Source organism: Alnus glutinosa, chromosome 14 (assembly GCF_958979055.1).
Source record: "Alnus glutinosa chromosome 14, dhAlnGlut1.1, whole genome shotgun sequence".
Classification (NCBI taxonomy): Eukaryota; Viridiplantae; Streptophyta; class Magnoliopsida; order Fagales; family Betulaceae; genus Alnus; species Alnus glutinosa.
The window spans coordinates 15,796,289-15,857,236 of NC_084899.1; the positions used below are offsets into that span (position 1 = coordinate 15,796,289).

At 37.0% G+C, this 60,948-nt stretch overlaps 4 protein-coding genes and 1 long non-coding RNA gene across 5 annotated transcripts; 3 read left to right on the forward strand and 2 right to left on the reverse strand.

Annotated features, from left to right (window-relative positions):
* Window positions 1–8,114: 8,114 nt before the first annotated feature.
* Window positions 8,115–10,808, forward strand: LOC133856873 (probable indole-3-pyruvate monooxygenase YUCCA10). Its single transcript, XM_062291914.1, has 4 exons — window positions 8,115–8,723; window positions 9,587–9,820; window positions 10,424–10,546; window positions 10,632–10,808. Exons 1-4 carry the CDS (start codon window positions 8,115–8,117, stop codon window positions 10,806–10,808), a joined length of 1,143 nt encoding a protein of 380 aa, XP_062147898.1.
* A 1,235-nt stretch (window positions 10,809–12,043) lies between these two features.
* LOC133856739 (chitinase 2-like) lies at window positions 12,044–14,216 on the reverse strand. Its single transcript, XM_062291787.1, has 3 exons — window positions 14,087–14,216; window positions 13,459–13,729; window positions 12,044–12,602 (listed from the first exon to the last, which is right to left on the reverse strand). The coding sequence occupies exons 1-3, from the start codon at window positions 14,169–14,171 to the stop codon at window positions 12,044–12,046; spliced, it is 915 nt and encodes a 304-aa protein (XP_062147771.1). The 5' UTR covers window positions 14,172–14,216.
* A 2,081-nt stretch (window positions 14,217–16,297) lies between these two features.
* On the forward strand, window positions 16,298–21,893 carry LOC133856916 (uncharacterized). The gene is made up of 5 exons (XR_009898255.1): window positions 16,298–16,568; window positions 17,412–17,527; window positions 20,142–20,204; window positions 20,292–20,334; window positions 21,546–21,893. It is a non-coding gene; the product is annotated as an uncharacterized LOC133856916 (long non-coding RNA).
* A 10,397-nt stretch (window positions 21,894–32,290) lies between these two features.
* Window positions 32,291–46,343, forward strand: LOC133856472 (O-fucosyltransferase 38). The gene is made up of 11 exons (XM_062291507.1): window positions 32,291–32,604; window positions 38,121–38,199; window positions 39,134–39,201; window positions 42,256–42,344; window positions 42,454–42,631; window positions 43,272–43,400; window positions 43,729–43,865; window positions 44,563–44,776; window positions 44,856–45,040; window positions 45,784–45,879; window positions 46,103–46,343. The coding sequence occupies exons 1-11, from the start codon at window positions 32,404–32,406 to the stop codon at window positions 46,239–46,241; spliced, it is 1,515 nt and encodes a 504-aa protein (XP_062147491.1). The 5' UTR covers window positions 32,291–32,403; the 3' UTR covers window positions 46,242–46,343.
* A 13,744-nt stretch (window positions 46,344–60,087) lies between these two features.
* Window positions 60,088–60,681, reverse strand: LOC133856740 (uncharacterized). The gene has a single exon (XM_062291788.1). It carries the CDS (start codon window positions 60,679–60,681, stop codon window positions 60,088–60,090), a length of 594 nt encoding a protein of 197 aa, XP_062147772.1.
* Between the last annotated feature and the right edge of the window lie 267 nt (window positions 60,682–60,948).

Sequence of the window (60,948 nt, forward strand, 5' to 3'; positions counted from 1 at the left end):
CGTTAAATTTCATTCACCTTCCGCAGCTTTTAGTAATAAATGGGAGCATTGAAAGTGACAAACACCTATGATTGGTAATAAATAACAAGCCACGTATATTACAAAAGTTACAATGTCATTTAGTTGTCAACAATGTAACCGTTACACACCTGATTTTCTAATTGTATTTATCAATGTTGATTGAATGATGAGTTGTATGAAAGACACATATGATTGCTAATAAATAACAAGCCGTGTATATTACAAAAATTACAATGTCGTTTTGTTGTCAACAATGTAACTGTTACACACCTAATTTCTAATTGTATTTCTCAATGTTGATTGAATGATGAGTTGTACGAAAGACAAACACCTATGATTACTAATAAATAGCAAGCGGCGTATATTAAAAAAATTACAATGTCATTTAGTTGTCGACAATGTAACCGTTACAAATCTAATTTTCTCATTCTATTTCTTTGTAAACAGTTGCTAAGGGTTGAGACCTTTGAATCATATTATAACCAAAATTTGGATTCCTCCATTATTCAAGATAAGACTCTAAACCCTAGATTTTATTGAAGTGTTGTAAATTGAGATCTTAAGTGTCTAACCCTATAGTTTCTCTATGTGTTTATATTATTAGATGATTGGGTGCTAAATGAAACCCTATAATCTATATGGGTTATCATGAGTAGATGATACTTGTGATATTCAAGGGTCAATGGATTGTATAAGGTAAAGTAGATTTGTTATTAGTATTTAATAGTGTGTTTGCAATGTACTAATGTAGTTGGACATTACGAGCTTTGGAGTTAAGGTTGTCCATCGACATCAAGCAAAAGTTGTAAGTAGTTATACTTAGTAAGGATGATACTGCTCTTTAAATGTTTTCAAAGTGAGTTTTCCCCTTGCTTAGTAAAAGAAATGAATTTCTCAAGCATGCTATGAATGTTTAAATTCGAGCCAATGATATATTGGGATATTACATTATTCATGTGTTAAAAGATATGATGAATTATTTGAGTTAAAATATAATGTTAATGTTTCATGGGCATGAAAGAAATGGAAAGTATGTTATAGCACGCATCATGAGCATGTACATGGGGAAGTGAATGTATAATGAAATGAGATATGTAAGAAAAGGTTAAAGCATAAAGGACTGATAAAAGAGGAAAAAGTCCTTGTTGGGGGTGAGCTCATCTCAACAAAAAGGGTTGAGTAACAAAGGAGAAAGTCCTCGATGGGGTGAGCCCCATCCGTCAGAAAGGTAATGACAAGATGAATGATAAGATGCAATGTTTAATGACTAATGAAAGAGGATAAAGTTCTTGTTGGGAGTGAGCCCCATCTTCTCAACAAAAGAGTTGGGTGACAAAGAAGAAAGCCCTCGGTGTGGGTGAGCCTCACCCATCATTGCATTAAACGGTAATGAAAAGAAATAGAAAGATGGCATGCATGATATATGTTTTACGTTTGGTGTATGGTTTGGTTTATGAGGGTTTTCATGCTAGATGTGCCAGTATGCATATGTGTTTGAATAGAACAAAGCATATCTGTACGGTCATAACTAGAATGTGTATGATGATTTATGGTTTTATGCATAGATGTGCACAGATGCTTATTCTCTGCCATAAGTCGTGGTGGCATGTATAGTTGCATAGCTGAGAGGTATGATATATATATATATATATATATAGAGAGAGAGAGAGAGAGAGAGAGTTGCATTGCGGTTTAGATGCGTTAGTATGCATATGCTTCAATTGGAAAATTGAATGCACTTATACTCTCCCAGCTAAATGGTAAGTTCTGTGGATTTTCATTACTACGTCGTTTACTTCATCAGCTACAAAATGTCTTAAAAGATATGTCAAATCAGTAGTAAATGATGTTGTAAAAACACATGGTAGACAGTGAAGTCATCTCCTTACAAAAAATCGGTGGGTTTTACTTACTAAGAACTGTTGAATCACTTATTTCCACCTATGTTATCATGGGTATCCGTGATTGCATAGATTTTGTTGATGTAGGTACTGACAATGTCGATGAGGGTACCGTGATCTATTACTTAGGTTACTACAATTGAAGTCGTGGGGTATCACATCCTTTTGTTTAGACTAGAATGTGATAGTCTATCTTTTGTACATCATTTAGTATGTGTATAAACACTCATGATGTATATTAGCTTGTGACACTTTTGTATAACCATTATTTTGTATGTAGTAAATGATACAATGTTGAAGCTTTATAACATAGATGTTTATGTCAGCTCTGTGTGTCGTATATGTATCCCATCCTTATATGTTTAGAAATTTATGTTGTTATGTATGATCTCTAATGTAATATGCTCATGTTATTAGATACTAGTAGGTGTGCACTGGTTGTTGTGATGATTGGGTTCATGGTGTGCAATCATGTCACTACGATGGTCTGTTTAAAAATAAAATATGTATTGAACGGGTTGTCACACTCAAGATTGCCGCTAGAGCGAGCCGGGACATTGAGTTTGGCATCGATTATATCCTAGGTATAGTGCCAATATCTAAAGCACCTTATAGAATGGCACCCACAGAGTTGAGGGGACTGAAGGTCCAGCTACAGGAACTACTAGACAAAGGCTTCATTCGTCCTAATGCATTGCCACAGGGAGACTTATAATGGGTGTAGGTCAAGCGTTTTTTTTTCTTTGTTGTGCAGTCGCCGAAGGATGGGAAGGAGCCGCATGAGATTCCCATAATGTGGGAGTTTCTCGACGTGTTTTCAGCAATGTTCTCAGGATTGCCTCAAGAGATTCCCATGCCAATATCTAAAGCACCTTAAAGAATGACACCTATTGACTTGAGGGAACTGAAGGTACAGCTACAAGAACTACTGGACAAAGGCTTCATTCGTCATAGCGCACTACCACGGGGAGCCCCAGTCTTGTTCATTAAGAAGAAGGATGAATCGATGAGGATGTGCGTTGACTATAGAGAGTTGAACAAGGTTAGAATGAAAACTTGGTATTCGTTACCAAGGATTCGCGATCTACTCGACTAGCTGTAGGGTGCACGAGTCTTCTAAAAGATAGACTTGCAATCAAGATATCACCAAGTAAGAATCAAGTGTGAGGACATCCCGAAGACAACATTCAGGACTCAGCATGAACAATACAAATTCTTGGTGTTATCTTTTGGCTTGACCAATCCCCCGGACATGTTGTGGCCGTGTGTCTTGGACTGAGGGGGAGTTGGAATGCTGCCTTACGAGGTGCTCTATGGATGTAAGTGTTAGACGCGATTGTATTGGAACAATGTTTAAGAGAGACAATTGTTGGCAACCGCGATGATCCAAGATACCCAAGACAAGGTAGCTCTTATTAAACAAAGGATGTTAGCTCCCAGAGTTAGCAAAAGAGCTACGCCAACAACCGCAAGCGGAAGCTAGACTTCAAGGTAGGGGACAAAGTATTTCCGAGGATATTCCCTATGAAGGTGTGATAAAGTTTGGGTAGAAAGGGAAGCTTAGCAGTTGTTATGTAGGACCTTTCGAGATAACCCAGAGGGTAAGCAAGTTGGCTTACTGGGTTGCTTTTCCGCCAACCTAGTAGGCATGCACGATGTCTTCCACGTATCAATGTTGAGAAAGTATATTGCCTATCCAGACCATTTCATCGAGTACGAACCGCTGGAAATTCATGAAGGATTGACCTATGAGGAGGTACCCATACGAATCTTAGATCGTAAGGAGAAAGTGTTGCGCATAAAAAGGATCCCCATAGTCAAGGTGCTATGGTGCAACCATGGAGTGGAAGAGGCATCGTGGGAAGTGAAGTAGGATATGCGGACCTGCTACCCGCACTTGTTCGAGGAAGCTTGAGACCTTGTGCTAGAATGGATGATGAGGTATCATTAATATCCCTTCTATGTAGTTTTTGTAATTTGAAATATTGAGGATGAAAGTTTTATAAAGAGGGAGAGGAATGTAACACCCTACTCTAAGGTTAGGATTATGAGTGCTATAAGTTGGCCTAACTATGTTTGGAGTTAGTCCTAAGTCCCAAAAGGGGAGAAAATGGTATTTTGGACACTTGAAAAGATTTTCTATGCTTAACAATCAATTGGAGTCATGTAACGACTGAATTGTGCCACTAAAACCCTAGCGATCAATCAATGCTCTTTAACAATCGATCGGTATGAAACTGAGCAGAACGATTGATTATTTCTTTTAACAATCGATATGTGGCGGTCTGCATGCAAATAAGAATTAGCCATATCAGCATGGGCTTGTGGGAGAGAGTCTATATAATGGTCTTCGATGACCCTTAAGCCCAATTTGTGTTCCCCATTCAGCTACCAAACCCTAGATTAGATAGATAGAGAGAGAGAGAGAGAGAGAGAGAGAGGAGAAGGAAGGATTTCTTGGAGGGTTGGGGTATCTAACTTCAAGAGAGGTGAATCATACACCCAAAGCTTCTTTATTTTCATGCATAATGCTTATTTAATCCTTGTTTAGCTCTTTTTAGTCTCTATGTGTGTGTGCGGGAGGGGGGGGGGGGGGGTTATGGTTCTATGATGGTTCTAGGGTTAGAAATTTGGATTCTTTGGAAGACGTGGCTTATTTTGTTTACCTTGTTGTGTGTTTCTTGTTGTTTAAGTTGTTAACTTGTAGATCCTTGTTTTGGAGTTTGTTTTTAAAGAACCCTTGTGTTTTGGAAGAAATGTTGCATTTTGTGAGAAATGTTTGAACGTTGGTATTTGGTTCTTGTGTTGAGGTCTGGTTTGTGCTTAGAATGATGTTGAGGAGTGTATTTGGGCCTTGTAATGAGCTAGGTAGGTTAAAGGTGTGACATTTTTGGAGTTTTAGAGTTTCTCTACAATAGACGATCAATTGTCCCGAGGACCAATTGAACGATCAGAACGATCGATCGTTGCCAGCAACTATTGAACAGTGAGAACAATCGAACAATGACAACAACGATCAAATGGTTAACTTGTAGAATGTCTAAAAGTTCCATTTTAGGCTTTTAGGGTGTTTAAGCCTAGACGTGTGACTAATAGTAGAGCCTTTCGCAGGAGATGGTGTTGGAGGATTTGAATACGGTTACCTAGAGGAATTTTTCGACCAATGTGAGTGAAGCTTAAGTAGAAAATTTTACCAAAGCTTTATAGCATGTTTATTTTTATTATCAAATTTGCATGCTATATACTCACATGAGATATTTTGTATAACAACGTGAACTCTATTTTTGTGTAAATGGGTGATTGCAAAAGGAATTAATGTTGCGTCATGTGAGTTCTATAAGTACATGCATGGAAAATGAAATGATTAATTGCATTGTATGACATAGTTTCCATGTATTAATGACAGTCATGGGCTTACCATTATATGAGCTTGTCCTAAAGGTCTAGAGATATTAAATTTAGTTTGCCTTGGATTTCATTGACCAAAGATGTGCGGATGGCAGTCACAAACTCTTGCATTGCTTGTAGTGTGGATCACCTGGGTCGGAAGTGATCGAACCACTAGTGGTGGTTGGTTATATACCTCATCAGGGCATCAGTGTTATACTAGAAATCCCACGAGATGTACAAACCCCACCAAAAGAGGGTTAAGGGTACGAATAGACCATATGGAGTTATAGCTATCACTTGCTCACTTGTGATATAATTTATTATATCTATAATGCAACCGCATATTTTCTGCCTTATTACTCTGACGAAGAATCTATTGCAAAATGTGGCATATTATTTATAAATCTTTTATAAACTACTGAGTTCACTACCTGATGACTTTTTCCTTGTTTTCTTTACTCGCTAAGTCATGGACTTACACTTTGATTTATTTTCACTTGTAAAACATTCTTGTTTTACATTGGATTACCCTTTAGAGGATGGAACTTGGGGCATTAGGCCCGAAGTTGATGACTCCGAGGACCTTGCCAGGCTAGTATTTGAGGACTTGGACTTTGGCTTATAAGATTACTTGTGGTTTGAGTATAACAAAAATCTTGGTGATAAGTTCATAGGTCATTTGTGGGTGTTATACAATTTGTTTTTTTCGCACCGATTAGAGGGATTGGATATGTGCTGCCATTGATGACCCTGATTGACTATTGGACTCGGTTGGAAGTATTTTAATATTTGAGTTAGTGGCCAGTCTTCGACCAAGATACTTGATGTTCAATATGTTAAGTTATGTTATGATGTTTTATTTATTGTTCTGGTTATTATTGTGATGTGGTGTAGTGATGGTTATCTTATAGTACAAGTGACTTAGTCTTTTGTTGTTTGCCCTCTGGTGACAGTCCTAGCTATCCTTTCATCTTATTTACTTGGTAAACAAGGTCGAGGAGGCGCATCGAGCTAATTACCAACTAATTATTTTATGGGGCATTACAGTTTTACCGTCAATGAAGTTATAAATTGATATGGGTGAATATAAATTCGTGATGGAAAACATAGACCCATTGCAAGACAGTAGAAATATGTGACCAAACGGACCCGCCATGGATGAGCACCAATCTATGGCTAAAAAAAGAAAGAAAAAAACCCAAATTTGCTGTAAGAGAGAACCCATCTGTCCAACCCAACCGTTTCAAAACATCGGTTCCACAAACGGTGCCACCACCAGTCAATGAGGAGGAGGAGATCCCATCCACCTATCCTTGTTTCATGGAGAGATGAGGAACAATGTCGATTCCCACAGACCAAGCTAGTTGTTGAAGTAGATTTTTGGACGACCGGACCGGCAACGGACTCCTACAAAACAAAGAAAATAGTCACCGGAAGTTCTCTTGTCCCTGAGAGGATCGAGGACACTCCGATTCTTAAGTCAGTTAAAGTTCTCTGGGAAAACTGAATAGAAAACATGGGAGAGGATAGAATCTACATAATCCATATACTTAGGGGGCGTACCCCTTTTTATGGGATAGGCTCTTTGTCCAATATGGTAGCTTGGAACCAATAAAGTATGGTTTTCCTTGTAAAGTGTGATTTACCATGTATATCACATTAATGGTCATAAGGGTACGTGTATAATTTCTATGTGGAGAAGATTTTGAAATTGTTTTTCTTGAATGACCTGTTTATCTTTTATGTAGAGGTTGATTGTATGGTGTCCACATGTAATTTATATCCCCAACAAAAGAAATTGCTTGGTAGAATTCTTAAATTATAACTATTATTTTTATATGGATAAAAATTTCTTGCAAACTGATTTATAAGAAATTTTATACAACTCACATATAAGATTGACATATGTCATTTCGCATGTGAGAATCACATATTTTTTTAATAACATGTGCTTCTCACATACTTTTTTAATAGTATTAATAAAAAAACATGTGATTTTCACATGTTTAAAAAACATATGTCACTCTTATATATGGGTTGTATGAAATTTTTTACAAATCAGTTTGTAAGAAGGTTCTGTCATTTTTATATTATATGATTGAAATTTTTTCGCATTAACATCTAGTGAGGGATAGTTGACTTCTGTTCTTTTGGTTCTTTATTTAATTCATTACCATTCATAGATAAAAAATAAAAATGTTATACATATCCCTTATTCAAGATAATTAAGGGATATATACATATTGTTTTTCATAATGAGCATAATAACAATTATTTTCATAATAAATGCTATCCTTATTTCACTTTTTATTTATTTTTAAAGGTCAATAAATGAGTACAGGGGTAATTCTAAATGTCATTTTTGTATACGTACCTCTGTGGCTTTTAATGCACCATTAGATTGAAATTTAATTATAATTTATCAAAAATTTAATAGTAATTTTAAAAGTCACAACATATTTAAAAGGACATAAGAGTGACACAAAAATGGCATGAAGCGTTACTCATGATCAGTTCAGTCCACGACCTTTCAAGCGTAGACAGTTCACCACTACATTGGTTACGTGGAAGATTGGCGTAGTGCATGCATTTGATGCACAGGATGGAAGATAACCATTCTCAGGGTTAACGCCAAAGTTTTCCATTATGCATAAACCTCACGACATTTGTCCCAGATTTTGTAATTAATATGTCATCCTTCAATCTTCATCCGTTATAAATAGCAAACAGCAATTGAAGAAGCTCCATCCCAGGCACTAAGGAGTAAGCTTGTATATACTAGAGCTCCGAGCAGTCCTTGCCATGGAGACAACAGTAGTGATAGTAGGAGCCGGGCCTTCTGGCCTTGCAACCTCGGCTTGCCTGTCCCGCCATTCCATCCCCTATGTTGTCCTTGAAAGAGAAGATTGTTACGCTTCTCTTTGGAAGAAAAGAACCTATGACCGATGTGGTCTCCATTTGGCTAAAGAATTTTGTTCCTTACCGTTTATGCCACACCCACCCGAAACATCGACTTTTCTCTCCAAAGATGATTTTCTTCAATACATAGATAATTATGTCTCCCGTTTTGATATCAATCCTCGATATTTCCGCTCTGTTCGTTCCGCTTTCTACGACAAAGATGAAAAGAAATGGCGGGTTGAAGCCAAAAACTCCATAGAAGGAAAGGTGGAAGTTTATGTTGCGGATTTCTTAGTTGTCGCGTCTGGGGAGAATAGTGAGGGTTATATTCCTGATCTGCCAGGGTTGGATAGCTTTGGGGGAAAGAGTCTGCATTCTAACCATTACAGATCGGGTTTAAAATATCAAAACAAGGATGTTTTGGTTGTTGGATGTGGAAATTCTGGAATGGAGATTGCTTATGATCTCTCAATCTTTTACGCTAAACCCTGCATTGTTGTTAGAAATCCGGTAACATCTCTCTCTCATCTCTCATGCAGTGACAGTTCTATTATTATCAATTTCTTAGCAACTTTGCCCTACAAATTTCTCACACAACTTATACTTTGCAGTGTCTTGGATCTAGTCAGAAAGAAGCGTCGGATACCCTGATTATAAATTAAAAAAAAAAAAATCATTTGTTTTTCTCTCTTATTTAGGGTTGCATGCATGGGAGATTTTGAGCTTAAGACATAGCCATTGCTGCTTTCATCAGTGAAAAGAAATTGCTTCTTCTCTAGCTTGTTCGATGTTTTCCAGGGCTATAAGAGATCATGTTTGAGCTTAGAAAAGCGTTACTCTTGCAGAGCAAATGCTATAGGACTTCACTCTCCTCATTTGCATGCAGCTTGAGCTTGACAACTGTGAAATTTTTTACTTTTAGGCAAATGTTGGTTTCACTCAAAGAAAGAACCCCCTCCAAGCAGCAAGGCAGCAAGGACTCCAGCCAAAATAGTCAAACTACCTCCTCTTGTCAAAATAGCTAATTTCATCTCTTTTGTCGTTAAGCCAGACAAATAAGGACGACTATTTGTCTTTCATGCATGCTATCAGAGAATGCCTCTCTTTTCTCCCTCTCTCTCTCTTATATTAATTACTTCTTTTTTTTATCTTTAATTTCTTACTTGATTGATTGTTCTTTCTCTTCCATTTTTTCACTTACCAACAAAATAGAGTAAAGGTCTGGTTATAGCGTAGGCTTCTCCTTAATAACTACGGTTGACTGATGTTGTTTTTGTGTTTAATTTTGCAAACAATTTCTGGTTATATTTGATGTTTTTCTACTAATTAATATTTGTTTATGGTTATATGATTAATAATTAAATTGGTTGCAGTTTCATGTGCTCACCAAAGAGTCTGTTGCTCGAGGAATGTATTTACTGAAATATCTCCCAGTTCATCTGGTGGATGCTCTGGTCTTAATGCATGCTAAATTCATATATGGAGATCTATCGAAATATGGGATTCATCGACCAAAAATAGGCCCATTCACTCAAAAAGCTTTAACAGGAAGATCTCCTGTCATCGACGTTGGCACTGTCAAAAAGATCCAAGAAGGAGAAATAAAGGTAGATTTACTTTGTTTTTTTTTTTTTTTTTAATTTCCTGGGAGGTCGTAGATATATAGTTAATAAATAGTTATATGATACCCTTATAATTATAATTAATTAATAACGAATTAACCATTCAACCAAATCTCTCAATATTGTCAAAACATGTTAGGGAATTGATAGTAGTATTTTGATTGGACTTCTTGTTGATAAAGATAAAGATAAAAACAATTAGTGTGAACTAATTACCAATTGATGAAGAAAACATGTTGCATGCATGTATCAAATGTAGTATTAATTATTGGTCCAGAATATCCACACACATAATTCTCCTATATATATGTATGTGCAATTTATTTATATTCATTTTAGCATTAATTTTTCCAAGTCTATAATTATGTAGGAAGGTATATGTATAAATGCATGTAGAAGCTAGTATTAAATATTGATGATTAATTGCATTGGGGAAGTAATTTCAGATTGTCATGATATTTAAGAAATAATATTCACTTATGGGAACTAGACCTCATTGAGCCCGGGCCTAATTAATGATGCATCTTTATACTTTGCTGTATATATATATATATTCATATTAAATGCATTCTGTTGCTATTTTGACAGGTTGTCCCAGAGATATCGAGTATTAAGAAAGACAAAGTGGTTTTCAAGGATGGCACTGAGAGAAAGTTTGATGCGATTGTGTTCGCCACTGGTTATCGAAGCTCAGCTAATCACTGGCTTAAGGCATGCATGCACTTAGTTCTTTCTTTGAAGAAGTTTGTAATCATAGAGTGAAGATTAATTTGTTTTAATTAATGTCTTTGTGTAGGATTATGTATACGCTCTTAATGATGAAGGAATGCCAAAAAACAATTTCCCTGCTCATTGGAAGGGAGAGAATGGCCTATATTGTGCTGGATTGTCAAGGAGAGGACTCTTTGGGATTGCGATGGATGCACAGGCCATAGCCAACGATGTTCAAAAGGTTTTAAGCGGCAGAAATTAAGTACAAGTTGTCTAGTAAACCTTGGTATATTTTATATAAATAAGTTGTCTAATACATAGTTATTGTTTGTTGTCAAAGCTAGTTATGTTAGCTAGCTAGCTAGCTTGTGCTGTCTGTATTAATTATGGGAGGTCTGTTTAAGTGGGTATATATATGTATTAAGCCAAACTTAATTATGGTGTGTGTAGAAGTTTAATATATAGTTCAAATTAATAAACTGGTGGTGGCTCCTACCGCCTTCGCGCATGAATTATTCAATGACCTCAAGATTTATTTGATGACCTGCGAATCTTTTACGTACAATTTGTTGACACGCACGTATCCGTGTACGTACGTGTAATTGAATGGTTGATGCAGCTCCAATTGAATCATGTGCCGATAAGTGTCAACAATTTATAAAATAGTTAGATGTGTAGCATTAGTACTATTCGTATTTGATGTTATGGGTATTATAAGTTTGTGTGGAATGTTTTGGATTTCTAAAAGCATGCATGGTCGTAGTGCAAAATTAATGGACTAGTTAAGACACGGATTCTGGTTTCTGAATAAATAAAAGGTTGGTCAGCTAGTGTGATTATGAATGAATGACAACTTGTTTCAATAGCACTCACATACGAAAAGAAATGTATATAATGAATCGGATAGTTGTTATATATTGGCAATATTATGTTAGATTCAAGCAATATTCGTAATCAATCCTTTTATTGTTACATATATATATCAATATTGTCAAGAGAAAAAACTTCACTTAACATTTTTGAACTTTCATCTCTTTGACAATCATTCTCATAAAGGTTCAAAACTCTTAATTTAGTGTATCAAACTTTAAAAAGTTTGTAATGATTCTCCTTCCATTAGGGTTTGAGGTTAAATCAGACGGAATATAGGTGAAATGTCATTTATTCTCCTGTATTTAAAAATTATTTAATTTTTAAATAATTCAAAAAAAAAAAAAAAAACAACAAAAACATGGAGCTAGCCCATAGCTTGGTCGTGGGTTAGCCCGGCAGCAATTTTTTTTACTTAATTTTAAAACAAGGGTATCTTGGATATTTTTACCATCTTCTATTTAGGATTCAATAGAAAATCCTAATGGATGAGCGACATTAAAAAAAATTTAAAGTTGAATATACTAAATTAAAAGTCTTTTAACTTTAAGAGAGTGATTGCAAATGGCGGTGAAAATTCAAGAATCATGTACAGTTTCACTTACCTTAAAACTTGCATAAAAGCATTCATCGGACACTAGTAGAGTTGAGCAAGAAAGCTTGTGATTTCCTCTCATAGTAAAAGTTATTGGAAGAGGAAGCATCAGCTGAGAAGATCATCACCCCATTAACTTCAAATCCGTTTTCCTTCAAAAGATCCAAGGCTTCAAAGAATGGATCCCCTTGAATTCCTTTTCCATTGACTTCGTAGCTAGGCAGCAATTTATCCCTATCAAATTGCCTAGCACGAACCCTAAAGGTTTCCAAGTATCCCTTTGGAGTGGAAACCTTGTCGGTGTAGAATTGGTAGTTAACATGGTCAATGGCATTTCCATAGCCATTGAAGAGCTGGATATAGGGTATTGTAGTGGCATAAAAGGGTGCAATGGTAGCTATGGAAATTACGCTTTGGTTCTTCAACGTGGCAATCAGCTCGCCCATGCAGTAAGCAAAAGTGCTACTTGAGTTGTGTTTTGGGAAATTTTCATAGTCAATGTCGATGCCATCAAGATGGTATTTGGTCACTATGGATCGGAGGGATGAGAATGCATTAGATATCCAAAGCTGAGGGTCTACCGGATCGTACCTGTTAGAATATAAATAAAATAATTAAATAAATTTTAAATTTTTTAGATAATTAAGTTGGGATTTAACATGGTATTAATAGAGAAAATATCATGAATTCGAATCTTATTTCCGTCAATTCATCTAATTTTAATTAAATATTCTATATGTTGGGCCTCAATATAAATTATACGTTTAAATTAATTATTGAGAAAACTTCACTTAACTCCCTTGAATTGTCGTCGCTTTTGCAATTGAGATATTATGCGTCTACAACTTCTGTAAAACTTTTTACAACTCCAATATTATTTTTTAAAAAAAAAATCAATCATTGAATATGTATGACCCACATGTAGGAAAACAGATCCAATAGTTAGTTTGAAAAAAAATAATTGTTAGAATTGTACAGGAGTACAAATGTTGTAAATGTATCATATCTCTTTGCAATTACCCGTAAACTTCAAAAACTTTCAATTTAGTATACCCATCTTTCAAAAAATTTCAATTTCACCCTTCCGTTAGGGTTTTCCTTTAAATCCTATATATATAATTTAATGATTGAGGCATGGATATATACTTTTACAAATTCCGTTAAATCCTGACAAACGCCTAAAACCTCAATTTTGTTCCTTTTTTTTTCTTTAAAAAATGGAGGGTATTTTGTGAATTTTGACACCCAGCCCTCCGTTAGGATTTAACAGAAAATCCGTTAAAAATAAAAAATAAAAATTGAAAGATGGATACACTAAATCAAAAAAATTTTAAGTTTATGAGGGTAATGGCAAATGCAATGAAAGTTCAGGGAGATTAAGCAAAGTTTTCCTTTTATTATTTCCTATAAACAAAAACTTTTAAAATAAGTGATAATTTAACGGTACCAACGAAGAACTTTTTGGCCGAGGCTCCAGCCGGAGAGGCTAGCTAAGGCTTTTACATTGGGGTGGCGTGCCTTGATGGCTGCAACGGAGGCTGGGGTTAATGTATCAGCCCAATATGGTGAGAATGTGCCATTCTGGGGCTTCCCCGATGGGTCTGCATCGATTGCAAAGCTAAGTATGAAATGGAAGTCGATGCCATCTTCAACCGGAACACGATCAAATGTGATGGGAACGCCAGTGGCTCCGATGTACTCCATCATCACCTTCCCATCTATAAATTAACCCACAGAAAATATATAGCCTAGATCAGGAAAAACTGAAATGTTATGAATTTGATAATATATATAATATATATTACGTAATATAATTACTTTTAATGTATTAAAAGTATTTTTTTAAACTTCTTAATGCAATCTCAAACATGCCCTAATCATAGTTTGTTTGTTTTTAAAAGCTGAAACTATAATATTTATCACAGTCTGCAATAGAAAAAGTCTTCCTTTTCAACCTTCAAATTCTCTATATGGAAAACAAGATTGAGCGTATTTGTTATTTTCGAAAGCCTTTTGTGCTATGAACAGAGAGTTGATCTAATTAAATTTTATGTAAAAAAGCCTTTACTGCTTACCACAAATTCGTAGTAAGATGAAGGTGATTAGAGCAATAGGGAGGAGACAGAGATGAAGGTTGATCATCCTTGTTGGCATATGCATGTTTGTGTGATCGATCGAATGTGTGGACCAAGAAATCAATTCTACTTAATTTATATGGTTGCTCTACTTGATACGTAAGCCGGCCAAAACATTGTGGTATTTCTGGTTTGACAAATGGATCAAACAAAAACGGTTCATTCATTTTTAGACAACTGGGTGAAGGCCGGCTACAAGAAGTCGTATGTTTTTGTATGTTGTTTGTAAGGAATAAGTCATGCAGCACAGACTTTTTCTTGTTTTGTGAGAACATAAAGGTTTATGCTAATTAACGATCCAATCCAATATTTGCTAGCATATATATAGCATCTTGTTTTTTCTAGCCGTCCACAATTTTATGACCAAAAATTGAACAGCAGCGATTTTACTAGGAAGAATGCCGTATTCTTCAAGGAATTAGATGCTTTTGAGTGGTGTCGGCTAGTAGAATCATCGAAACATTATTCGATATATTATGATGTACCCAATATCAACCAGGCCAGGCCCAAAAACAGCCTGTTAGCCCCAATACGCAAGGGCTCGATCTACCTCGCAAAAATCAATAATCAAACGCCACGTGTAGTTGGATGACACCCCGTGCAACCCATGCAGGGAAGAGATCGAGAACTCATATACGTAAAGGGAAACCAACCATTACAAGGTATGCATATACTGATTCGACCCTAGATAGAATATTTCATTGTTTTTATTACCCACCTCTCAAAGAAACCCTACTAATTTAAGCATCGGAGATATCTTCTACTAGCACACCCAGCAAGTCTCCAAGCTTACCCAACCCCTTCTTTTGCAGGCATTCACAATTTGGGGCTTGGGTGCAATCAACTACATTAGTAGTTGTCGCCGTTTATGGGAATTGAGGTTAATGAGTTCCTAGACAAAGTTCGTATGCCAAACACCAGATCAATGAGTGCCCAGAAGAATGATGATATGGCCCCTCAGGACCAATGAATCTCCATGCACCATCAAACTCAATATATGACTATAAAACAAATTAAACCAGGCAATGATGTTTCAATTCAATCAATGAACCCGGAAAGTCTCTAAGCTTACACAATCCCTTTTTTTACTAGCATTCGCAATTTGAACGATGAATTGCATAAAAATAACCTTTTCTTACTTGTCCTTGTTGAAAAATCATTGAATGAAGCAAATTGAGGAGATTAAAAAAAAAAAAAAAACATTATTGAGGAAGCTGTTAAAATTTGGATCAGCTATTCAATGGTGACTATGAATTATACAAATTTAGGTTGGACAAAAATTTCCTACAAATTAAGTTGTAGGAGTTTTTACAAACCATCCTTTAAAAAGTGACGTGTGTCCTTTAAACATGTGAGAAGAGCATATTTTCTTGTTAATAATATTAAAAAAGCATGTGAGAAGTACATATTATTTTAAAAAAACATGTATTTTTCACATACTAAGAGATACATGTTACTTTTTTAAAGGTTGGAGTCCTACAATCGAACTTGAAGGATATTTTTGTCCATTTGGGTTCAAGCATCTTTGTGGGCTTTAAAACCGTGGTTAACTATTATCGTTCTTGACCTGTAGCTATGTCAACTGTTTAAAATTTTAATAAACTCAAGCTGAGTACAATTCAAATTATACAGTCTATACTTGTGAGGTATTCTTCTGGGAGTTTGGCTAATCCAAAAGCTGCACCAAGAATCAAAGTGTAACGCCCAAGAAAATAAATAAGAGTTTAGTATTAATAAGTTATATTTATTAAATAAGATAGAACTAATATTATATTTTAAATATTATATTTATATATTTAAATATTAGGGGTTAAATTACAATTAAAAATGAGAAAGGAATAAAATAAAAAGGGGCAAAGTTGTAATGTAGAAAGGATAGAGGCTAGTATTAAAATAGAGATATGATAGGCAGGGGCAAACCAACCCGCCCTGCCCGACCCTTTCCTACGTGGAAAGGGCCATTTCAGTTTTAATGCATTTTTTTCTTTTTTAAAAAAAATTAAAAATTAAAAATTTCAAAATTTGAAACCAAAACCACTGCAGTGCCCCCATTTTCTCATTTCTGTTCCCACCTTCCCACCGAGCTTCCCCCCAAATTTTCCCTCCCTCTCTCCATCTACCCATTTTCTTCCCACCGTCGACCACCACGCACGACCCGCCACCGTCGTGCTCCATCTTCAACCAACCACCGGCCGTTCTCCGTCGTTCATCCAGTTCCTGCCGTTCTCCGTCGTTCTTCCAGTTCCAGCCGTCTTCCAGTTCCGGCGACCATTTTCACACGAGCCCGCCACCGTCGTTCTCCATCTCCAGCCAAAACCCAACCACCATGTGATCTCCATCTCCCGCCGTCTTTCATCTCCAACAAAGAGACCGCCGACGAGGTCCCCACTTCCGGCCCAGATTTCCCCCATTTCTAGCTCTGGTACCGATTTCCTCTATCTATGACTTTCCTTTTATAAATTCCAAACCCCCCTCCCCCCGTCGATTTGCAATTCTTTGAGCATTTACATGCTAATTAATTATTGCAAAACTACCATATGTTATTCTTTTCTTTTACACTATTTATCTGCAGAATTTTGCTTCTAAACAAGTCTGGAAATGTCAGTACTATTTGAGTTAAGTAGTTGATAAGCGTTGTAAGTTATGTGATAAAATTAATGATTGAGAAAAGGTTAGGTTAATAGAAATGAAATTATCAATTTTCTCTCATGTCATTGCCAAGTAGCAACATTTATTTGCATGGGCTGAGATTCAACTTCTAATAGAGGCTCTTGCCTCTTGGAAATATAATGTAGCATGTCTAATTCGATAAAAAGCTTAGATTCATAGTTTCTGACTGATTCATGAAAAGGATATTCGAGCATATGCTGTTTCGATGTTTTGGATTGTTCCCCTTCCACAAAATGAATTGCATGATGCTGTTGTAGGAAAAGGAACGAATACTCATTCATTTTCTTTGACAAAGATTGTTTTGGGGCAATCCGCAATAAAAAAAAAAATATGGGTTTTGTTGATTGGTTGAGTTTTTTTTCTTGCCTTGACAATACTGTTTTTTCTTGGTGCATTCTAGGCCTATTCCCTTGATAGAAAAATAAATTATAATATTCTAGGTATTTGTTTATACGGTTCTTATTTTTTTGGGTTTGTGAAGTTTTGATTTTGTTCTTATGCTTAGGCCTTTATTGAGTGCTATGTTTCTTGAGTACTTTTCTTGTAATTATGAACTAAATGATAATGCATTGATATGAATCTTTATTTGTTACAGAAACTTTTAGATGGACTTATCACAACTGGACTTGATTTCACAATGCGAAGATAATTGTTCATTGACACATATTGAACTTGATGATGTTGTGCCCATCGAAATGGACCCTCAAAATGGTATGTTGGGCACTTCATGCTTACTTTTAATTTTTGTAACATAACTTTACACCATGTTTATTTATTTATATTCATTTTGTGATAGATGGAAATGGAAATGAAATTGTAGCTGATGAACAATTGAATGATAGTGTGGTTAATTGTCGGTCCAAGGCCAAGCTCATAGATGGAGATAAAGTTGTTGAGGAACCTAAGAACAGTATGCTATTTGGCTCCATAGAGGAAGTCATTGACTATTATAGGAATTATGCAAAGCAAGTGGGATTTGGTGTGATACAAAAGAAGAAAAAAAAGTATGAAAATGGAGATGTACATTACATCACCCTGACATGTGCTCGTGGAGGCAAAGCATCAGTCAATTCAAGTAATAACATTTGCAAGCCTAACAAAACAAGCAAAACGGGGTGTAAGGCTACTTTGAATGCAACGTTAGTGGGTACATCGTGGTATGTGACAAATGTAAATCTAGGGCATAATCACGATTTAAGCTCAGGTAAAGCAAGATACTTTCGGTGCAACAAGATGTTGGATCCTGCTACGAAGAGAAAGCTTGATATAGATGATAGAGCTGAAATCCGTACGAATAAAATTTATAACTCACTAGCCGTTGAAGCGGGGGGATATGAGAATCTTACATTTGGAGAGAGAGAGAATGTCGCAATTATATTGCGAGCTCAAGATGCCTTCGCCTTGGCACAGGAGGTGCCGCAGTACTTCGTGACTATTTCAATAGAATGCAGAAATTGAATGATGATTTCTATTTTAATATAGACGTGGATGATGAGTGTAGGCTGAGAAATGTGTTTTGGGCTGATGCACGAAGTAGGGCATCATATGAAGATTTTGGTGATGTGGTTACATTTGACACAACATACTTAACCAACAAATACCAAATGCCATTTGCCCCTTTTGTGGGAGTAAACCATCATGGTCAATCAATTCTTTTAGGAGCGGCATTAAAGGATTCAGCGTCATTTGTTTGGTTGTTCGAGGCATGGTTGAAACGCATGAAGGGCCGTGCGCCAGGGGCAATTATTACAGATCAAGATAGGGCCATGAAAAATGCTATTAATAAGGTGTTTCTGAATCCCCATCATAGATTTTGTTTATGGCATATATTGAAAAAAATTCCAGAAAAGTTTGGATCACATTCACAATACATTGACATTAAGAGTGCCATTCGAAATTGTGTATATAATTCTCATACATGTGACGAGTTTGATGCATGTTGGCAGAGTATGCTCAAGTGTTATAATATGGAGGAGAATGCATGGCTGCGTAATTTATACAGTGAATGGACTTTCTGGGTACCGGCATATTTGAATGGTGTGTTTTGGGCCGGCATGACTACCACACAATGTAGTGAGAGTACGAATGCATTTTTTGATGGTTATGTGCACTCATCCACTTCATTGAAGGAATTTGTAGATCAATACGATAACGCTTTGCGTAGGAAGGTTGAGGTTGAGAATGTTGCTGATTTTGATTCCTTCAATACCACAATTTCATGTGTAAGCTATTGGCCCCTTGAGAAGCAATTTCAAAAAATGTACACCCATGCAAAGTTTAAAGAAGTTCAGAAGGAGATTTCAGAGGTTATGTATTGTTCTTCCTCTCTTCTAAAAAGTGAATGTGGAATTAGTACCTATCAGGTGATCGAACGGGTAGAAATTAATGAATCCTACAGGAAAAAAAATCATTTTTAATATTTGCTACAATGGTCCTGTATGTGAAGTGAATTGCAGTTGTTGTTTGTTCAAATCAAGAGGAATTTTGTGCAAACATGCCATATCTGTGTTGACTACATTTGAAGATGTGGATTTGTTGCCCAAAAAGTATTTTCTAAACCGATGGAGGAAGGATTTGAAGCGGCCATATAAGCTAATCAAGAGTAGCTATGATCCCTTGAATGGCAACCCTATTGCAGATCAATATGCTGAACTGAGCAAAAATGTGCTGAAGTTAGCCGCAACTGTAGCACCAAACGTGGACCATTGCATGGAAGTGCAAAAGTATGTTGATATGCTAATTAAGAAATTTAGCAGTCCAAGCTGTGAACAAAGTCAACCTTCCCAATCGCTCTCAAGTGCAAAAGATCTCCCAAGTGCACCTATGATCGATAATGAAGCCATGGATTGTATGGAGGTGGAGGTGTGTAGTCCTCTCATGGCTCGGACTAAAGGGAAGCGGCCATCAACCAGAAAAGTGTCTGTGGTTGAAAAAGCAGTGAGGAAAAAGTCAAAAGGAGGAAATAAGAAACAGAGTAACACAAATCCCGAGCAGCAAAGGAATAAAAAGGAGAAGGTATCCATAGATTCGAAAGTCGTTGTATGTGCACATATTGATGTGTAATTTTAATATTAAATTTAACATTTTTTTTTTAAAGACATGCCAATTGCCAAAGATCGCTAGTAGATGAACTGGACACAAGTGAAGATCCGTTGCTTTTTTCAACTGATGTGCAGCATGACCAAGTGATTGAAACACAAAATAGTGTACTTACACAAGTACTGAAAGGGGGGGAAAAAGTTCATATACGTGCATTTGATTCATACATGTTGACTAATAATTTAATTTCATATCTCATATTAATCATTCGAGGTATTTGTTTCAGACGTTCGGGAATTCACAGTCATCATGTATTTTAGAAGGAGATTTTATATACTTGTCGTAAGTGGTAAGGTCTCTTTGATTAAAGTAATTTTTTTTTTTCTTTGGGAGGTCAATTGTTCTTACTAAAGTTTGCTTGTGTGCTAATTTTTAGGAGGAAAAGAGGTGGGTGATGAGTGTAATGGAATTTGAATCAGGTGAAAATGTTCTTTCCTTATATGAGTTTGAGTACCATAAACCATAAACCATAAGCGCTATTCTTGTTCTAAATTCTGATATATTTGCTTTGTACATTCTAGAGTGGATGCAGTAAAATAGTAAATGATATGTTTTTGAGTTCAATGCTGGTGTATCTGAGAGTTTGTGCTGAGTCAAGTTATTCATGGTCATGTATACTATGTTTGGCTGGATGCGTTCTGATTGGAATTTTTACTTGTCTTTTTCGGCTTGCTTTGATTTATTTTCCTTTGCTTCGTATTGTCGGGATTACAACATGCATTTGTGAGTGTTTATCTTACTCAAAACTCTCTCTGCCCTCGGCATCTGTGCATCTGTGCATTTGTTTATCAATCGCATCAGTGCATCTGATATCTTATACTCATTGGCTCAGCTTCTTTGCGCTTATATTGAAAAATGCAGTTGTTGTTCCCTTGCTTTTTCTCTTTTTGAGAATCTCTTTTTCTCCCTAATGAATGGTTGAACAATCATTTGGGTGGTTTTCACAAGATTTCTAGTCCACTAGCATATAGATGCACTTGGTGCAATTTTATTTTTTTAATGAGAAACAGGACAGATGGATGTTGGATGCTCATATTCAAATCTTAGTTGTGCTGGTTCAGTAGGTTAATAAGGCATGAAAGAGTACTGGTAGTCATGTTTGGCATTTATTTCTCTTGTGTTGTCACTTTCAACTCAATGAATCTTAGCTTAATGGATCCCAAAAGCCATAGGCTCGGCACATGGCACTATTTCAGCTTTTGAGTCTATTGCTTTTGAGAGCAACTGGCCGGCATGGCCTGCAGCCTGCAGGATATCGAACAAAAAAATATATTTTCCAGGGCATGCACTTTGCTACATTCATGTAAATCAGATTGGGGGCAGCTATGGTTGTTGCTAATTACTTCTAATCATGAATTATGGACTTGCCCGTTATAGGTAAGTGAGCAATTAATTAATGTGAATATCCATCTATAGGAGGATGTTCAAATACCCCTCATTGCATGAGGACAGCTTTTATATTGGAAATATCAATCATTTGAATTTTGATGGCTCTCTATATTTGCAATTTAATTATGAGACAGTAGAAGAAGATAAAGCCAAAAGGAAAAGAAAAGAACATCCACTTTGGCATTTGATTAAAACTGCTGTGATATTCATGTGGCTAACTGCACCCTAATTCTTTATGCAGATTTGTTTCTTGCCCTGGATAAAGATATGAATGGAACATTGAGCAAGCAGGAGCTTCAACACCAGTTTCTACATTATTTTCCTACTTTTTCTATGTAAATTTGGATTCAACTTTTTCAGTCTTTTTGTAGTAAATTATCTTATGGATAGCTCAGTTTTTCACGGACACTTGAGTTACTCTATGTTCCATGCACATAGAGATATTCCATGCACAAAAACCATGTCTTCATCTTGCAATTGACATGACTTTGCTTAAGAATGGCGTGCCCCAGGGTGTAGAAAATAGCCATGATGGAGATTTTTTTTATCTTCATCTAACAATAGACATGATTATGCTTAAGAATGCCGTGCACCAGAGTGTATAAATAGACATGATGCAGATATTCCAATGCAATGGAATTTTCCAATAAAGATATGGGACTTTTAAAGCACAACAATTTTTTAGGCTCAAATTCAATGAAAGATGCAGGAATAGGTCTAATTAATCCACTCAATTCTTAACAGTAATTTCCTAGTTTTATGTCTCTAAAACTTACAAAACTCAGCCAAATAGACAAGCCAAAATCACCCAACAACTAAAGAAAAGAGCAAAGAAACTGCAGGAACATCGCTACCAAACACCAACCCAACTCATAAATTAAACACCTTAAGATAACTTCAATTAATTTGAAGTCCAAAAGATTCACAAATCATTTCTCCATTAATATTTTAAGACCAAAAGACAACAATTCAGTTTAACATACATTTAGGAAATTCGTACAAGCAGAAAAAAGTTTCATACAACTGAATTGTTTCCATAAATTCATTTTAACATCAAGTTAGTATGTCTAGGTTCACTATAACTACAAAAATAAAAGGCTAAAAACAAAATGACAACTAACAACAAAACACGAAACATCTTCCCATTATTTTGCGCTAATTGTTCCTTACATTTTTTTTCAATCAATTCCTCAACTTTCTCCATTTCTTTCAAATGTTGCGCTAATTGTTCCTTGCATTTTTTTCTCAATTACTTCCTCAACTTTGTCATTGTCAGCTTGTCTTCTCTCCTCCATCTCTTTTAGATGTTGCGTTAATCTCTTCTCGTATGCAGACATCTCATTATCAGCCCATTCAAAAAAATACAGTCACCGACTTTCTGCATGAAAAAAAAAAAGGGTCAGCAAAAATGTCATAAACTACTAATGACGAAATATAACACAAAGCTAATTTCAAAATATAACAAAAATTACCTTGTAGTTATTACATCCATACCACTTTTTAGCGGGGTTGGATGTGGTCCAAGAGTTCCTTAGATGTGCAGGAACTCTACACTTACATAACGGAGGGCCGCTTGACAAATCACTTGTTGTAGACATTTACGTGTGCCTACATGACATGAGAATCTTCTATATATTGAATTGGGGGCTAAATACTAGAAGGAATAAAACACTCAACAGAACCTAAATATTTCTTACCCCAACTACTTAGGGACAAGAGCAGTGACTAGATTTACATAAATTGAAGTTACTGTCCATACAATGCAATTTAGAACATCATTGATTAAACTGCTGTCAAATTAAGTGCATCACCTTGCACTATACATTGCAGTGACCAAACATGCCGAATTCATAAACTCCACATTGCAGTGAACCAAACATGAATCACCTTGCACTATACATTGCAGTGAACCAAACAAGCTCAAATTCCACCAAAATCCATCTAACATAACAAAACAAAAACAAAAACAAAAAGTCCTCAAATTCTACCAACCCTTTTTTTCTTGAACTTCAAAATTAAAAAATGACGAGGATACATCCATAAAAAAATATATATATAGATTCAGATCAAACAAAATTAAACTTGCTTGAGAAATCTCAACAAAAAATCCTCAAAATTAATTTTTATAGGAGTTATGAAGAGCCATAGGCACCACCAATTTTCATCAAAACAGAAGGAAGCCATCCAAATATAAGAAGATTTTGCAGCTAAGTCATTCGTATAGGATTGATATTGGGAGTGCTTAAATGCTAACTCTAATATTACATGCAATTTTTATTTTTATTTTTTCTAAAATATCTTAAAGTAGTCGAACCTATTATGATTCCAGAATTCTCAATTTAAGGTAGAAACGTTATTGAAGTGGAAGTGGAACGATAAGGTAACCGGCGAAAAAATCTATCCATGAACATGTACATATACACAAAGCAGCCAAGGAAGGTAATACAATACCTTAGAGAAGAAGAGGTGAAGACAGGTTTTGTTGAAGTTGGCGGAGCTGGGTCACAGTAGCTGAAAAAACCAAAAAATGGGGGAGATCGGAAATATCAGAATTTATTTTTGTATCAAGGGAACAAGCCCAGAATGCACCAAGAAAAAACTGTATTGTTAGGGCAAAGCCAAGAAAAAAAAAACTCAACCAATCAACAAAACCTATATTTTTTTATTGCGGATAAAGTCAAGGAATAAAAACATAGAAATACGTCATTGGTGTTTCAAAATTCCAAAAAAAAAAAAAAAAAAAAAAAAAAAAAAAAAAAAAAAAAAAACTCATTTCAGTTCATGAAAGCCAAATTAATAGAAACAAACTATTTAAGTTTCAGAAATCCGGTTGGATGTGGCTCCGGTACTGTGACAGATTTTCAAGACAAGACCTAAGTAAGTAGAGCAAATAAGTACTTCAATATAAAAAAAAAATCGTTCACTCTAATTCCAGTAACACTAAAACTAAACCAACTAGTGAAACTAACCAATAAATTTTTCTCATAAACCTGTAATACAATTTCAAAGAAAAGTTGCACATTCAAAACTACAAGAGGAACCTAATACTTACTTTGACACCATAAAATAATGATAGAATCAGACGTTGTGCTTCAATCAGACTTTCCAGTCCGGACAAATTCAAATAACCTTGTGGACATGTACATATTGTGATTGCTGACAACAAGAATCCGAGGTACAACATCATAAGTAAGGAGATCCGAAAATAACTGAAAAAATCAAACCATACATGTAAAGCACCTAGTCATGCAATATCCTTAGAAAGTTTCCTTAGTAAATGTTATTTCAGCAACTAACAATCAAGAATCATAAATCCATAATGTCAAGAAGCCCTTTCAAGAACCGAATAATCTTATATATAATTGGTTACTCATTACTTCAACAGATGCATCTTATTTCCAAGTTATGACATTAATTTCCAATTTTTCAAGTTATTAATTAAATATTATCATTGAGAATGAAAATGGAGCATGTGTGTTTTTTTGTGTGGGTGAGAGAGAGAGAGTCCAACGATAATATAGTGTTTGTATTCCAAATGACTCAACTTTTTGAAATTCAGTATAAAAGGAAGAAAATGCATTAGGAAGAGCAAGGAACATACAATAATTAATTAGCATGTAAATGCTCCAAGAATTGCAAATCGACGGGGGGGAGGGGGGTTTGGAATTTATAAAAGGAAAGTCATAGATGGAGGAAATCGGTACCAGAGCCGGAAATGGGTCGCCGAAAGTGGGGGACCTCATCGGCGGTTGCTCTGTCGGAGATGAAAGACGGCGGGAGATGGAGATCGCACGGTGGTTGGGTTTTGGCCGGAGATGGAGAACGACGGTGGCGGGCTCGTGCGAAAATGGTCGCCGGAACTGGGAGATGGAGAACGACAGTGGCGGGCTTGTGCGAAAATGGTCGCCAAAACTGGAAGACGGCCGGAACTGGAAGAACGACGGAGAACGGTCGAAACTGGAAGAACGACGGAGAACGGTCGGAACTGGAAGAACAACGGAGAACGGCCAGAACTAGATGAACGACGGAGAACGGCCAGTGGTTGGCCGAAGATGGAGCACGACGATGGCGAGTCGTGCGTAGTGGTCAACGATGGGAAGAAAATGGGTAAATGGAGAGAGGGAGGGAAAATTTGGGGGGAACCTCGGTGGGAAGGTGGGAACAGAAATGAGAAAATGGGGGCACTACAATGGTTTTGGTTTCAAATTTTCAAATTTTTAATTTTTAATTTTTTTTAAAAAAAGAAAAAAAATGCATTGAAACTGAAATGACCCTTTCCACGTAGGAAAGGGCTGGGCAGGGGCCGATTGGTTTGCCCCTACCTATCATATCTCATTAAAATAATACCAAAGCTGGTCTTATCCACAACCACGTGTGTAGCTGTGGATTGCTTTGGGGGAGATATTTTCTCCCCCACAATTGAAACACAAGGGCTGAAGCCCTTTGTTTCGTGTAGCAACACACCCTCCTTTTTTTTTTTTAAGCACGACCCCCTCCCTCTTCCTGTTCTTCCCTTTCCTTTCTTTGTATTCTCTTCCCCTCTACCCCTTCTCTTTGTCTCACACACGCACCTGAGAGATAACAAATCGAGTTTGAGAGAGAGAGCTCGAGATGCAGAGAAATCTAGCCCAAGAGATAGACGATGGTGAGATAGATCCAGCCGAGAGAGAGAGAGAGAGAGAGAGAGAGAGAGAGAGAGAGAGAGAGAGAGAGAGAGAGAGAGAGAGCATGATTGTGGGGGAAGTGAAGTCCGGCTGAGAGAGAGAAGAAGAAGATGGTGAAGCTAAAAGAGAGGTTCCGACCATGGGTTTTTATAGGGAAAAATATTTAGCTTTTATTTGCAATTTCATTTTACCCATTGTGTATTAAGCATGAAAATCATGTTTAATATTTAGGATTTTATTTGGGTTTGATTTAGGTTGGAATTTTGGGGTTCCAATCAAATGGTTGTATGGGTATTATAGGTGAGTTGTTGATTCCAAAATTGGGAGTTGGATTTGTAATGGCCGGTTGGGTGATTTGCTGTGTTGATTAGTTTGGATTTTAGAGAAATCATGAGGAAGAATTAGTATATAAAGGGTGTGCTAAGACAATATAATAAATAAGTAGGTGAATAAATAAAAGATAAATAAGATAAGATAACATATAACTTGGATCCTATCCGTGATGAATAGATTATAGCTGAGAACGAAAGTCTAATTTAGTTATAGATTGTTAGATTAACGTTTTAAAGTGTTAAACCAGTGGAATATTTGCCTAATTAGAAATAAAGTAAGAGAATAAGTAAATAGAGTAAATCTAAGAGTATAGTAAATAAAAGAATACATAAAGATTATAATATGGAAACCCTAACTCAATATAAAGGAATTATTAAATCAACCTTTTAGTGTGTAAGTTGTTAAGGTTCTATAAACCAAATACTGGGATATTTAGTTAACTAAAGTATAAAGTATTAAAAAAATAGTAAATGTATCTTAAGGTTAAGAAACAAAATAAATACGAACCTAGAGCCTAAGATTAACATAGTAAAGGACAATGGTTCTTAGCTAGGTTTAAGAAGCGAGAAATGTCACATAAAAGCACATGTGTAGCTTTATGTGATATGAAGTTTAAAGTTCGGTAGCTTAACCGAATCTAAGGATGTGATTAATTGCAAGCACATAATATGAGATTGGAAGCTTAGGACTGAAACTAGTCTTCCAATGTATAGTACGAGGTAATTGCAGTGATATGGAAAGAAGCTCTTGAGTCAAAGACCCAAGAATCAAGAGGACTGTCGACAGAGAGAATCAGTGCATCATATACTTCTTCTGTTACCACATTTGCAGAGTAGTTGTTCCCAATCTTCTTCCTTGGTTCCTTGCAGTTATTATTAAAGTGACCAGTCTTGCCACAATTCCAGCATTCTGTTAGGTTACCAGATCCATATTCGCTTATACCTTTTCTAAATCTTGATCTACCTCGTCCAGAGTTTTTACCATATCCTCTACCTCTTGTCTCGAGGTTTAAGGTAGCACCAGAACATAAGGCTTCGCTAGAATCCCTTCTGTGCATCTCCTCACTTAGAATCAAATCTCTAATATCCTCATACTTGAGTTTATTCTTCCCTATAGAACTGCTCATAGCCATTCTCATGGCTTCCCAACTATTTGGTAAAGATGCCAAGATAATCAATGCACGAATCTCATCATCAAAATCAATCTCCATGGAAGACAATTGATTTATGACTACATTGAATTCATTCAGATTCTGCGCCACCGAAACCTCTTCCGCCATCTTTAGGCTGAACAGTTTCTTCATTAGATGCACCTTGTTATTCGCAGACGGTTTTTCATACATATTTGACAAAGCAGCCATTAGACACACTATGGTTTTCTCTTTCACAATGTTGTGCACAACTGATCTTGACACTAATAACCGGATAACTGCCAGGGCCTTACGATCAAGCAGAGCCCACTTGCTATCATACATGTCATCGGTTTATTTTCCTAAAAGAGCTTGATAGAGGTCCTTTCCATAAAGAATATCTTCAATTTGCATCTTCCAATACCCAAAATCTGTGCCGATGAACTTTTCAATTCCAATCTTTGCTTCTTCTCCTGCCATCGCTCTCACCCGAACCAAAAGCTCTGATACCAGTTGTTAGGAAATTTATCCTACTTCACAAGACCCGTGGGATGCGGAAAAAAGAAAAGACAGCAAAATTAAATTAATTACACACGACACCAAGATTTAAGTGGTTCCCTCAATATGAGGTACGTCCAATGGCGAAGGCAACTCGGAGAAAATTCACTATCAAAATATAAGTACTAGAGAATAACAGGGCGAGATAACCACTCAAACCCAAAGCACTAATACACCCAATTCCCACTTTTGGGTAAAAGGAGAATAATAACAAAAGGAAAAAAACCCATCTTTCTTTTTGGTGCTCTCACCTTTTTCCTTCTCTCAATTTTCACGCTCACACCTTGGTGCCTTACTCCACACCTACCAAAGGAACCAAGCTAGTTTATAGAGTCTACAAGCCGGCGGCTCTCCTAATACTATTGTGAGAAGGAGACCAAAAAACCAAGAGTAATTTGAAAGACATGAGCCAAAAAAGACTCCAAGTCTGCTTTGGATTCCAAAACCAGAATGGAAAAGCAAACAAAAAAGGCTAGGCCCCACCACCTTTACTTGATTCAAGGCACACCACAACAAAAGAAAGAAACCCGAAAAAGCAAAACACCACAAAAAAATTCGGACAAAACTCAGCCAAGCGCACCAAATAGAATTAACCCAAAATCAAGCCTCAACCTCAATCGGCCTTCAACCACCATCGAGAACAAACACCCACAGAAAATCAACCACCAATTGAAAGTCAAAAACACTCAATCAATCAAAACTGAAAACTATAGAAAACCAAAAAATTTAAACACAACCTAATGAAATCACAGAAAATTACCTACAAAAAACGATTCCAAGCTTTCTGCCTCAAGCACTACGCCTCTCTCTCTCCTCAACCGCACAGTGGCCGGCGTAGTAGCGAGGTGGTGCCACGGCCTTCAACCGCCAGACACAAAGTCTCTCTTTTGGTTCTCTCTTTATTTTTCTCTCTTGCTCTCGACTTGATCGTCTCTCTCTTGCTGCAGAACGGTTGGAGCAGATAATGTCCTCCACATGCAACCGATTGAATGGCCTCCACATGAAAAATAATGTCCTCCAACAACTCTAGAAAGAAATCAGAGCCCTTTGTCTCTCTCTTACTCTCTTTGTTTGTGTGTATGTGTGCGGGTAGTTTTTGGAGTGAACAAATTTTTGAGAGAGAGATAGAAAGAAATAGGAAGATAAACCAAGATTGCCGTTGGTTTTTCTTAGAAAATGAAGAATTTGGAGAGAGAGAGAGAGAGAGAGAGAGAGAGAGAGAGAGAGAGAGAGAGAGAGAGAGAGTTGGAGAGATCTCCTTAGCCGTACAATCTAAGAGAGACCGACTTGGAGAGATCTCCTCAGCCACACGATCTAAGAGAGAGGTTGTCCAGGAAGATTTAGGAAGACTCCACCACGTAGCAGCTGATTTCCCCAAAAACCAACACAAAGAGATCTGAAAGATAGAAAGAGGGAATCAGGAAGATGAACTCAGTCTTGTTTTCCTTATAAAATGAAAAGCTTGGGGAGAGAGAAACAACGCAGTTCTTTCAAAAAAAATTATCAACAAAGACATTGGTGTGAACAGTAAATATCACGTTAATCTACCCTAACATGCTTCTCTATATTTTTTAATTTTTTAATGCCACGTCGGATTCCACATCAATTGGTAAGGCTCCCTTTATAAAACTTTAAGTACCTATAGTATTTCTCATAATACTTAAGAGGATTGATATGTTCAAACAAGAAGGATTGCAATAAATTAATTTGATCCATAAATTTTTTTGGTATTGTATCATAGATTTAAGATCGAATCCTCATTTTATATGCATTAGAAAAATATCTAATAGAAGAAGCTAGACTAAACATCTTGATTGATTGCAAAAGAATAAGAAAGAAAACAATGCTAAATTGAAGATTGTTAGAACTTGATTAGAATCTTAGCTTGACTTATGCTTAAAAGCATCCTAACAACTTCATGCTTTTCACCATAAAAACGTAGTCAAGCTTGACCCGCTTAATTTATTTATTTTTGGGTGAATTCGGACAATCATGCACTCTCTTAAATTGCTCACGATTATTCATTGCTAGAATATATATATATATATATATATATATATATATATATATATATATATATATATTTACATTAGGTTAATGATGGCGGGAGGCTTCCACGCCTCCCTCCTCCCTGGTTTTTGGGTTAGATGGTTTTTTTGTGGAAGTTTTGAGTCTCCCAACCATTTGGGTTGTGGATGTTTAGTTTCCCCGGTGTGGATCCGGTGGGTGTTTAGTTTTTCTGTTTTTAGTTTGTAAAGGCAGGAGAGTTCTCTGGTGAAGGTGCCGGCGGGAACTTGTCATCCATGGCGTGTCGATGGCGGAGATCGTGGTTCGTGTTTGTTCACTGTCAGATTTTGGAGGCTAGATCTACGCGTTTCCGTCATCTTCTGTTGGACGCGCGCCCTTCAACCTTGATCGCCATCAGTTTCTGGTGCTCCAGCCACTCCCCACAGTTGTGTGGTCTCTCGACGGTCGGTGTGTGGCCTTCACGCGCCTGTGTGGTTTTTGGATTGGGGCTGCGCGTGATGGCTACAACTCATGCTTTTCGTCTTGGTTGGTGGTTCTGGTGGTGCTCGGAAGCTTTTGGCGTTTGAGTGTTGATGGGTTTGTCTCTGGCGGCTACACGCGCCGTCACAGGCGGCGGCTGTTCCGGCAGACAACTTCTTTGTTGAGCTTTTCCTGTGTTGTTTGTTATTTATGTGTCCTTAGACAGTTTGCTTTGTGCGAATATAAACTTAGTCTTTGGCAGTCGTCCAGAATGTGTGACCGACTCCCTGTTCAAGTAAATGTATATGTCAACGTAGAGGCATCATTCTGTTGGCTGGGTTTTTTTAGTAGCAACTGTCAGTCTTGATTAAAGATGTATGTACACCTTTAGGGTGTCTGATTATGTTCACCTTCGTGGTGCATGATGTTGTAATGTTGATTGTTATTTAATGAAAGTTCACCTTTCCTTCAAAAAAAATGATGGTTTGTTTTTTAAAAATTTTAAATAATATGACATTATATATATTTTTAAATATATTAATTTAAATTCTAATCATAATAAAATAGGAAAAATGCTACATGTCAAGTGCATATTCCTAAATGCACACTTCCTCACCCAACAATAAATCCAATAACAATTCTTAAAAAATTAAGCCTAGTTTAGTTTACAGCACGAGTATTCTATTGGGAAAGTGAATCATTATTATTGGGAATAAAAGAGAGTGGAATAGAATATATATATATATATATATTCCTACTCCTTAGTTTGGTGACAATACATATATTTTAGTCGGAATCAAATCAAAATTACTAAAAAAACCCTATATTATTATTATTATTTTTTAAATAAAAAAACTCATATTGTAAAGAATTGAACTCTCCACCTTAGCACAAGCGCTAAACGATAATAATACCTTGGGCGGATAGGAATTGAGACTTTAAATGGTCCGCTCTTCTCTCCTCGTGATTGAAGCTGACCCCAGAAGTTGGGTATTCCTTCTTAAGAAGACACTAAACCTCCCGATCTTGCTAGCCGGGCTCAGTCTTTCAAGATTCAATCTTTCCCCTTCCCTCGATCTTGGTTCCAAGGGTTCATAAGGGAGAGTAAAGCGAAGGTCTTGACCTGGAAGGATCGAAGAGAGCGCTAGTAGATCGAGCTGTAGGTGCATGGACTTGGCTAGTGAAGCACAACCACTCTTCTTTCCATAGAGAGTGCTACCCTAGAGTAAAAATTGAAAATGTGGGTGGGGTGGTCGGCAACCCCCGAAGCCCATCGGTGGTGGCCAAGCCACCCCCGAATGCTCTGGGAATGGTCGCACCACCCCCGGCTCCAAACTATGGCTGGCCGACCAACCACAATTTAACGTGGGTTTATTTATTTTATTTAGTTTTTAAAAAAGAAAAAGTTTGATAGAAAATAGAAAATGAAGAAAGATTTTTCCTATAAAATGTAATAGTCTATTCTTTAAAGAAATAGGTATTTCTCTTCATAAAATAATAGTTATTCTTATTAGAATAACTATTTTAAAGAATAAACCTATACCAAACAAAGTAATAATTCACTTTATTCGAAAAATTTATTTCGTGAACTAAACGAGGTCTTAATGTAACCCATAACATTTCTTATGAAATAAATATACTACCCGTTTCATTATGAAATGGAGATAATCATCGTCGTCGGTGTGTTTGGTTCGAATAATATTATACTTTTTTTAAAAATAAATCATATTTTATTTAATTTTTTAAAATTTTATCTTACAAAGATTCATATAACAAATTCAAAAAATATTTAGAATCAATATCCAAACAGACCGTTACGGCAGGCAGATCCGTAGGATCATAACCTATTTGGTGGGTGCGCCTATCAAGAAATTAGCAGACGATGCAAGAGATCTATGTTCTAGAGTGGACGTGGAGTAGTCTCTGAAATGGTGAACAGAGGCTCTTCCCGCTACAGGACTTCTTTAACTGCTAGATTTCTCCCAAGAAAACGATCCCCTTATGCCATCACACTATACATTATCTCTCTCTTTGCTTTCTCCATGTTCATATTTCAGTTCTTTACGAGGAGTATGTTGGAGGACGATGAACAAAAATCAAATTTTCCTGAAGAATTTCAGTCTAAGCAGGTATGGTGGTTTCTCAAACTCTCTGTTTTGGTGGTTTTCAGAGTTGGGTTTTACTTCTGGTGGCGTAAATTTTTTTATGGATAGCTGGGATTTGGGTAGAATTTGAAGACTTTGTTTTTTGATGTTTGCATTTTCATTCTGGGGCTTGTGTTTTTGTGGTTATAATTATAAGGGATTTGCTATTTTGTGGTTTTTTCATAAAATTGGCCATTATGTAATTTATGTTTACATGTATTTGTTTACTGGTTACAGAGAAGTCCATGGGGACTTGGATTTGCTTCTGTGATGGATCCAAAATAGAAAATTGGGGAGCTTATATAAAAGTTATGAACTAATTGTTACATTTATTAGAGGAACGTTGAAGCTTGGTTGTGGCTGTGAGGGTAAATTCAAGACATAATTTTTTTATTTTTTTTTTATTTTTTTATTTTTATAAGTATATATATATATATATATATATATATTGTTAAGCATATTGTGTGTGATCATTATATTTGCTAAAATATAATTGGGGGGGTGCCTTTGTTTGTTTTATGCAATCCTTACTAGTATTATTCATTTTAGCTAGGGCAGAAAGAAACGGAATTTGTACAAACGACGAGTCTTTGTAATGGACCAAAAGTAATGGAGATGTCTAGATCTTTTAAATCTAAAACTTTTATGTCTTGGCATAGCATGTCTTTGCACCATGGTTCAGTGGGTAACTTCAGATCATTAGGATTTCTCTGACAATCTCAATATGTTAACTACCCCAAATAGAAAAGAAAAAAATAAATTCAGCTGGAATACCCCAAGATGACCTATTGAGCTCTTCAATCATCATTACTGAGAGTTATTACCCGTTAGGCTAGGTGGAAACCAAACTTAAGTGGTGAATATTGGACTACATTGCTGGAACATTGGTTCTTAGAACATTCTAATCCACATAATTGTGGTTTGTATTTACAAGGGAAAGATGCCAAAATCTGGGACAAGTATTCTCTCAATTTTAAGTGAAATGGAGATGAGTCATTTCATGGGCAAGATTTTATTTTGTCGCATCCAATGTGTGCATGATACCACGTTATTTAAATTTTTTGAATAACGTGTCAACATATTCAATACATGGCATCATGTATATCATTAGTCGCGAAAAATTAAAATCTTGACCTTGAAATGAATCATCTCCATTTCAAATAAAATGGAGAAGATCATATTCCCAAAGGGCAACATCTGTAGGTACTGCTTTGGCAACAAGAAAATATAATGTGAGCTTATTGTTCTTTCAATTATTCTCCCCTTCTTGACATTGTGCTGGTTATTTTTAAGGAAAAATTACTAAATTGATCTCTAAGGTTTAGGCTTGTATCAAATTGATCCCCGTGGTATACGAATTATCTTGTAGCTCCTTCTTGTAAGCTTTTTGTATCAAATTGATCATTCTGTCCAATTCCGTACAAATTCCGTCCATTTTTCTAATGGAGCTATTGTAAAATTACAATTTTATCTCCATTTTTTTTTTTTTTAAAAAAAAAAAAAAAAAAGTAAGTAAAAAACTAAATTATGTTTGTGCTCCATTGCACTTTCAATGAGATTGAATTACTTATAAAAAAATTTCAATAAAAAAAATGAGGGGGCGACCTCCATCTATGAAAGGAGGCAGCCCCTCATTTGGTGAGGGGTGGCCTCCCTCAAAAAGAGGTGGGTGGCCCCCAATCTGCTGAGGGATGGACAACCACCCTGCATAGGGGAGGTGCTGCCACCCCTCTATGAGGCTGCTCCTCACCAATGAGAGGCAGCCCCCTTTTTTTTAATTATATTTTTTGATTTTTTAATTTGAGAATAAAATTATGATTTCATAAGGACTCCGTCTGAAAAATAGATGGAATTAAATATAAGGATCATTTTAATACAAAAGTCTTACCACAAGGAACTTTATGATAACTTTTGTACCCCAAAAAACGATTTGATTCAAATCCAAACCCCATGAATTAGTTTAGTAATTTTCCTTATTTTTAATCTACACTAGAAGTATCTCACTATTTTGTAGCATAAGAGAAAAGCTATCTTTTCTACTTTAAATATAGCATTTCTCTAGGTTCGTTTTTGTTGAGTTAAGAAGTATACAAAATGAACCAGCAAAAAAGGAGAAAGAAAAACGGTATTGAAAATGCAAAAGTAATTATTGTTTCGTTAAAGCACAAGTCTCGCATATCAAGTCATTTTTCTATGGCGTTATGCTTATGAGAGAGAGGCTTTGTGGAGATCGGTAGCCGACCTTAAGTATGGGAGTCGATGGGGTGGTTGGTGCTCTAATGGAGTCAGCTGGTCTTATGGGGTGGGTTTCTTGAAATTTATTAGAAGAGGTTGGGATGAAGATTTACTAGATTTGAGGTGGGTGATGGCTCCGAGATTAATTTTTGGCGTGATGTGTGGTATGCGGAGCAACTCCTCAAGGAAGCTTTTCTAGAGTTTAGCATCGGTTGCTTAAGGGGTGCTTTTGTGGCAGATCATCTTCAATTCATTAATGTCTCTCTTCAGTGTAACGTTAATTTTGTAAGAGCGAGGTTTGGTGTTCGAAAGAGGTGCCGGGTTCCTTTGGAGTGGGTGTGTGGAAACATATTAGGAGGGGTGGGAGAAGTTTTGTAATTTTGTTCATTTTGAGGTAGGGGATGGGTCACATATTAATTTCTGGCATGAATTGATGGTGTGGGGATAGATCTTTGAAGTAGTGCTTTCCAGTTCAGTTTAGTATTGTGAGGAACAAAGATGCGATGGTGGTGGATAACTCGGTTGTTCATAATGGAGTTATTTAATAAAATGTTCTTTTTACGAGGCAAATCTAGGATTGGGAGATGGAGGTGGTTCTTTCTTTCTTTGAGCAGCTTTACTCCACTTCGGTTTGACATGGAGAGGGAGACAGGTTAGTTACGAACCCCTCTAAAAGGGGTTTATATGAGGTGAGATCCTATTATGAAGTGCTTATTAGGAAAAATTGCCCATCATTTCCGTGGAAGAGTATTTGGCGTATTAAGGCTTCGACAATGGTGGCTTTCTTTGTATGGTCAGCAGCTTTGGGTAAAATTTTGACGCATGATAACTTGCATAAAAGAAATGTCGTAGTGATTGAGTGGTATTGTATATGCAAAAAGAATGGAGAGTCTATTGATCATCTGTTGCTTCACTGTGAAGTCGCCCGTGATCTTTGGAGTTACATTTTTATTTTATTTGGGATAGAGTGGGTTATGCCATGAACGGTGTTGGAGTTGTTGACTAGTTGGGGCGCATCGGTTGGGTATGGTCGTGCTAAAGAAGCTTGGCGTTTAGCTCCATTGTGTTTATTGTGGTGTATTTGGCGGGAACAGAATGCGCGGCTCTTTGAAGATGTAGAGACATCAATTGTGGAAATACGGAAGCGTTTGTTCAATATGTTATATCTTTGGATAGCATCCCATCATTGTTTGAATGGTTTTACTTAAGTAGAATTTTTAAATTTATTCTCTTCTTGTCCCATTTAAGGGCTCTCTTGTATACTTTCCGTGTGTAAGGGTTGCATTCCTCTATGCTTTCAATGAATTGAATTGCAATTACTTATAAAAATAAAAATAAAAATAAAAAATTGTAAGAGGAAGGCACAATTGGGAGTTTGAATTCTTTACTTCGTTCTTCAATCAGTTGTATTCCATTAGTTTGAAACAGGACGATCTAGACAAGCTTTGTTGGAATCCTTCCAAGAAAGGGTTGTTTGATGTAAGATCGTTTTATAATGTCTTAATCCCCATGACAACACTCTTTTCCCTTGGAGGTGTATTTGGAGGTGTATTTTCCCTTCGAAAGTGGTTTTCTTTACTTGGTCAGCCACGTTAGGTAAGATCCTCACTTTGGATAACTTGATAAAGTGATATAGCGTGTGGTAGATTGGTGTTGCTTGTGTAAGAAGAGTGGGAAAACAGTTGGCCACCTTTTACTCCATTGTGAAACAGCTAGTGCCTTGTGGAACTCTATCTTCGGCTTGTTCGGTTTAGCATGGGCCATGCCTCGTCGAGTGAGAGATCTCTTAGCTTGTTGGTGAGGGCAGTTTGGTAGTCCTCAAAGCGAAACTGTTTGGAAGATGATTTCACTTTGCTGGATGTGGTGTATTTGGAAAGAAAGAAATTACCGAAGTTTCAAAGACACTAAGTGGACATTGGCAGAGTTAAAGGCCTTCTTCTTTAATACCCTTTTCCATTGGGTGGCTGCTCTTGATTGTTCTTATGTTTCTAGTTTTCATGACTTGTTTGCTCTTTTTTCTTTTTCTGGTTAGGCGTTTCTTCTTTATATTTCATGTGTACTTGGGTGCACCCTCCAGTTTTAATGAATTTCAATTACTTATCAAAAAAATATGGTAACGAAGAGTTATTCTCATAAAATGAATATGGCTAAATTATTAGTCTTATCAAGCTAGTATCTTATTTTTCATTTCCTGAACAAAACAGAGAATAATGTGATGCATTCTCCGTAATGTTTAATAGGCATTCTAAATTTTACAAAACGATGATAGGCTTTGTTGGACGCCCTAAAAAAGTAGACCTTTTGAGGTCAAATCCTTTTACAAGGTTTTTCCTAACGTTGACTCCCCTTTCTCTTGGAAGAGCATTTGGAGGATTAAGGCTTCTTTGAGGTTGTTTTTCTTTAATTGGACAGCTTCCCTTGAAAAATTCTCACTTTAGATAATCTCTGCAAGCATCACATCATAGTGATAGATCAGTGTTGTATGTGTAAAAAGAGTGGGGAAACCACATATCATCTTCTTCTTCATTGTGATGTCGCGAAAGAGCTGTGGATCATGGTATTTCAGATGTTTGGGCTAGAGTGGGTTATGCTTAGATAGGTGTGGATCTTTTGGCGTGTTGGAATAGAAGAGTCGGCCATAATGATATCAATATTGTGAGCACAATTCCTTCCTTTTTAATGTGGTGCACTTGGAGAGAAAGGAATGCTCGAAGCTTTGATAATCGAGAGAGAATGAGCTCGGATCTACAGACTTATTTTCTTAAATCCCTATTTGAGTGGATCTCTACTACTGCCTTTTTCCATGTCTCTAACTGCTAATTATTATTATTATTATTATTTGTTCTTGATTGTTGGGTGTTTCTTTTGTATATATACTTCTTTTGTACTTGGGTTGCGCCCCTTGCGCTTTTAATGAATTTCCTTACTTATGAAAAAGAAAATTACAAATCAATTTTGAAAAAGTTTTCTGAGAATTTTTTTTCCTTTTTTATTATTAAAATATGAATAACAAGACTGTCCTTTAATTCAACACTTCAGGTGCCCGAAAAATAACTTTCGAGTGTTTCTTTTGTATACTTCTTATGTACTTGGGTTGCGCCCTTTGCGCTTTTAATGAATTTCCTTGCTCATAAAAAGAAAATTACAAATCGATTTTGAAAAAGTTTTCTGACAATTTTTTTTCCTTTTTTTATTATTAAAATATATACCTATCAAAATTATTAAAATATGGATAATATGGCTGTCCTTTAATTCCAACACTGCAGGTGCCTGAAAAACAACTTTGGGATGCTCCTTTTAGCTATGGTTTACATCCATGTGTCAAGCCCACTTCTAAATATAAAGGTTAGACTTACATACGTGGTATTCATGTATATATAATTTTGGATGAATGAAACTATATTAACAAAGCACTTACATTTTTTGTGTGTGGAAAATATTTGTTTGCTCCTCTTAAGCTTGCTCTCTGTACCATATTTCTTAAACTTTTATTCAGTACTGTCAAGTGTATGGTAGGCTATGTTTGCCAGTGCTTTTATTTTCAATGTTCTGATCTTAGTCACTCAAAACAAATACATTAACAAACAACTCAAAACACAAAATACCCCTCAAAATACAAATTACTTTTTATAAACCTATATTCTTCCCTTGTTGTAAGAATATTTGACAAAATCTATGCTTTACTTTTGCAAGGTAAGAGCTAACTTATTATTTAAAAAAAAAAAAAAAATTATTTGGTTGGTGGTGTGGCCACCCTTGTCCTTGTCAAGGTTGCCGCGCGTCCAACCTGATTTGTCGACCAGATAGCAGCCACGCCTCCATTGAGGGTGGCCACACAACTACTTTCTCCTTTTCTTTTCTTTTCATTTTAAAAAAAGAAAAAAAAACATAAAAAACATTTACAAGATTCTACATCTATTTGGGTTTCTCAAAATAAGCAGGTCTACTTTATAGATAATATTTTCTCAAATATGGACCCACAACGCTTTGCATGGTGTCTTGGGGATCTTGTCGGGGCGAAGCCTCGGATACCCTGGTTATATATATATATAGACCCACTAGAATACACTTCTAAAAACAACTCTCATATTTATGTCACATAAAAACACTCTTTCAAGCTAAAAACACAAAACGCTCCCCAAAATACGACGTTAGCATAGATAACCGTAGTTCTTGTCTTATACCAGACTATATCCTTGTTTTGATACTTCAAGTTCCTCAATCACTCTGCATAACTCTCTCTCTCTCTCTCTCTCTGAATTTTGTTTCACTATGTCAGCTGCCCAACTATCAGAGCACTATATTACTGTGCGAAGTAATGGAGGATTAAATCAGATGCGCACTGGTGTAAGTTACTGACCATTATGTATCCTGCACTGTTGGCTATTGACTACGTTATTTATTTTATATATCTTTTCTCTGCCATCATATTTTTGGATAGCGCCCCATCATAGTTTGAGTGTTTTTAATTATGTAGACTTTTTAAATTTATTCTCTGTTCGTCCCTTTTAGGGGTTTTCTTGTATACTTCCCGTGGGTTGCGCCCCTTTGCACTTTTTAATAAATTGCAATTATTTATCAAAAATATATATATATATATATATATATATATATATATATATATCTTTTCTCTGCCAATGCAGAGTCATATTTTGCAGCTGCTATTTAAAATAAGAAAACTTATAGTGAGTTAAGATAGCTCCTCCTGTCTGACCATACAATTTTTGTTGACATCCTTATACTTAACAAATCCACCTTATAAATCAAGAATTTGGTTCATGATGCGTATATTGCAGAGTTCGAGCGTGATAAACTTCTGTCCTATTGTAAAGTGCTTTAGTAACCGTTGGTCAAGTAAGCATAAGCAAATTCCATACTCAGTGAAATGAACCCTTGTGGATTGCACATTTGTTGTATTAATTTTTTTTTTTAGAAGTAATTGAAATATCATTAAATGCGTTAGGTATCCCCAGGTACACTAGAAGTATACAAGAGAAAAAACCTAGTTATAAGCAAAAAGAACAAGGAAATCATGATAACTAATCACCAAAAGAAAAATAAAAGCAGTTGTCAAAAGATACAAAGTACTGAAGAATAAAGACTTAATCTTCTTCAAAGTCTTCTCACGGTCCATAAAACTTATGTCTTTCTTTTTCCTCCATAGACACCATAAAAGGCACAAAAGCACCACTTTCTACACAAAAACACTTTGAGTGCTACCGGTAGTTCACCAACAAGCATACAAGTCGACTACTCATTTAGGCACAACCCAAGACAGCCCAAATCGATTGAAGATCACATTCCAAATGGCACAGGCAACCTCACAATGGAAAAGAAGGTGGTTCACAGGCCTATTCCTTTTATACATGCAGCACCTATCGACCACAATGACTTGCCGCTTCTTGAGATTATCCATGGTAAGTATCTAACCTAAGGTTGCTGATCAAGCAAAAAAGGCCACCCTCAAAGGAACCTTAGTCCGCCAAACACTCTTTCATGGGAAACGAAAGCCATCTTTGCATCCCATGACACTGTAAAAGGATTTAATAGCAAACAACCCTCTTTTAGAGGAGATCCTCCACAACTTGTCTTCACCTTCCCATCTCACTCTAACTAAATACAACGTCCTGAAGAACGAAGCAAAGATATCCACCTCTTTATCTTGAGCCACTCTAGCAAAGCTCACGTTCTATTGAATGGAAGCATCAGAAAGCTCCAAGAGAGACGCAACAGAAACATCATTTGCGCAAGCAATACCATATAAATTTTGAAAGGCTTCCTTAAAGGCCCTGTCCCCACACCATAGGTCATGCCATAATCTAGCTTTGGAGCCATCTCCCACCTCAAATCTGGTATGACTTGAAAACTTCCCCCAACTCTTCTTAATATTCCTTCATAACCCCACCCCATACGCCCCAAGAGGCTCGTTAGAACACCACCCATCTCAAGAACTTCCAAATTTAGAGTCCACCACCACCACTCTCCACCAAGTCTCTCTGTCAACCCCATAGCGCCAAAGTCATTTTCCTAAGAGAGCACGATTGAACATTAACAAGTTCCGAATCATCGGCTCTTTGAGTATAGCGAGACCAATGTGCTTCTTCTTAAATCCTCATTTCTGAGATCTTTTCTATATTGAGCCATTGTTTATGTTCCTAATTTTTCCTCAGAGAATTTGGTAGATCTTATTTGTTTCCTAGATTGTAGTAGTAGTTAGAGCTTTGGCTCTCTTGGTTCTCTTGTATACTCTTCGTATACGAGGGTTTTGCCATTTTTCAATAAAATTCTTATTATTCATCCAAAAAAAAAAAAAGTTCCGAACTCCTAATCGAGGCTTCAGAGATTGGCGAACAATATTTGAACTCTTTTCCTAGCTCACCCTATAAGAAATCACGTTGAAGCTTCTCAATACGGTAAGCAATACTTGCAGGGAGAGGAAAGAGGGACAAGAAGTACGTAGGTAAATTAGAAAGTACGCATTTAATTAGGGTAACTCTACCACCCTTAGACATATACATCATTTTCCAATTGGCCAAACAATGCTCTATCTTCTTAATAGTACCGTCCCAAATATGCTTAGCCTTATAGGAGGCCCCCAACGGTAGGCCAAGATAGGCAAAGAAGAAACCCCACAACCCAAAATACTAGCCAACCCATCTACATTATCAACATTTCCCACAGGAACCAATTCTGACTTAGCCAAGTTTACCTTCAAGCCCGAAACAACTTCAAAACATAAGAATAAGCACCACAATTGACGTAGATGATTTGGGTCAGCCCCACCATCTACGATTTTTCTATACTAAACAAATTCAAGAGAATTGCAGAACAAATTTGTGCATTAGATCGTGCATGCTGTGCTGAAACACCTTTAGGGGTTAGCTTCGTCTATTGAATTGCTGGGTAGTTGGGTGTCTTTTCTCCACGTTATCTCTTTTATTATAATTTTAGAATAAAAAAGATATGACAATTTAAGAGAGAGAGAGAGACAGAGAGAAAGAGTGTTGGTTTTTGCTGAACAATCATCCTGAACAGGCCCATAGTTGTGGCCATTATCATAAATGATATAATATACCAGCATCTGTGGCCATCTGAAATTCTAAAATCTTTACCAGACTTGCTGTCTCCAACTTTCATGATGGCATCATTTACTTTGATGGATTTGAACTCAAAAGCTAAGTGAGCCATTTTATTGGTACTAAAACAATATTGCAACCCTATACTAGAGACATGGAGCCTGGGGTCATCCAATTTCACATTTGAGGTCTTGAATATTTGAAATTAACTGATGATTGATCTATATGGATTCTTTTAATACATTATTGGTGTCAGTTATGTCTACCCAACTTTTGCTTCATATTTCGTCAATCAAAATTCAGTAACCATTCTTTTCTCCTGAAGATATCTGACATGGTGGCTGTTGCTCACATAATGAATGCAACTCTAGTCATTCCTCAACTAGATAAGCGTTCATTCTGGCAAGACTCTAGGTAATCCTGAGCATTATTTTCCCAATTCCAGCATTTTCTGAGTACTGTACTTCCTGATTTTTCTATTTTTTTTTCTTACACATTCTTTTGTCACGTATCCCTATGGCAGTATGTTTTCAGATATATTTGATGAGCTTCATTTCATTGAAACCTTGAAAGGAGACATCAGGATTTTGAAGGAGCTCCCTAAGAATTTAGAAATTGTTCCTCGGGCCCGGAAGCACTTCACTTCCTGGTCCGGTGTGGGTTACTATGAAGAGCTGACACAGTTATGGAAGGATTATCAGGTATGTAAAACATATTGGACTTAGATTCCAAGTTTTGTAGCCAAACTCTGGTCTGGGAGTGAGGAACTTACCTTACTGTAAGGTTCCTGCAGCTGAGCTTGGTATGACTGATCATTATTGCCAAGTTATATTGCATATCTCAAAAAATCTGAGGCATAACAGCTGTGAAAGTACCATTTCTTAAGTTTATATTTCTATGGGCGTGTTGACACATGCAGAAATGGAAAAGATCATTCTTTACAATGGAGTCATTACCATCTGAAGGTGGTTAAAAAGATTTGTTTTCCAAAAGGGTAAATATTGGTGAAGTAAATTTCGAAGCTGGATTTTCTAATCCAAAGATGATCCTATGCTTTTAACAGACAACACAATTTAGATACCATGATAAAACAAATCACATATGTTCTAAATGGTATGTAAGATGAAGTTGAATTTCATTAATCCCTTTTTTTTTTTTTTTTTATTTGCTAGAGCTGCCTAAACCTAGTAAGTTTTCAGTTGGCGAGTAATTGGGTTACGTTTGTTGAGTTTAATATAATAAACGAATATTATACCTAAAAGAGTGCTGACTATCAATTTTAGGGGTTGGTTTGATAAGTTTTCCTGAACTCGAGGATGCTTAATGAGTCTATTTGCGCAGGTAATTCATGTTGCAAAATCGGATTCTCGACTTGCAAACAATAACCTGCCTCTTGATATCCAGAGGTTGAGATGCCGTGCTTTATATCATGCACTCCGCTTCTCTCCCCCAATTGAGAGCCTCGGAAAGGTTTGACTTGCTGAATCTTTTGTGCCTTTTCTGTGACCATGATCCAGGTTTTATGTATTGGTTGTTGGCATCAAGTCCTGGTCCAGTAACTGTGAGACTGTTACTGAAAATTCTGAGATTCTAGATTGGATGGCTCAAATTTTGAAATGGTTGTAACACTTTTAAGATCGTGCAGCATTTTGAAACCTTATAACAAATACATATGTTGCATTGGCAGTGAACATGATCCTAGGTTTATTTTTCCTTTCAGTATTGATTCATTTAAGAGGTCTACTTTGGGGCTTCCTGATAAATTAGGTTCTGAGCATGCATGATGGTGACACCACAGAAGCTAGCGGAGCGGCTGAGAACACGAGGAGGAAGATATATAGCTCTTCATCTGAGATATGAGAAAGACATGCTGTCTTTTACCGGTTGTTCTTATGGCCTGACTGATAGGGAATCTGAAGAGCTGAGAACTATGAGGTGAGAAATTTTGTGTATGTGCACACACTTGCACCTAACCTTTACATGTCAGGTACATAGGTGAGAAGATGACAACCTTCCAACCTCTTTGTTATGTATCATTTTTGTAGTTCCACCCAAAGTGTTAATAATCTAAAGAGGTAAATGAGATGAATGAATTGCACCTCTGCATCCTCTCTCTGCCTTTTAGGTTTTAAATTTCAGTTTTGGGTCAAATTTTTTTCTTATGTAATAAAATGAACAAGAAAGAATGTCAAAAATTTTCTGTTTGTTCTGAATGTTGACAAAATAGTAGAAAATGATTGGAGTTTATTTTTTTATTTTTTAAAAAGGAATGAAATTATGTGTCAAAGTTTCTGATATTGTCGTCCAGAGAATGTGAAGGATTGCCCATAGTGGGGTTGTAGGATATCACTACCATCTGATATCGAAGGAAGCATCTCTTAAGTGGGTCTCAGCTAGCTTTGCTGGTAAAGCCCTTTTCTTTACAAGAGGCTTGGGGTCAAATCTTGTCTACACCAGAGGGGGATTTTAGAGAAGTGAGAGGGTTACCTTCCCCTGTATAAACATAGGCCCAACAGGTCTCCAATGAGCCCCTGCCGAAAAAACTGCAGTATTTCTCAAGGGTGGTTATTTTATATTGGTGCTGTTTCATTCTGTTAGTAGCTTACTTTTGTCATGTGATTCTTGTTTCTAGGGAGACCACAAACCATTGGAAGGTCAAAGAGATAAACTCAACAGAGCAGAGAATAGGTGGCTTTTGTCCACTAACTCCCAAGGAGGTTGGAATATTTCTTCGAGCTCTTGGTTATCCTCCATCAGCATTAATTTATATTGCCGCTGGAGAAATTTATGGTGGTAATACTCGCCTTTTGGAGCTTATGTCCCACTTCCCAAACGTAGTTCTCAAGGTGTGAATATTTTTTAGTTTGATTGCTTAGGAAAATTAGTTTCACCAAAATGATGAAGTGGTTGTTGGATTGGTGACAGGAAACACTTGCAACCCAGGAAGAATTGGAAGCGTTTGCTAGTCATGCGTCTCAAGCTGCAGCACTTGATTACATTATCTCTGTAGAGAGTGATGTGTTCATCCCATCGTATTCTGGTAATATGGCAAGATCTGTTGAGGGGCACCGCAGATATTTAGGCCACCGCAAGACGATCACCCCTGACAGGTAGTAATCAGTCAAAGAAATTATCCTAGGGAGTTGTCTAGGTACTGTTTGGAACTGATACATCAGGCCAGGCAAAGATAAACTTAGATTTCTGTTAGGATTTGAGATAAATGGCATGAAATCCATGTAAACATCTTCCCAAGTGCCCTCGTTTTTTGCATTGAGGTCTAACCTTTATGTTGCTATATGCCTTTAAGCCTCTTATGAATTCCCTTAATCCTCTATTCAAACACAAGAACTGGTATTTAATTTGCTTGTTTTTCTTTCCAACCATTATTGTTGGTACTATGCAGACACCTTACAGTATTTTTACTTGCATAAAACTTATTCTTTAAACAGGTCATTTATATCCTTGGTTTCTGCTTGTTTCATTGATTGAGTTGGTTGTCTTGCTACAAGCCAATGACATATCTCATAGTGGCACTTAAATCTTATTTCACTGGGATTTTATTTTTTTTTCTTGCTCTATTATCTCAACTATAATTTTGGACAATTTTGACCGCATCTTGACTAGCTTGATTAGAAACAAATTCTGAGGTTGTCATTATTTGAAGCCATGATGCATTATGTCTTTCTTTTCCTATGGAGAAATTTTCATTACTACAAACTATACCTGAGAAAATTAGAGAGGTGCATTAGGTTTTTTTTTTTTTTTTTTTCCCTTTAAGCATGATGTTATCCTTTTGTAGTACAATGATTTCCATGGATCTCACGTCTGTTCTTTCATCTCCTTTTATCTTCAGGAAAGGACTTGTCAAAGTTTTTGATAAGCTCGAAACCGGAGAGCTTAAAGAAGGATCCTCATTGTCATTTCTTGTGCGGCAGATGCACGAGAACAGGTAATAGAACCAATATTAATGTTATGACTCTATGAGTTGCAACCTCACACAATTAAATGACCCCAATCTATGAAATGGTGTTCATTATCACAAACAGAAACAAATTAAAGAAGAGTTTTTTTTCTCTCTAAATACAAATTTCCTTAATGAAATGACTTGTTTAAAACAAGATTTTACATGCTATGCAGAAACAGAACTTATCTCTTTTTTCCCAAAATTGCAGGCAAGGAGCTCCAAGGAAAAGAAGAGGTCCACAGCCGGGAATTAAAGGCCGAGCACGTTTTAGGACTGAAGAATCCTTTTATGAAAATCCATACCCTGAATGTATATGTGCTTCAAAAAAGCAACATGAAATGACATAAAGCCATGACAGTGCTAATGTTTAGTGTTGGCTTCATTTTGAGTAGAGGTACCCCTTGATTATGGTGATTAATATGAATGAAAAGCTCTGGTAATTGCCTAAATCTTTAGTTGCACACTTTTTTATTTTTTATTTTTATTATTATTTTCTCTTTGTGTGCCTAAATCAACTTGACCATTTCGAAGCGCCAAACATTTCATGCCTACTAAAAAGTAAAAAGCATGAAAACTCGGTGGGGTGGAGTGGGGATCATGGCCCTTTCTGGCTTTGAATTAAATATAGTTGTATGTTCATGTTTTTATCGAACTATCGATGTTATTTATATGTATTCTATTACCATTCATTTTATGTCATTTAAATGGTTTATCAAGCACGTGCTAAGTTGTTTCAAACATGTGACCCCCATAATGTGGTAGATCAAGTTGTAATGTACTTACCATATGTGATAGATCAAGTTGTAAGGTATTTTGGTCTTGTTCTCATGTTCAACTCTCATTTGATGCAAGTATTTATTAAGAGTAATGTTATTTAGTAGCTGTTATACGACTGTGATACAACTGGAATAACGTGATAATAAAAATCAACCATTGATTTTTTATTTTATTTGTACGAGTGTTGATTCAATAACTAATTTTTATTATCACATCATCAAGTTGTATATAAACCGTATACCAATTTACTAACAAGTATTACTTATTTATTAAATCTTGAACCTTTTACCATCACCCTTTAGTTGCAATCCCCTCTCCAAAAATTGTCTTTTTGTGATTTCTGATTTTAACCGAATTTCCTCGACTTGCAAACACTTTTCCAAGAGAGATTCAAACAGTATTAATAAAATTCGTTTTCAAAGATACGAAACAATTTGCAGAAACAAAGAACAAATATTTTTGTGGGGGCATTTGGATGGGAGTAATCTTTTAGGAATCTTTGGAATTCTAAAAGATTATTTCGTTTGGTTGCACTTACCCAACTGCCTTTTGTTGGGAATGTGGATTCCCTTCTTGAGAGGTGGGGAATCCACAATCCCTTGGCTTTGGGAAAAGTTTTTCTTTTTTTTTCTTTTAAATGACAAAAATGCTCACATTCCATTGCCATACGTTTTTATTAATAAAGGTGTTAATCCTCATCTTGTGCGTGCACTAAACCACAATCCTCAATCCTTACAAAAACTCTCTCCCTCTCCCTTGAGCCGACGAATCCCTCTCTCAAATCTGAGCGCCTGTTTGGTTTGATTCTTCGCATATTAGTGGTAAATTACATTCCTCCTTTCCATTTGCTTTTAGATTCTCAGATATTATCTTTATGTAAGACTTGCCATGTGCTTTGCTTGATATTAAATAAAGTTGTCCTGTGTTTTGGATGAATGAGATCCGTTAAAAATTGCTTCTTACTAGAATTGATTGCATTTTTTTGAACATGAATTTTGTTTGATACATGTTGCTGTGGAACACAAATTGGCTAGTAATGCAAAGAGAGATATGGCAATTGAAGAATTTTTCTTTTTTCTTTTCTTTTTTCCATATAATTTGCATGATGAAAGAAAAGTTGTTCTTGCCAATTTAAAAATCTCTTCAGTTTGATTATCAGGAACTGGAAGATGGAAGTAAAGCCATTCTTCCTTGTATGAGTGGATAAAGAAAATAGATCAAATAGTATAGAAATGAACGAAAAATTTGTAAATAAAAGTATGGAACTATTTTATTTTACAAAAAAATGAAAATAAACAGGTTTTATTCGGTTATAGATGAAAAATATAGAAAATAAATCAAATAGTATAGACTGATTATATATTGGAAAATTAAGAAAAACCATGGTTTATATATAGTTTTTCTTCCCAGTCATTTTTTGTTTAATTTTTAATTAGTTTTGTATAAACAACATTATGTACTTGAAGAGATAAACATAACGATATTTTAGTAAGAATAAATAGTTTCCACAAGATGCTTAGGAGTAAACCAATCATGAGAATATTTTTGGCAATCCTATCAGATCCTTAATCATTTTCAAACATGGGTTTAGTCATAAAAATCTGGCAAAAAGATGAGCAGTTCAGGGAGTAATTCTAGAAATCTCTCATGTGTCACTCTTATATCCCTCTAAAAATAAGGTGGATTTTAAAATTACTATTTGATTAAAATTCAATAGTAATCAATCACAAACTAATAGTAATTATACAAGCCACCTCCTTTTGACAATTTTGATATGACACTGTTGTTTGTAGAATCAAAAGCTTTGTTGTTTAGGGGGCTAAACCCAAAGTTCTTTAAACCCTTTTAATGCCCCCTTATTAAACCCAAAGTGCTTTATTTTATTTTATTTTTATTTTTATTTTTAATTGAATAATGTTGTGTTTGAAATTTATGAAGAAAAAAAAAATCTCAAAATTGATTAAAATAATTTCTTTCTACCTCTGGTGTTTGCAAACAACTGATTTTTTATTTATTTTTTTGTAAATGAATATGTCAATAATACTGTAAAAAAGACAAAATGGTGTCCCTATTCGCTTGACATTCTGCAAAACATAGGCCATATAGTCTCCACCTCACCTCCCCTATATATATATATATATATATATTTATTAGTGTTGATGATGACACTAACGGAATCCGTCAACAGAATCCGTCAAGTGTTTTAATGGAATTTAACTGCAATGATTAAATTGTTATTTTGGCCTACCCTAAAGACCTCTAAATTATTTTTTATTCCTCAAGAAACGATTTTTAATTTAGGCCAACCACAAAGATTGATTTTGCATTTTCTTTAAAAGAATAGTTTAGTTTACTTTTTTTTTAGTTTTTTATTTTATTTTGTAAGAGAATAAATTATTATAGGAATATAATAAAAAAATTGGTCTTTTCGGCACAACTTGGATTTGAAAACTTGTTTCGAGGAAAGTTTTGGAAACTTGTTTTTTTATTTTTTATTCCATTGAATTCAATAGTTTCTTCTTTTTCCTTCTCTTTTTTTTTTTTTTTTTGAAAAAAAAAAAGAAAAAGAAAAAGAAAAAAAGGAATAACGACAAAGAATAAGTGCATCTACTTAATTAAAAGGTTAGACTTACTAAGATGGACAAATAAAATGGGGGAGCGGGGAGTAACATGTATTTGTTAGGCTACGAATCTTTTGATGCACTCTCTCTTTTTGGCAACATTCTATATGTTATTTCCATTTCATTTCCTGCGTATATAAAACCAGTGATGTTATTGTGGTGGCTGTATTTGAATTCATGTTAGTGATATTCTTTTCTTGCAGAACACGTATGTTCTTTGTATGATTTTTCCAGAATGAGAGTATGAAGAATGGAGCACCATTTAATTTAAGGAGGAAGACTGGAAGATGAGGAGCGGCCAGGATTTTGGGTGAAGGGGTAAAAAAAAAAAATATCGATGAATAAAAAAAAAATATAGTTGAACAAAAATTAATTAAAAAATTTAGCTAACGCAATAAATAAATAATTGATCAAAATTAAACTAATGTTTAAAACATATAAATGTAACTTACAATTTAATTCAGTTGTCTTCGACGAGTTTTCATACCTTGAAATCGCTGCATGATTTTTTCATTGCTGATAGTTTTAAATATATCCTTCTCAATGTATGTGACCAAACAATCATTCATCCATTAACAATATTTATTGCTGAAAATGATCTTTCAACCGTTGTTGTCGCAACTGGCAGAATCAATGACAATGTCACCAATAAATAAACTAATGGATAGGTGATATTTTTTTTTCATCTCTATCATTTTCTTAGCAAGTTGTCCAATCCCTTTAAGTGTTGCAAATTTTTCACTAGAACACATGTCAATGATATTTGTTTCAAGTTGGTTGTCCAAGATCATAAGTTGAACTGTTGAAAAATTATTCTGGTAAAACTGAGCAAGACTAAGTATATTATCTGTTGGGACAAGTGGCTTATATTTGCAGGTGACCGTCTAGATGGCTCAAAGGGGCGTCCGAACATCCTCCAGTGTTCAATGAAGCGTCCGAACAGGTCAGCAGACAGGAACCACAGGGAGTTCTGTTCGCTTAGGTGTCCGAACAGTTCAGCGAACACCTAGACCCGAGAGCACCTGTTCAATGTGGTGTTCGAACAGCAATGCGATGGCTGTGAACAGGGAAGACCTAATGTAGTCGTCTGTACGCTAGGTTGTTGTCGTCTGGACGCGCATCTAGAGAAACGCGAATTAGTGCCTAGGGAACTAGGGTTTTTTTGGGGGCTACAAGGATTACTATATATATGTTGTATTGTAACCCATAACAGACAGATTATTGAATATAGCCGCACTCACTCCTGTGGACGTAGGCAAATTGCCGAACCACGTAAATATTGTGTTGTTCTCTCTCTTTTTATCTCTTTTTCTTCTTGAAAATAATTTATTGACTTCAAATTTAAACCAAGTGTGTGTGTTTGTGTGCAAACAATTATCTTAAATGCGGAATTTAAATAAGACAAGATATTTGTTACGAAGTGAAAACTCTATGAAGAGAAAAAATCACTCCGGGACAGCCAAACCCAGGAAATCCACTATCCAAAAACAAAGCTAGTTACAAGATACTCGTACTCACATACCTTTATGCAGTAGTCATACCTCTAACTCTGACATGTAACCCAACACGAACGCCTCCCAACCAGATCTTCCACCTGAAGAGGTTTTTGATGAATTCTTTTACCTGAGGGTCAACCCCTAAGATAGACTTCACACGATCAAATCACACACTGGCAAAAGCTAGAGAGCTAGCAGATCTTCAATATCTCCCTAAACACCCTCTATAAGCTATAAGGAATTCTCTATCGAATTATGTACTAAACACAAGCCTAGAGCCCCCTTTATATAGGCTTTACAAACCCTTTTTCAACTCAGATTCGGACTCTGGGACGCGCCTGTCCGGACGTTTCTCTTGACCGTCTGGATAGTCAGGTTGTAGCATTTTTCGTTAGCTTTCCAATGACACCAATTTCATCCCAATCCGATATTTGAGCAAAAAGTTATGATTAAAATACTAGAGGTTGTCCGGACGGCTTGACCGAGCGTCCAGACGGTCAACTGCAACCGCCTTTCCAAAATAGTGTTAAAAGCTTCCATAACAAGGCCGCGTCCTGACAGTGTTTCCTTAGCATCCGGACTGTTGCACTTCTGCTGCACAACTTGCCTTACCAAGGTTAGCGTCCGGACGGGAACACCACATCGTCCAGACGATTTGCAGCTGTCTTCCCATATCTGTGTCTAAGACAGAAACCCTATTACTTGTCGAACTCTAAATGGCATCCGGACGGTATTGCAACGTCGTCCGGACGGATACACTTGAATACTGGATTCTTCTCGAACTCTTAATAGCGTCTGGACGATTTGTCATTACGTCCAGACAGATTCAATCTTGAACAATTCAAAGTTTCTAGACACTGATGGGAGTCCAGACGGATGTTGCTAACTGATGAGCGTCCAGATGGGAACACCACATCGTCCGGACGGTTACTTGGGATCCGACTTCTCTGAGTTGGAATCTGCACAGAATCTTTCTTGAACACTGAAATAGCCTTCATGAAGCTTGTGACACTTGCAATTTGTCATAATACGGCTCTTTCCACATCAGAGAAATAAACTCTGAATAGCTAAAGACTCTTAAATATATGGCATTCCTGTGAAAGCAGCAACATTATATAATAGTGATTTTGTCAACAGAATGCAACCAATAAAAAACTAACACTTCTCATATTATTCATCATTGGTGTATGCACGGTAACAAAAGATCACAACAATTGGTATTAGAGCCAGGTTTGAGAACCAAGTTCTTCGATTGCTGGGGTTGGCACATCTTTTGTGAAATTCGATGTGATGAAGTTCGATGGAACGGGCAATTTCGGGTTATGGCAAAGGCGTGTCAAGGATTTGTTGGTGCAACAAGGTATGGTAAAAGGCGTTATATGGGACAAAACTAGATGATATGGCAGACATAGATTGGAAAGAGCTCGAGGCAAAGGCGGTGGCTACGATTCAGCTTTGTCTAGGAGATGACGTGATGTCTCATGTCATGGACGAAGAATCTCTGGCGACAGTTTGGTTGAAACTAGAAAGCCTATACATGCCCAAGTCGTTGACTAACAAGCTCTATCTAAAGCAGCGGTTGTACGGGCTGAAGACGGTGGAAGGCTCGGACTTGAGCCAACACATCAATGTGTTCAATCAAATAATCGGTGATTTGAAGAGGCTTGATGTGAAGTTCGAAGATGAAAAAGTAAAGATGACTTCTAATTAATTGTGTGTGTGTGTGTGTGTGTGAATAGTGTGCAACAAAATATTAAATGTGGAATTTAAAGGAGACAAATATTTTGTTAACGAAGTGAAAACTCAATTAAAAGAAAAACCACTTCGGGCCAGCCAAACCCAGAATATGCACTATTCAGAAGACAAAGCTAGTTACAAAGCAATAACACTGACATACCCTGATGTAGTGGTTGTACCTTGAACTCTGACGTATAACCCAACACGAACGCCTTCCAACTAGGTCTCCTACCTGAAGGGGTCTTCAATGGAATCCTTTATCTTAGGGCTCCTCCTAAAATATACTTTACAGCTAATCAAATCAGACACTGGCAACAACTAAAGAGCTAGCAGATCTTCAATATCTCCCTAAACACCCTCTCTAAGCTATAGAGAATTCAATACCAAATTCTGTAAATAATACATGCCTAGAGGCCTCTATTTATAGGCTACAGAAGACCTAAATCAACTCTGATTCGGTTTTCTCTAGGCGGTGTCTATACGCAAGCTGAGGCCGTCAGGACGGTGAACTTTGCAACCGGCTTTCCATAAAGCGCTGATTTTCTTTCCTGAATAAGGTCACGTCCGGACGGTGTTGCCCTAGCGTCTGAACGGTTGCACTTCTGCTGCACTCAATTTTCATAATAAGGCCCGGCGTCCGGACGGTGTTGCCCTGACGTCCAGACGATTGCAAATCTTCTCCACTTCTTGCCTTATCAAGGATAGTGTCCGGACGGTGTAGACCTGATGTCCAGACGATTACAGCTGTCTTCCCATATCTATGTTTGCGAAGGAAATCATTTTACTTGTCGAACACTGACTGGCGTCCGGACCGTATTGCCACGTCGTCCGAATGGATGCACTTGAGCGCAGAATTCTTCAGAAACTCTGAAAAGCGTCCGGACATGTTGCCATGACGTCCGGACGTATGCAAACTTGAACTGTTCAAAGCTTCTTGACACTGATGGGCGTCCGAACGATATTGCCACATCGTCCGGATGGATGTTGCTGACTGAAGAGCGTCCGGACTCTAGACAAGGCCATCCGGACGGAATCTTGGGATCCGACTTCTCTGAGTTGAAATTTGCACAAAATCTTCCTGAAACTTCTGAAATAGCCTTCTTCATACTTGTGACACTGAACTTGTCATAATAAGGCTCCTTCCATCTTAGAGAAATAAACTCTATATAATTTGAAGATTCTTGAATATACGGCATCCCTGTGGAAACAACAACATTACATGATAGTGATTTTGTCAACAAAATGCAGCCAATCAAAAACTAATGAAAGACGAAGACAAGGCGTTGATGATGTTGAATTCACTCCCAACTTCTACCATGTATGAAAATTTGGTTACAACTCCGACATGGGGGAAAGAGTCCTTGGATTAGAGGACGTTACCGGAGCCCTACTGGCGTTTCATCAAAGGAATAAAGTTAGTGATGAAAGTTCTCAAGGAGAAGGGCTAATTGTGAAGGGTAACCAAGAACGTGGAAGAAGCAACAACAAAGGGGGTTCGAATGCAAGGAATTCTTGGTCAAAGTCGAGGAAGAGGAAGGATGTCAATTGCTACAAGTGCAGGAAGAAAGGGCACATGAAGCAGGATTGTCCAGACCTGAAAAATAAAAAGAAGGACGACAATAAAGAAGGTTCCTCAAGGTCTGCAAACGTAGTAGAGGAAGATTCAGACGCTGTTGATGGTGATATGCTCTCTATTGCACAAACTTCATAGCATCCTATGGATTCTTGGCTTCTAGACTCAGCATGTTTGTTTCATGTGACGTCCAACAGAGATTGGTTTGACACCTACAGGTCAGTTAATTATGGTATAGTTACTATGGGTAATGGTGCACATTGTAAAATTACTGGCATAGGAAATATCAGAATTAAAATGTTTGATGGTGTGGTTAGAACGTTGTGTGATGTTAGGCATGTACCAGATGTAGAGAATAATCTAATTTCATTGGGTACTTTAGACTCTAGCTGGTTTAGTTATAAGTCTGAAGGCGGGATAATGAAAGTGGTTAAGGGTGCGATGGTAGTGATGAAGGGAGAAAAGAATTCGAAGAATATCTATAAACTGTTAGGTAATACAGTTGTAGGCGGAGCAGCTTCTGTGGAGTCTGAGTCTAATAATATTGTCTTGTGGCATATGCGTTTGGGTCATATGGGTGAGCGAGACATGTTAGAACTTCATAGGAGAAATCTATTGAAGGGTGTTAAAACATGTAAACTTGAATTTTGTAAGTTTTATGTTATGGGAAAACAGAGCAGGGTGCAATTCAAGTCAGCCACACACAAGACAGAGGGTGTTTTAGACTACATCCATTATGACGTTTGGGGGCTAGTAATGACAGCTTCACGAGGAGGACAGGTATATTTTCTGATGTTTATTGATGATTTTTCTAGAAAGGTTTGGGTGTACTTTATGTGGCACAAGTCAGAGACATTTGCCAAGTTCAAATTGTGGAAAGTTGAAGTGGACAACCAGACCGGGAGAAAGATCAAGTGCCTTAGGTCAGACAATGGAACTGACATGAATGATCAGTTCAAAGACTTCTATGAGTAGCATGAGATAAGGAGACACTTCACAGTACGCATGACATCGCAGCAAAACGGTGTGGCAGAAAGGATGAACAAGTCGATTAAGGTGAGAGCACGATGTCTCAGGTTGAATGCTGGACTTGCAAAGATTTTCTGGGTTGATGCAGTGAGTATGGCTTGCTACTTGATAAACAGATCACCGAGGGTAACACTAGGAGGCAAGGTTGTAGAGGAGGTGTAGACAGGTAATGAGGTAGATTACTCTGGATTGAGAGTGTTTGGTTGTCCAGCATATGTACACGTACCTAGTGAAGAGAGATTGAAACTTGACCCGAAGTCTAGACAGTGTACCTTTCTCGATTATGAGAAAGGGGTGAAAGGTTACAAGTTTTGGGATTCGAAGGCAAACAAGGGTGGTGATCAGCAAAGACGTGGTAATTGATGAAAATTCCATGTTAAAGAGTACTCAGGGAGAAGAGAAGCAGATGCCAAAAAGCGGTAGCAATGATAAGCTGGTGGTGTAGGTGGAGCTAGAGACTTCTGTGCAGGAGAACACTTCTCAGGGTACAAAGCCCTCTACTTCAGGCGCTGAGGAGCAGTACACTATAGCCACAAACAGACCCAAGCACACTATCAGGCCACTGATCAGGTATGGTTTCAAAGACATGGCCTCTTATGCTCTTGTTATTAGCAGCGGAGATCCTACTACATTTCAAGAGGTTGTCAATAGCCAGGAGAAAAGTGGATGGCTGGGTGCTATGGTGGAAGAGATGGAGTCCTTGCACAAGAATTAGACATGGGATTTGATGGAGCTTCCAGAGAGGAAGAGGGAGATAGGGTGCAAGTGGGTGTTCAAGAAAAGGAAAGCAGTATCAAAAAAAAGGGGGAGAAAAGTTCAAGGCTCGCCTAGTAGCGAAGGGCTACTCATAGCAGAAAGGGGTTGACTACGAGGAAATATTTTCCCCAGTGGTCAGGCATACTTCCATCATAGCAGTTTTGGCGTTGGTAGCACATTTTGACATGGCATTGGAGCAGCCAAAAGGGTTCAGTAAACCTGGACAGGTGCACTTAGTCTGTAAACTGAAAAAATCACTTTATGGGATGAAGCAGTCTCCAAGGTAGTGGTACAAGAGGTTTGACTCTTACATGATCAAGATTGGCTACAACAAATGTAAGTATGACTGTTGTGTGTATGTGAGGAGCCTTGATGATGGCTCATATATTTTTCTATTACTGTACGTGGATGATCTACTTATCACAGTTAGAAGTATGAAAGAAGTCAACAAGCTGAAGGCCTTTTTGAGCAAAGGATTCAACATGAAGGATTTGGGCGCAGCCAAGAAGATTCTTGAGATGGAGATTTGCAGGGATAGGAATGCCAAGAAATTGTGGCTATCCCAGGCCGGATATGTGAAAGAAGGTGGGCAAATCATTTTCGTTTGTGTTCCTCACAGTGTCAATGACAGTTGAAGAAACTGAAGACATGTCCAAGGTCCCATATGTCAGTGCAATGGGGTGTCTGATGTATGCGATGATATGTACCAGGCAAGACTTAGCTCAAGCAGTCAATGTGGTGAGCAAATTCATGGCAAATCCAGCGAGATGGCATTGGGATGCAGTCAAGTGGATTTTCAAGTACCTGAGGGGTACTACAGACTATGGCATCACTTTTGTCGGATTGAAGAGTGATGTGTCAGTTGTGGGGTATGTAGATGCAGACTATGCAAGGGATTTGGATGATAAAAGGTCGACCATAGGGTATGTGTTTACTCTTGCAGGATGACTTATTTGTTGGAGATCCATGATCCAGTCTACTATTGCGATGTCCACGACTGAGGCGGAGTACATGGCGGCGGCTGAGGCTTCTAAGGAAGCTTTGTGGCTCAGAGGGTTAGTCAAGGAGTTGTGTATTTAGCAAGGTGGAGTTCAGCTACACTGTGACAGCCAGAGTGCCATTTATTTGGCAATGAACCAGGTGTATCATACGAGAACCAAGCATATTGATGTGAGGTTTCACAAGATCAGAGAAATGGTTTCTACAGGTGATTTGTTACTTGAGAAGATCCACAATTCTGAGAATGCAGCAGACATGTTGACAAAGCTCATTACCGCAAACAAGTTCAAGCATTACTTGGACTTGATAAATGTCTCCAATTCTAGAAAGGAGATGAGAGGAGGCGGCATCCCCAACTTACCAGTTCCAGGTGGAGGTACAATACTTGTTTATTTTCAAGGTGGCGAATATTCGCACAAGGTGGAAATTGTTGGGACAAATGGCTCATATTCGCAGGTGACCATCCGGACGGCTCAGAGGAGCGTCCGGACATCCTCCAGTGTTCAGTGAAGTGTCCGAACGAGTCAGCAGACAGCAACCACAGTGAGTTCATGTTCGCTTAGGTGTCCAGACAGTTCAGCGGACACCTAGACCCGAGAGCACCTATTCAATGTGGCGTTCAGACAGCAATGCGATGGCTACAAATGAGGAATACCTAATGTAGCCGTCCAGATGCTAGTTTGTTGTCGTCCAGACACGCGTCTGGAGAAACGCGAATTAGTGCCTGGGGAACTAGGGTTTTTTTAAGGGCTGCAGGGATTACTATATATATGTTGTATTGTAACCCAGAACAGACAGATTATTGAATATAGCCGCACCCACTCCTGTGGACGTAGGCAAATTGCCGAACCAAGTAAATACTGTGTATTTCTCTCTCTTTTATCTCTTTTTCTTCTCATATTATTCATCATTGGTGTGTGCACGGTAACAACAGAGCGCAACATTATCCTTATTAAAAGCAACAAACAAGTCATCTGAACTCAGGCAGGTAACACACAGTAATAATTCAGAATTCGCCTTAGTAAAACGACTGTTAAGTTCTTGGAGTTACTGATGCAATCGAATAAATCAAATAATAAAAAGAAACAAAAGAAAAGGGAAAAAGGCTACTTCGAGAAAGCCGTGATCTCCAATTGCTACTTCAAAGGAGCCGTGATCTTCAATTGCTACTTCAAGGGAGCCGTGACCTCCAAAGATACCAACAAAGGTTCTAGGTTTTCATAATATTCAACATGCTTCTTTATTGATTAGGGTTACACTTATATAGAAGACGGCTAGGTCATAAGACATAATCATTAGGTCTAGCCATTATTACATTATGCAAGAAAATAACTAGAAAGGAAATAAACTAATGGAAATTACATTCCTTATTAGCTAAAACACTTAGGAAAGTAATATATAGAGATTATACTCCTTATTCACTGCTGTCTTCGGGATTCGGTACTGCCACGTGTGCTACCATGTTAGCCCTAAAATTCTGAACTTATCATCCCTCTCCCCTAACATCTTCCTTGTCCCCGAGGAAGAACTCTGGTTTTGTAAAAATTACTCCATGCTCTTCCAACCCTTGCTTCCTCTCTTCTTCTTTCTTCTTCACAATCTGCTGCAGCACCCCCTTGACATTTTCAACCCCTTCTGGATAGAGAGATAGGAACTCTTTTGGCCTGTCGGACCCATTCTTCAGCTTCTTTGGTTTCGGCTCAAGCTGGTTGCTAAGTAGAACCCTGTTGTTGATGCCAAACTGCACTAGACTAGCTGCTACAAGAATTCCAGCAACTCCTTCCTTGACAACACGACCATCCGGGCTTGAAATATCCCCAAAAAAATCAGGCGGCATCGTGACGTCCTCGGTAGCCTTGACATTGATTATATGGGGTATAAAATCCGTATCAACAAAACCTGTGTTTGACTCTCCCGTTATGGGCAAGGATTGGCTTGTCGGAGAGGTGTGTGGTGGAGAAAAGATTTCAATTCTTTTCCTGATCTCCTCCATCTGTTTGCTCGATTCCTCTTTCCACGCGAGGAATTCTGACCGCAGCTTTTCCCACGTTGCTCATTCTTCTTCATTCCGAAAAAATCGAGAAGACATGGTGATGGTGTGGATCGGAGATTGTTGAAGAAAATCTCGCTTTGATAGCAATTCAAATAAATCAAATAATAAAAAGAAACAAAAGAAAATAGATAAAAGCTACTTTGAGAGAGTCGTGATCTCCAATGGCTACTTCGAGGGAGCCGTGACCTCCAAAGATACCAACAAAGGTTCTAGGTTTTCATAATATTCAGCATGCTTCTTTATTGATTAGGGTTACACTTATATAGAAGAAGGCTAGGTCATAAGACATAACCATTAGGTCTAGCCGTCATTACATTATGCAAGAAAATAACTAGAAAGGAAATAAACTAATGGAAAATACATTCCTTATTAGCTAAAACACTTAGGAAAATAATATATGGAGATTATACTCCTTATTCACTACTGTCTTAGGGATTCGATATTGCCACGTAAGCCCTAAAATTCTGAACGTATCAATTACATGTCTATAACAGTATAATAAAGCTCCACACGATAATGATGCGAATTTTTCATGCTTTGAGCTTTGCGCCGTGATCGAGGTTGGTACATATCATCCATATTGGGGACAACAATGTTTTTTTTGGCACAAAACACAGAAACTTCTTCAAATAAAGAGTTCCACCCTTCTTCTTTCATAGCCTGTAAATGCTGCTTTGAAACTTCAACCAATTTCATACTGAATTAGTATATTTGCTTCTACTCTTAGTTCAGAATATAAACCATCTTCCACGATATCTTCAACCACCTCGATGATAGAAGAAAACATAAGAATAAGATTAATAATTTCACCATAATGAGAACTTCAACGCGTATCACCAAGTCTTTTTAGATTCATTTTTTTATTCAAGCCACGACCAGTAGAAATTTCATTATTTTGCAGTGCTTCCACAACTTCAGCAATTCGTTTTTCACAAAGTGTGTCACAACGTTTGCATGTGCTCCAACAACATTAAAAACACTATTAACCAAGCTAAAAAAAGTTGCAATTTGGATGTGATTTTTAGCAACAACAACTAAAGTCAGTGGAAGCTGATGTGCAAAGCAATGATCATAATAGGCAGATGATTTTTCATTCAAAATAAGTGTTTTAAGTCCATTCAACTCACCTCGCATATTACTAGTTCCATCGTATCAATATCCTCGCAATATGCTAATACTTAAATGATGCTTGTTAAGTACTGACTCAATTGTCCTCTTCAATACTACAGCTATGGTATTGCTAACATGTGTAATGCCTACAAAAAATTCAATCACATGGCCCCGCTTATATACATATCGCAAAACAATTGCCAATTGTTCTTTAACAAATATATCACGAGATTCATCAACTAGGATAGCAAATGACGAGTCTCCAAGATCTTTAAGAATAGCATCTAGAGTTTCACTTGCTACAGCATTTGCTATTTCTTTTTGAATGTCCGGTGTGGTCATTTGATGATTTTCAGGAACATTTTCTAAGACTACCTTGTCAATTTCTTCAATATGTTTCGCAAGAAATTGCAACAATTCACGAAAATTTTCCTGATTACTTGAGTTTTTAGATTCATCATGGCCACAGAATGCTAATCCATGTTGTTGTAAAAAGCAAATACAATCAACTGATGCATTCAAACGAGTTCTATATTCCCTTTTCCGTTGATCTGATTGCTTGTCAAAAAATGTTATGATGCTTTGTTTCTGATTTAACAAAGTTTCACATCTACGTCGAGCTATGAGCCCCCACATGACTCTATAACTTATCTTTCTTTTTCCAATTTGTAAACCCTTCAGTAACAAACGAGTTTCCTCCTACTTGATTTTTAGTTTTCGGTCTGAAGAGATAACAAAACAAGCAATACGCAACATCTTTTAAAATATTATATTCCAACCAGTCAGAATATTTTTTGAACCATGTTGGATTAAAACGACGCCATGTTTTTCCAAATTGTGTTTGTGAAAAATTATGGTCAAATGGTTGACAAGGTCTTTTTTGTAGATATGCTCTTTGAATTT

What these genes read in the sequence shown, in the direction of transcription:
- LOC133856873 (XM_062291914.1), top strand. Translation starts at nt 8,115, where the DNA reads ATGGAGACAACAGTAGTGATAGTAGGAGCCGGGCCTTCTGGCCTTGCA. An exon ending in TCCAAGAAGGAGAAATAAAG is followed by an intron (nt 9,821 to 10,423) that starts GTAGATTTACTT and finishes CTATTTTGACAG; the next exon opens with GTTGTCCCAGAGATATCGAG. An exon ending in CAGCTAATCACTGGCTTAAG is followed by an intron (nt 10,547 to 10,631) that starts GCATGCATGCAC and finishes GTCTTTGTGTAG; the next exon opens with GATTATGTATACGCTCTTAA.
- LOC133856739 (XM_062291787.1), bottom strand. Translation starts at nt 14,171, where the DNA reads ATGCATATGCCAACAAGGATGATCAACCTTCATCTCTGTCTCCTCCCT. An exon ending in CATCTTACTACGAATTTGTG is followed by an intron (nt 13,730 to 14,086) that starts GTAAGCAGTAAA and finishes GTTAATTTATAG; the next exon opens with ATGGGAAGGTGATGATGGAG. An exon ending in GGCCAAAAAGTTCTTCGTTG is followed by an intron (nt 12,603 to 13,458) that starts GTACCGTTAAAT and finishes ATATTCTAACAG; the next exon opens with GTACGATCCGGTAGACCCTC.
- LOC133856472 (XM_062291507.1), top strand. Translation starts at nt 32,404, where the DNA reads ATGGTGAACAGAGGCTCTTCCCGCTACAGGACTTCTTTAACTGCTAGA. An exon ending in TCATTCTGGCAAGACTCTAG is followed by an intron (nt 42,345 to 42,453) that starts GTAATCCTGAGC and finishes TCCCTATGGCAG; the next exon opens with TATGTTTTCAGATATATTTG. An exon ending in GAAGAGCTGAGAACTATGAG is followed by an intron (nt 43,866 to 44,562) that starts GTGAGAAATTTT and finishes TCTTGTTTCTAG; the next exon opens with GGAGACCACAAACCATTGGA.
- LOC133856740 (XM_062291788.1), bottom strand. Translation starts at nt 60,681, where the DNA reads ATGTGGGGGCTCATAGCTCGACGTAGATGTGAAACTTTGTTAAATCAG.